The 72,089-nt window shown below is 35.2% G+C and overlaps 5 protein-coding genes and 1 pseudogene across 6 annotated transcripts; 2 read left to right on the forward strand and 4 right to left on the reverse strand.

Annotated features, from left to right (window-relative positions):
• Positions 1-9,119: 9,119 nt before the first annotated feature.
• LOC143597132 (NASP-related protein sim3) lies at positions 9,120-12,050 on the reverse strand. The gene is made up of 6 exons (XM_077075721.1): positions 11,842-12,050; positions 10,631-10,863; positions 10,067-10,249; positions 9,900-9,990; positions 9,548-9,821; positions 9,120-9,459 (listed from the first exon to the last, which is right to left on the reverse strand). The coding sequence occupies exons 1-6, from the start codon at positions 12,048-12,050 to the stop codon at positions 9,136-9,138; spliced, it is 1,314 nt and encodes a 437-aa protein (XP_076931836.1). The 3' UTR covers positions 9,120-9,135.
• A 7,935-nt stretch (positions 12,051-19,985) lies between these two features.
• LOC143597136 (protein LATE ELONGATED HYPOCOTYL-like) lies at positions 19,986-26,958 on the forward strand (annotated as a pseudogene). The gene is made up of 6 exons (XR_013146839.1): positions 19,986-20,202; positions 20,297-20,408; positions 20,585-20,646; positions 24,773-24,985; positions 25,058-26,329; positions 26,413-26,958. The product of XR_013146839.1 is annotated as a protein LATE ELONGATED HYPOCOTYL-like (transcript).
• A 1,683-nt stretch (positions 26,959-28,641) lies between these two features.
• Positions 28,642-32,814, reverse strand: LOC143597138 (protein LATE ELONGATED HYPOCOTYL-like). The gene is made up of 7 exons (XM_077075725.1): positions 32,779-32,814; positions 32,535-32,692; positions 32,319-32,430; positions 31,792-31,853; positions 30,857-31,069; positions 29,683-30,777; positions 28,642-29,058 (listed from the first exon to the last, which is right to left on the reverse strand). The coding sequence occupies exons 2-7, from the start codon at positions 32,577-32,579 to the stop codon at positions 28,789-28,791; spliced, it is 1,797 nt and encodes a 598-aa protein (XP_076931840.1). The 5' UTR covers positions 32,580-32,692; positions 32,779-32,814; the 3' UTR covers positions 28,642-28,788.
• Positions 32,815-37,820: 5,006 nt separating this feature from the next.
• On the forward strand, positions 37,821-44,447 carry LOC143597133 (uncharacterized). The gene is made up of 11 exons (XM_077075722.1): positions 37,821-38,182; positions 40,008-40,186; positions 40,262-40,484; positions 40,583-40,724; positions 40,818-41,015; positions 41,983-42,114; positions 42,183-42,311; positions 42,400-42,794; positions 42,866-43,082; positions 43,177-43,367; positions 44,190-44,447. The coding sequence occupies exons 1-11, from the start codon at positions 37,821-37,823 to the stop codon at positions 44,365-44,367; spliced, it is 2,346 nt and encodes a 781-aa protein (XP_076931837.1). The 3' UTR covers positions 44,368-44,447.
• A 1,846-nt stretch (positions 44,448-46,293) lies between these two features.
• On the reverse strand, positions 46,294-49,457 carry LOC143597140 (uncharacterized). Its single transcript, XM_077075727.1, has one exon. The coding sequence runs from the start codon at positions 49,259-49,261 to the stop codon at positions 46,553-46,555; it is 2,709 nt and encodes a 902-aa protein (XP_076931842.1). The 5' UTR covers positions 49,262-49,457; the 3' UTR covers positions 46,294-46,552.
• Positions 49,458-64,700: 15,243 nt separating this feature from the next.
• LOC143597134 (uncharacterized) lies at positions 64,701-67,070 on the reverse strand. Its single transcript, XM_077075723.1, has one exon. It carries the CDS (start codon positions 67,068-67,070, stop codon positions 64,701-64,703), a length of 2,370 nt encoding a protein of 789 aa, XP_076931838.1.
• Between the last annotated feature and the right edge of the window lie 5,019 nt (positions 67,071-72,089).

Below are 72,089 nucleotides of genomic sequence, written 5' to 3' on the forward strand. Positions count from 1 at the left end.
GTTACCGGTTTGTTTATACTGTGAAAAAATAATGGTCTTCATTAAGTACAAAATATAAAAAACAAATATTCGTATTTGAAACCGCGAAATTTTTTTTTAAAAAAAAAAAAAAAACCGGTTAATAAAAAAAACCGGTTAATAAAAAAACCGGTTTATTAACCGGTTCTAACCGGTTTCTAAACCGGTCCTAACCGAACCGGTTTTTTTCCGAGCCAAAAAAACCGGTTATTAACCGGTCCGGTTATTAACCGAACCGGTTTTTTTCCGAGCCAAAAAAACCGGTCCGGTTAATAACCGAACCGGTTTTTTTAAAAAAACCGGTTTGTGCACCTCTAGTGTTCATAGCACAAAACCCGACCCGACCCGACCCGAGAGAAGACCGACCCGACCCGAGGACCGATCAGACTGAATGTATAAGACCGAAGAATGACCGACGGTGATGAATTAGGGTCGGTCTTAAACATGGTCAGTCTCTCGGTTCTTTTCGCATAGGACCGAAACCGATTATTACACCTGGAAATTGAATTGGTTATGGTATAAAGCAACACAAATATCATTGAATACAGTTCAACTACATTTTTCAATCAATTAACCGATGATTACAATTGTTCAACCGGCAAAGTTTGTTCAATTAGATTATTATTTTATTCCAAAATTTGAAGTATATGTGTTCCCTTTTACTTGATTATTACAGTATGGTTTCTTAATTTTGGTGCTTAATTGATCGATCTAATGTTAATTAATTGTGTGATTTTGTATGCACTCCAGCTGCTTGATGAAATGCCGCAATGAGCATGTGTATGGTTATTGTTGTTTCCTGAATATTTGATATTTGTGATATGTTTGCAATAGTTTTGAATAGGCAAGCAAAAATTGAATTAGTTAATTGTTTAGAATAGCGGTAGCAACAATTTTATAGAAGGTGAAGCAGGCAAGTAGCTGATTTATAATTGAATTAGTTATAAGTTTTAGGTTGAAAATGGCAGTATGCATCGGTGTTGTATATTAGGTCATGAGCCACGATGTTCAGTTTTATTTTTTTAACTTCTCTCGGTCTTCGGGCTTTTAGCATGTTTTCAAGGGCCAAAGACCGACCCGACCCGACCCGAGACTGATTTAGAATGGATTTCAAGGACCAAAACTATTTGTGTATAATTAGGGTCGATCCGGGTTCGGGTTATTTCGATCCGGTTCTTCGGGTTTTTTCGGGCCGACCCTAATTCTGCACACCCCTAGTGGTGAGGCAAGCACCATTTCATTGACTTGGGGATGGAATGGCACCCGGTTTTTTTGGCTGTGTTGTGGTGTTACTAGGAGCATGATTTAACAAATCTGATTTTAAACACGAAATTAACAGAAAAGAATACAAAAACATATAAAAAAAAATCAAAGACCAAAATCAACAAGTAATAACTCAGAAACAAATCAAGCATAAAATAAAAACAGGAGTTATAAGAAAAACAGTAAGTGGCTCAAAAGTGCTTGAAAAATAATCACAGTGATCCCAGCTCATGCTAGTTAATGATATGAGAGAGATTGTGTTCATCATCATTGCCACTTTTCAACCTCACTCTTTCAAAATCATAACATAATAATAATTCGAAAAACCAATCATAAACAATAATAAGGCTGAGGGGTGTGGGGCTTCAGCGGGGGCGCGAGAGCCCATCCGCTCGCGCCCCTGGGCGCGAGCACCACACCACCGAGGCGCGAGAGGGGCGCGAGAGGGGCGCGAGCACGGGAACCAAGGCGGGCGCAAGGCCGGTAGCGGGAGGAAAATGGCGTAAAGGTGGCTTGGGAATGCGTGAAGGAGCCGTTGGGATGAAGAAAAGAGCCGTTGGGCTCTTTAATTTTATTAAAAAAAAAAGTTTTTCCTCTATATAAACCTTACCACACCCAATATCACATACCACACCCAAAATCACATAAAATAATTACCATTTAATTGAGCCGTTGGTCTCATAATTTAATAAAAAAAAAAGTTTTTTCTTCCTATATATAACCAATTTCATATAAATCAATTACCACAACTTCAAAAAAAACCCAAAATCAACCCATCTTCCCAATTTTTTTTTTAAATAATGTCGTCGTACTCGTCTGATTCCGACTCCTCCGAAGAGGATGATTTGCTTCTTTATGTAGGGGGAGTTTTGACCGCAACCGTGGTCAATCTCTTGCAAAATCAAGCCCATCAACCTCGACTCCCGAGGGTTAGAGCACCACCTCGTGATCGTGATCGATCGGGTGCTAACGATACTTTGATTAGGCATTATTTTAGCCCTCAACCGGTATATGCGGAGTCGGATTTTCGAACTCGTTTCCGAATGAGCAGGCAATTGTTCATGCGTATAGCAAGTGATTTAGAGGCACGGTATCCCTTTTTTCAACAAAGGGAGGATGCTAGGGGTCTCCCCGGTTTTACCCCTCTTCAAAAATGCACGGCTGCTATCCGTCAATTAGCGTACGGCATCTCGTCGGACGCTTTGGATGAGTATTTACAGATGTCGAAAAGGGTTGCACGTGAATCCCTTCATTTTTTCTGCCAAGGTAAAAAACATTAATTTTACTTTTTATTAAATATTTATTACATTTTGTAATGTATATTGTACGTAGGAGTCATATCGACTTACGCTCGGAGATATCTGCGTAAACCTACAATGTATGACATCCAACGCATATATGAGGTGCACGCAGAAAAACATGGTTTTCCTGGGATGCTAGGTAGCATCGATTGTACGCATGTTGGATGGGCTATGTGTCCAACGGCCTGGCGAGGTCAGTTCCACCGTGGTGATCATGAAGGGCCGACCCTTATACTTGAGGCGGCGGTGTCACATGATCTTTGGTTTTGGCATGCTTTTTTTGGTGTTGCTGGGTCAAATAACGATCTTAATGTTATCGATCAGTCAAATTTGATCAACGACCTTATCGACGGGGTTGAACCACCTCAATCTTTTGTTGCAAATGGAGAACTCTTCAAGTACGGGTACTATCTGGTCGATGGTATTTACAACGAATGGGCTTTGTTAGTTCAAGCTTTTACAGATCCAATCGCCGACAAACGGAAGTATTTTACGAAGAAGCAAGAGTCTGCTAGAAAAGATATTGAAAGAGCTTTTGGAGCTATAAAAAAACAATATTATGTTCTGGCGAACCCGATACGTTATTGGACTCGGGAGAGGATAACGGACGTCGTCTACACGTGTCTGATCCTATACAACATGACGTTAGAAGACGAGGGCAAAGCTATCTGCCAAAACTACCAAGGTGACATTCCGCCACAACCGTCCACAATCAGTGATCAACAAAAACTTCACAACATAGCAAATATCAAGAGCCGTGAGATACACGGGGAGCTTCGACATGAGTTGGTTGAACATTTGTGGGAGAGGCGACCCGATGATCTTGTATTAGATTAGTGTTATTATTAAGTATTATTGTTTGTTTAATTTTTAGTATGTTTTTTGTAATTTGAATTTTAAAAAAAATGTGTGTTTTTTTAATAATTTATGAGTTTTTTTTAATAATACGTTTTTTGAATATATTTATAAAAAAATAAAAAAAAAAATCCGCTGGAGCCCCTGCTCGCGCCCCTCCACACCAGGGCCAGGGGCTCCAGCGGGGGCTCCAACACCCATCTTATCTAGTTTCTCTCTCTGCCACACGTCACAATATTATTGGCTGGAGCCCCCACTCGCGCCCCCGTTAGAGCCCCCCACACCCCTCAGCCTAATCCATAATATAAATGACAAGAGCTATGGGATTGAGTATGAGTAGGAGGTTATTTGTTCAGTCACTTAGGCTGAGGGGTGTGGAGCGCGAGAGGGGGCGCGTGAGCCCATCCGCTCGCGCCCCGGGGCGCGAGCACCACACCACCGAGGCGCGAGAGGGGCGCGAGCACGCAGACCAAGGCAGGCGCAAGAGGGCTAGCGGGAGAAAATGGGCGTAAAGTTGGCCTGGGAATGCGTGAAGATGGATCTGTGTCACCATTGATGCAGGTTGGAGTTAATAAAACGGTATTGTACATATGTATGGTAGCCATTTTCTTCATTAATGCATAGTGAACACCAAGAATCCAAAGCACCAGAAAGATAATAATTTTAATTAATTAATTTATATATTCCATACCATAAATAAATAAATAAAAAAAGAATGATTAGATGGGTGAATAAAAGAAGAGTAATTAATAATACGTTTATATATTCCATACCATAAAAATTTTGTTTTATGAGTTTTTTTAATAAATACGTTTTTTTAATACATTTATAAAAAAATAAAAAAAAAAAACCGCTCGCGCCCCCTCTCGCGCCCCTCCACACCAGGGCCAGGGGCGCGAGCACCACAACCAACACCCATCTTATCAAGTTTCTCTCTCTGCCACACGTCACAATATTATTGGCTGGAGCCCCCACTCGCGCCCCCTCTCGCGCCCCCCACACCCCTCAGCCTTAGCATTGAATCATGCTTCAGAAATTAATAATTTTCATCATCATTATTCCCATTCAATCAAAATCAAAATTAAGAAAATAAAGTTGTATTGTTTCATATTTTTTATTTAAAATAATAAAATTAACAAAATGAAATGAAACTATGGAGCTGTGATTTAAGTACAATAATAATAATAATAATAATAATAATAATAATAATATGGGTGAGCTAAATACACCATTTAAATTTCATTTTACACCGCTAATTATTAAATAATGATTGTGTTTAATTTTTTCTTTTTCTTTCTAATGATTATGTAATGATTTTGTGTGACACCCATTGTAATGATTACGTTTTATTTTTCTTTGTTTAATTTTTTCTTTTTCTTTTTTTTTCTTTATATTATTACTAATTACTAATTACTATTTCTTTATTAAACTAATTACAATTTTATTTTTATTTTATATTTTATTATACTATTATTACTTATATATAAACAAGATATATAATTAAATAAATAAAAGACAAATAAATAAGATATACAATTAATCTATAACTTTATATACAGGAGGTTTCCATATCCAATCTTTATATAGTTGTTGACGTGATTGATATATTTTGTTCCCACTCAGATGCGGCAGTTTGTCTGTTTAGTGTCCATAACTTTTGTGTGACACCCATTGGAAACTCGCCTTGCATTTTCACCGCTACATAATGATTTGAATGCACCAGTGCCATTGTAATGATTCTTTTTTCTGGGAACTGGTCAGGTCCTCTCCAAAGCGGAAATGTTGTCGAGCTATTATTATTATCTTTACTAATGAAATGAAAAATGACGTTAAACCTGTTTGCAATCAAATACCCCGTCTCTGGCATAATCATCCAGTATTATGTTGGTGCAAAACCTTTACCAAACCAGTTCAAGGATGAGAACACAGCATTGTATTCGTCCACCGTATTGTTTTTGTCGTTGAAAGCGAGTCTGTAAAGTTGTTCATACTGCACCATCTCCTCAATTAGGGACCTTCGGATTGATGCCCAATCATTTTGGTGGTACCCGAGAGCAACAGCTGTAGCCCGAAACCCACAATGTCCATCACCGTCGACGTTTTCTATATCCTCCACATACGGTTGAAATATTTCTGGAATTTCACCAATATAAGTGCGATAGTCTATTGATTTTTGACATGTAACACTATGCTGGCTCAACCCCATGAAATCATATTCTGTTACCCTTGCAGTGTTGGTGAAATACGTCTGTTCAGCAGTATTCTGGTTAAACCCGAATAAATCATCTATTACACTTGAAGTGCTTCCAAAATACGTTTGTTCACCAGTATTCACGTATGCACTATTGTAAGTTGGATGATCATCATAGTTCCCGTAAAAACCAAGTGTTTCGTAGTTCCCCCATCCACTGTTGTAACCGGGAGAATTGTCATGGTCCCTTAATGAATTGTGCCTTGTAAGCTCTTGGGCATAATCACGTTCTACGGGTTGCATATGGGAGTCGGTTCGCTGAAGGGGAGGTTTATCAGTTGTAAATCTGCAAGACTGTTGACGAACGGGATCGTCATGCCTTTTTTGTTGCGTTTTCTTCAAACTCGGTCGTCCACGAGTATTCCTTTGGACACGAGGTTCCCGAATGTCGATTTTACCTAAAACGAATTTTGTATAATGATTATTTTATAATATACGTGTTAAATTTCAAGTAATAAAATATATTCTGCTCAATGTGCCATCTACAAAGCAATTGAGCAGCATCTGGAAAAACTTCTTTGCATGCATTTACCAGAGCCAATTCCCTATCTGTAACTATAACACGTGGGAGCATACACTTGTCTAGAGTCAACTTTAGACAATTTAAGACCCATGTATAGTTAACTGTCTTTTCATTATGCATGAAGGCAAAAGCTATGGAAAACGTGTTGTTGGTTGAAGTTACACCAACAATCTGAACAAAAGGCATGCTATACTTGTTCGTTTTGTAAGTTGCATCGATAATCAATATATGTGGAAATGCACGCCAAATGTCGAATGATGTTGGATGAACGAAGAATATATTTTCCAACTCATTCAAACCGGTTGTAGTAAATTCATAGACGTAATTATTATCATGCAAAAAGGATAGGAGAACCTGCATTGGAGATTTGCCTTCTTGCTCGATCAAGCGAATCTTATTTCTTTCGTTGTAAATAGTCTTGATTGTGGATACATTACTTAAGTTCCGCTCCTTAAGTACTGATAAAATGTCATGTGGCGCAACATTCATCTTTGTCAAATATGCAACCCAACTACGTTCATCATCGGTAAGTCTCCTTGCATATGCATGACCCTCCATATACTGTGAACGTTGATGGTTATGTCCATCGCAAATCACCGTTAAGGTCCACGCATCATACTCATCCGAATATCTTCCTTCTAATTCGAATGGGCAATTAATCTTTTTTGTGCCGGACGCCTTGCTTGATTCCTGAACTCTGTATTTTCCGCCACGATCACATATGAGTACAACCTTGAAAACGAAACCACAAGGTCTTTTATTCGACCTTTTTGTGACGACGACAACACCAAGTGAGTATCCCAACTTTTGTACCCATTCCACCAAATCTTCACGAGACCGGAACACCTACAAATTAATAATAATAATAATAATAATAATAATACTAGTATTAAAATATTAAAATAATAATAATACTAGTAATAAAAGATAAAAGTTAATAATATAACAACAATAAAAATAAAAGTTAATAATATAACAACAATAGATGGTGTCATAAACTATGTTTTTTAATAGATATTGTACCTGATTAGTAGCAAATTGTGGTGTAGTCATAATAATTTCATCATATCCCATTGAATCATTTTCATAAAAAGTCGACATCTATTCAAATAAAAAAAACATAATTATTAGAAACTCAAATATAAAAGAAATAAATGTGTGACATAAATAAAATAAAATAAGTAGACATAAAGATGGAGTGCATGTTGTGTAAAACAAAAAACAAATCAAAAAAGGGACCCTACATATCTTTTGTGAGGGAAACCGATTTATGCAAAATATTGTAAAGTTAAATGCTGTATACAACTACTCCATATAAACACTTCTTATAACCCACCAAACACAATAACCCTAATATTTTCTTCCCAACCCAACCCCCAGAAAATACTATCTCTTCCTCCCATCCCAGCCGCCCCATTTTCCGGCCAAAACCGCCGGATATTTTTTCCGGCCAAAAACACTACTCTATAAAAACCTTTTTCCGGCCAAAACCGCCGGATTTGTGTTGGTTTGATTTGTATTTTGGATGGCCAGATTTGTATTTTTAGATCTGTGGTGGATGGTGGTGGATGGCGGTGGTGGATGGTGGTGGATGGCGACGGACGGTAGGGGATGGTGGTTGCAGTGGTGGATGGCACTGGCAGGGGATGGTGGTGTGTGGTGGTGGATGGTGGCTTTGAATTAAATATTATTACCTTATTAACTTATTAACTTGTATTTGTTTACTGATTTGGAATATCAAGTTTTGATTAAGTTTTTGATTGAAGTATTCTTATTTATAATACGTAGATGTTCAAGTTTTAGTGATATGGAATTAATGTTAACTTTCTAACTGTATTTTTCTTTTCAATACAAATGGTGTTTTCTAAGGTTTGTATCTGATCAAGAGAGAAAGTGATTTGGAAAGTTAAATTGAAGTTTTCAAAGATAAAAAAGCTGATCATATCTTGTTTGACCAAAAAAAGAGGAAAGCTGACAATCTTATTTCTCTTTCTCTCTCCATTAAACTTTTTAAAGTTGACCCATTATGGTGCATATAGCAGGGCCCTAATAATAATACCTTGGCTGTACTTGAACAAGATAGAGGAGATCAAATGAGAATGATTGGTGCAAACAGAACATTGCTAAATATAGGAGCCAGAGTCACTTTAGCTGCCTTGACAGACTCTACTTTTTACATATTAGGGTTTAGGGCATCATTAGCCTACGATATTATATTGGGCCCTTATACCACAAGATAGGTACTCTTATCTTTGTGGGCTTCTTATATATATATCATGGCCTCATTTTTAAAAAGCTATGAAATGTTATGTTGTTTCTTTTTTTTTTTTGATAACTTATGACGAAATTTACGGGTTTGAATTTAGTCTAAACAAGTTTGGTGCAGCTTGGGTTTTGAACTCTTAAACGTGTTTAGCTAAACAACATATATACAGTATAATTCAAAGTTGGTTATGAAGCGTAAACAATATATATCTACATCCTTTGGCAAAAAATCTTCCCCGTATAGAGGGCGGACCTCAAAACTGTGCTGTGTGCCTCTTTTCTGTGCAACTCGCACGCCTTTTGCACACGCACCTCGTCAACTGAATCACCACTATTAGAAACAGCAAACCCGCAATCAAATTGTTGTACCCTAAATTCCCTATGTTTTATTTGTTAGAAAGTACTATTTCATTATTAAAAAAATCCCCATTTTTTTTATTTTTTGTTGCTTTGTGCTTTTTTTTTTTGTGAATTACCTCATGCCTGTGGTTTAAAAAACGTATTAGCACAACCAAATCCTGTCAAGCCATATGGCGTAGTCACGTAAGGTCATGAAACGAACACCGATATCACAATGGTTACCGTCAAAGGTCTTTCACAGGTAGATAAAAGTATCCATAAAAGAGTACCGAGCCTAGCTAACACAATAACACGATAGATCAAGCACTGCTACCGTTATCTGCAGACGGATCAGAAGCCAGCTTTTTAGCTGGCGGTTCAACTGAACTCATACAGACCCGCTTCACTCCCCTCCCCACCACCCCAAGATGTGTGACCGCAGAATCACCATTTGTGTGAGCTGTTGAAACAGTAGGCGACTCAAATCCAGAACTATTAGCTATTGTACCCATGCGTGAAGAAGTCAACCCACCACCATCACCGCCACCACAAGTCTGACTGCCTTTCCCCTTGGCCGCCATAATTCCCAGAATATCAGATAGTAGAGTAGATGGATTTGACACGCTTTGCTGAAGATCTTCAAGCTGTAATTTTCACAGCAATCATAAATAAATAATAAATTTTACACCATATTAACAAAAGACTTAGCATGTGGCCAAGTTTAAATCTTGCCTTCTTTTCAAGTTCACTCGCAAGTCCTGTGAGAATCTCAATTTCTTTTTCTTTATCAGCAACAGAATCAGTAGTGTATGAAGCACTAGAAGACTGTCGGTTAAGAAGACCTGCTAACTCGGCATTGCCAGGTGGCACCGAGCCGGCAGATCTCTCAACTTCATTTGTGAGACGTTGCAAACGAGACTTGCAGACCAATATAGCCTTTTGGCAATATGGGATTGCTTCCTCACCCTTTGAGCCAAGTTCTAGACATAAGCATATCCTAAAATTTCTGTAATTATCATATTAAGAAACTACAAAGATAAAGACCGACTCAAAATTATAAACCATTGATCTCGCAAAAGGATACAGTTCAGCTATATGACGGCTGTCGGGTTCAGCTAATCGTTCCAACATTGACAATGCTTTCAGATAATCACTGAGTGACGTATCAACATCCTCTATAAAGGGATCAACACGTAAGTATGCATGATATATTAATTAACAAACTGAATGCAGTTTGCAATATATGCATACCTCTTTCCAAAGCTACCTCTGCTAAAGCTGAAAGAATGTCAACTTTCTCCATTGTATCACCTGGTTGTTTTTCAGCAATTGCTCTTCCAACATCAAGCATTTTCCAGGCTAAATCCAGGTCAGATTCATCCTCCTCGGCATCACTTGCTTCATCATCATCTTCCTGATCTGCATCACCGCCATCTATTATTCCCAGAAAACCGAGCAGTGATATCAACTACTGATCAACATTGTGCATTACTTGAAAGCAAGAACAAAGTATGATCATTGTGTTTATCCATCAAGTCAAAATCCAGTTTTATCTCTGCTTACTGTTGTATTGATCTAATTTAACTTAGTCACATGTGTGTACATGCTTACTGTTCATAAAAGACACTGCACACACACACACACACGCACACGCACACATTTAAACTTTGCTGCATTATAATTTGTAATTTCTTTCTTCTAAATGTATGCTAGTTCTGCATGTACTGATATTTGGAAATATGCATTATTTGTTCAGGTTACCTATTGTATGAAAAAAAAAACTTCACAGTTAAGTTCATAAACGACGTTACTAACCATCTTCTGAAGCTCCTTGAAAACTTGAAGCCCCTTCTTTAGCTTTACTTGAAACAGAAGCTTCACCACTTTCTGCACCCTTAGCAGAATCATGTTCGGAAGTGACCTCCTTCTTCGACACCAAACCTGAAACTAATGGATCGGACTCTTCTTGAGACTTGTACAGAAGTGCACAACCATATTTATAATACGCTCTCACACATTCAGGTGCAAGCTCGCCATAATGTGCAGCCCTGATCAACGGTAACTCATATTAGAAATGCTCAACATTTCAAATTATAATTTACTTTCAACAAATAACATTTTCATCCTTGCGAAGTGCATTTAACACTACATAGTAAAATCAATACCTCAAACATCGTTTAAAATTACAAAACCCTAACATGATTTCTAGGTTTCACATGCTCATACTATGCGCTAATATTGGCGATATATCGGTGGGATATCGGTTATCAGTCCCCAAGCAAAATATCGGTACCAATAATATAGGCGATATTGACCGATATTTTGGATGCCTTGGTTGATGCGAACTCAGGAAAATTCCGTGGCTTACAATTAAATCATGTTTCAAATATTGACGCATTCGAGTTTTGACTATTAATATTACTATTAATATTATATGTTTACATTTTTATACAAGTATATATATAACGTCTGTATGATATTAAATTTACCGATATCCCATTTTTGACCGAATTAACTGCATAGTGTTCGTACAGTGAATTTTGCATTTTATAAACCAATACCTCAAACATCGTTTAGAGTTACAAAACCCTAACATAAATTCTTTCTAGGTTTTACATGCTCCCGCTGTAAATTTAACCTGTTATACTAATAAAGTAAACATTGTTTAGAGTTTCAAAACCGTAACATGATTTCTAATTTTACATGCTGGCGCAGTAAATTTAACACATTAAACTGAAAATCAATGCAATAAACATTATTTAAAGTTACAAAACCCTAATATGTTGCAGTCTACAGAACTTAAAAGACTTCTGTAATTAATCTTTATATAAATATGTATATTTATAATAATAAATAAAATATATAAACTGAATTCGAATTTAATAATAGAATTTGAAATTACTAAAATCATAAATTCATATTCAATTCGAAATTCAATTACTAAAACCTTAACATAATTTCTAGGTTTATCATATTCCCGCCGTGAATATTAACTGAAACATTGTTTAGGGTTAGGAAACCCTAACCTGATTTCGAGGGCACGGCTGAAGCAATCAGTGGCTTCAACGTAATCTTCTTCTTTATTAGCCTTGGATCCTCTCTCCATGAGCTCTTCAGCGTACTCAAGTGACTTTTGCGTTTCGCCGTCGGAGGTCAGACCACCGGTGGAAGTGGAATCGATTATGGCGTCGACTGACGGTGGTGCTGCATCCACGGTCGGAGCTCCGGTGGCCATTGTTACGGAAATGAATTGGGAGAGGCGGAAAACTCATTATATATGTGTTAACTAGTGTTATGACCAGCAGGGCGGGTCGGTAAAACCTAGACGATTGATCCAAACACGGTCGGTCCCGGACGTTAAGCCCGATGCAGATGCGGTCGGTTTCGGTAAGTGTGTTATGATACCATAACTACAAAAATTAAATAAAAACATATAATTTGAGGTGGATTAAATGAGTGGTGTCAGTCGAAAACACTCGGGCGTACGAGCATTGCTGATTCCGGAAGTTGAGATGGGGAGTCTACGCAAATTCGGCTGATTTCCATCACATTGGTTACGGTACCTGAATTAAAACAAAATGCAGGGAGTCTACGCAAATTTGTTCGGTTTCCGTTATATTTGTCACGATACCGGAACTAAAATAGGGGGGAAAGTTCAACGACCAATACGGTGCCGCTAAGTGGCCCAATCGGCACTTAGCGGCACCAAAGTTTGTAATTATATTATATAATAATTGATGCCAAAAAAAAGTTATTAGACGGAGTGTTATGGTGAGGCCATTGGCGCCGTGAGTCAATTTGATTGAGTTGGCTTTGGCAAGACCCGAGAGAGGTGGAAAAGGGGTCATGCCATGGGTGTGATGATTAAAGGTTGGGTGACGTCGTGGAGAGTGGCCTCCGACCCCACCACAACACTTGGCCTTAATTAGAATTTAAAGTTTTGTACTCTTGGTATAAATATCGAACATATCAAGTCCAGATTATTTTATGACTGCTTTATATATCATTTAAGCTCCATTTTGTGTCCACATAATAGGCCCAGCAAAATGAACAGATTCGTAAGTTAGGTTTGGATCAAAATGAGCTGTTTAAAAACATTGGTCTTTGATATCAAGTTATGACCAAATTAGTTTGGGTTAAATAGCGTTGAAAGATTTGTGTTTGTGTGCTTGATGATTGAACCCGACATAAAGTCGGATCAAATGGGTTATGACCAAATTAGTTTGGGTTAAACAACTGGCAAACAAAATATTAAATAACTAGAAACAATAGTAATAGCAAGACTAATACCATAAAAAGTTCAATAAGTTGTCGTGAATTGTGGTTCGAGTCATAAGTAATCTTGCCACAATAATTTGGTGTACAGGACTGTCAGGACATATAAAATAGAAATGTAAAGGGAAGTAAGGATGTTGGGCCTAAACCAACTTACCAATTAGTCAGACCATAGTGGGCCAAAGCCCAAACTTCAGATCCAGAAAGTCTGTGGATGTTAACATACATTTACAATTCATTCCATTAAAAGCCAATTCTTAAAAAAAAACAAAAAAAAAACAAGATTTTTGATGGAACGTTTTCAAATTTCAGTCTCATCGAATTTCATCATTCCTTTACACTCATACTCATATGTATGTGAAAAAATATTTCATTTCAGTCTCTAATTTTTAAGTGAACACTTTGTGACAAAAGAAAAAAAAGGTTAAAAAGGTCATATTTGATATACAAATATTGCATCCCAAGTTAGTTTTGTTGGTAATTCCGGACTTCAAGTCATAGGTTGGTGAATTTGAAAGATCAATATTGACAAGTAGGTAATAGTTAGTTATGTTTTCTAATTGTTTTGTAATTGTAATAAGTAGCGTCTTGACTAGCAACTTACGTTAGTCTATATAAACCAAGTTATGGTTAGACACTATGGAACATGCGATGCAACCAAGTTAGGGTTCGTCAAGAGATATACGAGTTATGTGTAATATGGGGTTTTGAGTTATATTTCCTCTATAATATATTGAGAGATATTCAATATTAATTTTGTGTGTGTTTACGATCTGGTGAGTTGTATTTTATTTTATTCGTAAGAGAAAATTAAAGTTGTTCAGGGCTAGTTTGTGTTCCAACGGACTGCAGCAAGAGGGTTAGACAGGTTGGTTGAATTCATTATACAAGTTGAACGAGTTAGGTTCTAACCAAGGGTTTGATTTGTTGGATCGCAATGATTCGGGAACAAAAAAAGACCAAGAAGACTAATGTTTGTTCGATTAGGTGACCAGCATCGCAATCAAAGGAGTGGACATGTGAGTTCATACGAGCGAGAGAATGGATGGGGACAGGGCCATGGAGGTAGTCAAGTTGGGAGAACTGAAAGAACACAATCCTAGATCAAGAGAAATACCCAAAAGTAAAGCCTGAGATGATGAGGACCAAGATGGTTGTCAAGGCAAGATAATCAAGATCATGGGTCGAATCAAAGAAGACAAGTTAGGAGACAAAGATTTGCCTATTTCGAGTAGGAAATTATTATTGGTAATTTGGGACTCCAAGTCACAAATCGGTGAACTTGAGGAATCAATATTGACAAGTAGAATGTGACAATTGAGACAAAACCAGGTACACCCTAATATACAGTTCCCGAATTAACGATTAAACGCGTATTACGTAACGATCAAACAAATAACCGAACGGCTCTGATATGACCCAGATATCCCGGGGGGCCATCTATAAGTAATATACGATTAATATAAGCTAACATATTAGTATTATAGCCTTAGTTCGATAGCAAACAAGTTAAACGAAAACATTCTCGTTTAACTACCCGCTATAGATTTAAACGCGAAAGATAGTTACAAACCAAGCATGGTATCATCCGTTAAGTCGAAAAAGACTTACCAAACACTTATTTGAAATGGGTTATAGTCGGGTATGCTTTCTAATAACAATATGTTTCCTAATTGTTTTGTAATTATAATAGGTAATGTTTTTGATAACAAGTTAGGTTAATCTATATAAATCGAGTTATGTTTAGACATTATGGAACACGAGATGCAATCGAGTTAGGGTTTATCAACAAATAAAGTTATCTATAATATGATTTGTTTAACTATATATCCTCTATAATATAATATTGAGAGTTATTCAATATTAATTTTTTGTGTGTTTACGATTTGATGAGTTGTATCAATTCGTTATTGAAATTTCATAATATCAAATAAACCCTTCTTCAGTTCTAATTGTGCCATAATATGCTATAAAATGAATACTTTAGTAACAATTAGAAATCTTGGTAATCATGCACTTATAACAAAGAAAGTAGTAAACAAATGAGAGTTTACATTGCACGAGTCGATGTTTTGAGAATAAAAGGTAAGTTTTTGTTTATTTCATATAATAAAATTGCTATACATTCATAATTTATTCTTGTCTTTCTAGCATATCCCCTACAAAAAAGGAAAGGAATATAACAAGTAAAAATAATGGAGATGTGGTAAGGTGTCATATAGTATCCTAAGGCGTCGTACATGTGGTAAGGTGTCATATAGTATCCTAAGGCGTCGTACATGTGGTAAGGTGTCATACGCAGTGGCGGAGCCACCCTATGGTCACCGGGTTCAATCGAACCCAGTCTTTTTTCGGTTTTATATATAACCTATAGTATCGAGCCATTGAGCGAACACATTCTTTTTCGACGAGCGAACCCAGTGTCATTCTAAAAAAAGTATTCGAACCCATTAATTATGAAAATTTTAGTTAAAATTTTTTAGTAATGAATATTTTTTTTATAAAATATAAAAAACTTTAAAAATTGCTAACAAACATTATAAATAGGCCAATAATAACCCATATATAGATTATAAAAAAAGTTCCAAACTATTCATAGAATTTTCCGGTAAACACAACCCAGTTAGCATTTTTAAACATAATACGCAAGTGAAAATTAAATAAAAAACAAAAAACCCATCGCCTTAGCGACCGATAAATTATGTTTCTATCAAGCAAACAACCATTGCCTCGTCGCCTTTGTCAGTTCGCCTCAAGGCTTCAATCATCGCCTTACCTGCCGCACTTTAACCAAATGACAACAGCGATCGACTCTTTCTTTGATGAGCCTTCAGTCGATCCAGACCTCACAACGAATCTTTCATTGATTTTGCGTAATTAATGTAACATTCGTTACTTTTCAAACCCGAAAACCCGACCCATTTAGAATTTTCGGTTTCGTTTATATGCATATTATTTTATATCTCAAGTTCGTTTCATGTACTTTACGTGTTATTCGTTTGTTCGTTTCTTGTTCATTTTGTTCAAATAACAAAACTGCGGAATTTAAAGTTTCTATTTAAACGATTCGCAAACTAATCGGGTTAATGCGGAAATATCCAAATTATATAAATTATTTCAACTTTTGTCATTTACTAATGTTCAAGGACTAGTTTGTAAACTACACTTTAATCCCTATTTTAAACTAACATGAAACAAGGAGGGCCTAATTTGTAAATTAGTCAAAATATATTATAACCCAGCCGTCCCTAACCTGTTCCCTCGTTTTTCCGGTGATTAAATTCCGGCGTGACAGCAGCAACTCCGGCGAGCCCCAAACCTTCCATAAATCTCGTTGTTTGACCAATTTGTTATTATAACGGCTTTAGACTTCAATATAATACGTTAATCGTTAAACGTAATACCTTATAACAGCCATTAACTCAACGAATTAGACCCGTAATTACCGTAACTCGCCGGAAAAACGGCCAAAGATAATCAATACCATTAACGAGCCTGCACTCCAATTATCAGTATAAATACAATCCTCACGTTCATCTAAACTTGCTCATAACAATATTATACACTAATAAACTCTTAATATACACGAATTGATTCTTCCAAGTTCGTTTCGGCCAAGACTTGGTTCTCCGTCAGTTCTTAACGTCTAGAGGTAATTGTTGTATGTATTGTGATTGATTTTAGCCGATTATCAAAACCCCTAACTTGAATTGAACGAACACATAATGGATTAAGAGAACTGAATCTAGGGTTTTTATAGTGAAGATGATGAACATAACTTCTTTAGTTTTATTTTTTCTTTTCTGTTACATATTCAATTTGTTAGAATGGTCCAGTGGTTAAGTTAATATCTTGTTAAACCATAGACCCGGGAACGAACCCTGGTCAATGCATGTTTTTGATATTATTGTTTTTATCACTTTACTTATTATTTAAAAATCAAATTAATTATTTAAAAATCACAATAAATCAATTAAAATCATTTTTAAATCAAATAAAATTTTTATAAAATATAAATTATTATTTTCAACTAAAACCCAACATTCATGTTCGTTAAATCATTAGAACTAATTTATTTATTTTTTTCGTTACTTTATCAAATATAAAATTTGTTAAATCGTTAAAAGTGAGTTTATAATTTCCGTTGCATTAAATTTAATTCTTTAACTTTAAAAATTCATTAAACTTTTGATTCATTAGATTTCTTTCATTAAACCGTAATCCGTTAGCTTTTAATTTGTAAACTCTAAATGCGTTAAACTTTAATTCGGTAAAATTACTTCGTTAACTTTATAACACGCTAAATTGTTGATTTTCAAAGATAAAATTTCTGATAAAAATTCGTGCCTCGATTTTTTCATTTTAATATTAGATTTTTTTAATTTATAATATTAAAATACAATAGCTCGTTATAAATTCTGGTAGAGATTAAATATAATATTATAATACAATGCCTTAAAATAATATAAAATCCCGTTAACCAAATATTTATAATTCTTTCCATTCCGATAGTTAGATTTGTTTTTGTTTTAATTATAGTTCGAGAAGTTCAATCGTTTCGGATTCTTTAACGCACTTTCGGTTTCGGTTGCTTTGGTTTCGTTATTGTGCTCTCGGCTTTTCTTGCAAGTTTATATTCGATTTCGAGGTGAGTTCTTCATAACCCCATTTTTAATGCTTTAAAATGTTTTGGGGTGTAGCACGTCACAAGTTTTTCTTTTGTTAGTTATGCGCTTGTTTACAAACCGATTCACTTATATCGTACATGTTAATATTATTTGTGCATATTGTTTATGATTATACGTGAACTTGCTTGCAACGTGTTTATTGTTTTATTGGTGGAAGTTACTCAAACGCATACACATAGTGGGAGGGTCCGACGGGAAGTACACGCGCCGTCTAACGTTACGACTTCGGTTGTCTACGTAAGGTGGTTCTCATTTCCCCGACTTCAACGACTTCAGCTAAGTGAACGGGAGGACGACACTATATGATTTCATTTACTTTACGCTTGAATACTTATTGCATGACGATTGTTGAATCGCGAGTTTTATATGTATATGTATACGCAAAAACTTATGAAAACTCACCAACTTAATTGTTGACAAAATATATTAATGGTGTGCTAAGGACGAAGATTATTAGTATACCTTAGGATATTCGAAATAAAGAACTTATTTACTTTTTGATGAAGTGTTACAGGTTGAATCAATGGTGTGCTAAGGATGAAGTGTTTTCTTTTATTTATGAACAATGTGTGTACCTTTGATGATATGAAATGCATTAAATATAATTATTGTCGCTTTAATAGCGTTACGAGCTTATGAATGATCTGTACGTTACACCCGGGCGTATTCCGCTTAAAGCCGGGGTGTTACAATTAGATTGAAACATCTTTTAAAAAACATCTTATGCAAGACCTGTTTTTTAAAAGATGTTTCAATCTTTCTTTATTTTTATAACCGGTTATAGTCAAAGAAAAGTGAAAATAACTTAAAAATGAAAAATTAATAATAAAAACACTTTAAAAATGAAAAATTAATAATAAAAACACTTGAAAATTATATGAAAAAAATAAAGATACATGGATAAGTTTGAAGTCACAAGGTTTCTATTGGTCCACTTGGTGACACTTGGTTGACGAATTTAGTTTTTATTTTCTTTCTTTTTATAATACGATATGTGTATTTTCTTTTGCTTTTTTTTTCATGTATTGTAACGACGTAATTGATACAGATCCAACTCGTGTCGACACACTGCCGTACCACTAGGGTTTTACCAATGAAGCTAGGGTTTTACCAAGCCCGAATTTCAATGTTCGTGTTTTACACTTTTACCAATGACCAAGTTTCAAAGCTTAGGTTTTACCAACACCTAGGCTTTATTGACAACGTCCGGGTTTTACCAACGCCTGAGTTTTACTAACCGAATAAATATCTTTAAATACCTCAATATTTTTATATATAAGTTTGTCAAATTAATTTTTTTAGATTTAATTCTAGTATCATAACTAACAGTCTAACATAACTGATACCAACTGAGTTCACTTCAACTAACAACCGAAAAAAATTCGCAAGACAACACATGAAAAAGGATTTTATTTTTAAAAAAACTTAAAATCCGAAATAACAACAACAATAACAATAACAATAACAATAATAATAATAATAAAACAACACTTGGAAATTATTAAAAGAAGAAAAAAGAGAGAGAGAAAATGAATAACACCACCAGGCATCTCCTGGTTGAAGATGTAGTGGGTGAACTTGTGGTGGAGATTTGCTGAAACGGTGGGTATTCATTCACCAGCCCTCTACTCCAACACAAATATAAAAGTGCAAGGCTGTGGGCCACACTACAATAGTAGCCGAACACGTGTCAACCCCTCGCACCCCCTTGCTTCCATTCCAGCCTCAAATTAAACCCCTTTTATTTATTTCCAAATAAAGAAAAACTCCAGCCAAAAATGTTTGTGGCTCACATTCATCCTCACTCTCAGACTCTCCTTGCCTCACTTGCCCTTTATTTCACCTTCATTTCGATCCATTACTACAAACCAGTTCCAGTTATTATTATTATTATTATTATTATTATTATTATTTAGTTACTCACTTGTTGTCATGAGATGAGTATGTAACTCTTAACTTTTGGTTTTAATATTTCTCTTTGCATATCTTCTGATTAAACTTAAACAACCTGTTTATGTTATTGTTTCGAAAGGTTTCGGCATCAACAAGCTTATTTTGGTGAGATTCTACTATCACTAGAAGAGTGAGTATGTCATATGTGTGTGTTGAATTTATTATCATGAATCTAGAAATTATAATACCGAGGACTCTGCAATTATATATATATATATATATGCTAATGCATTTATTAATATGTTTAATTACATGGGCTTTTGGTGGTGTTGATCATATTGTTGTTACATTTTTCGATCGGCTTTTGAACTAGTGTTACCTTATTAAGTTGTGTTGAATTCTTCAACGGCTAAGCGATTTGGATTTGGATGCAACGAGGGGGGTTTTGCATCCCTACTTGTTCCACAGGATTTGAAGCGGCCGCTCTAGATGGAATCCTCCTCTGCCTATGCCGAAAATCTCAACATCAAGGTTGTCTGGATACTTGTTTATTTTTTTCATGAAACCAAAATTATCCGTTTTACGCTTGTTATATGTAAATTGAATGTAAATATATTATTTTCAGACTAGAAAACCGTATACAATAACGAAACAACGGGAGAAATGGACAGAGGAGGAGCATAACAGTTTTTTAGAAGCCCTGAAACTATACGGGCGCGCTTGGCAGAAGATAGAAGGTACCGAGGGTTTTCGACACTTTTTCTTTTTCATGGAATCTTGGAATCATTGCCTTTTATTTTATTTTTTTTATGAAAATATGTTGCTTTGTGTTCGCGTATCTGCGTATTACATTTGTTTATCACCCTAGGAGAATGATTAAATGGAGACACCCTTTTTTTTGTTGCTAATGCAGAACACATAGGAACTAAGACTGCAGTGCAAATCAGAAGTCATGCACAAAAGTTCTTTACAAAGGTCATTTTAGTTTCTTTCACATATGTGTTTTATCATAACTTTACATCATAAGTGAACCTATTGGTGTTTTTTTTTGTGCTGCACAAAATCTTTCTAGCATTTAGAACCATATTTTTTTATTTGCATAAAAAATATAATAACTATTACTAGGGGTGAGCAAACGGGTCCTACCTGCAATACCCGACCCGGACCCGGTTAGTGATCTCAGGACCAGGGAACCGACCCTATTGTAAATAACCGGATCTGATAGGTTCGGGTTTGGCGTGTCTTACCCAGTTTATGCTCGCCCTTGTGGTAGCAAATGGGTCTTACCGTCATACCTGACCCAGACCCGATTAATTGTATTCTCCGAACCCGGGAGCCGACCCTATTGTAATATAACCGGGTCTGATTGGTTCGGGTCTTACCTAATTTATGCTCACCCCTAGCTACCAATATTGAGAGTTATTTATTACATTGAGTTATGGAATTTCATGAAGTGCCAACTTTGGTGAAACTTGACACATCTTAGGTGTAGAGCATCGTTGGGTGCTTACTCTAAGCAAACTTAGCTTGGGCACTAGTTAACAAAACTTTAGGCGTTGGTTATGTGTGGACGTTTTCCCTTAGCTTTTGGAAGGTTCAGCATTGGACTTATGTAATTTGACTCTTCCAAAGCTGACCTCATAGGTGTTGTCCCTCGATGGTTATCTACAGTAATCATCGACACTTTTGACTCTCTTTAGGCCTAATTTTCTAGGTACCTTATGCAAACTTGGGGAACAATACTAATCCTAATTGATTACTATATAGACTCAACTCTATGTAATTATTAATGTGCAATGAATATTGAAATCAATAAATCTCTTTATAGTTGTCAAAGGTGCATAGGGTAAGCCTTGGTCTTGATCAAGGTGCTTAAAAGCAAGAGCATGAGATAAGCAAGGCGTATAGCGTAAACATACATGTTCTTTTTAGGCTTGTTTAGACCGGTTCAAAGCCATTTTTGGATGTTTTTGACCAATTTACTTGAAATTTGAAGAATTTTGCTGGAATCTTAATATTTGGTTGAAATCTCGACGGTATCTGACCAGAATCTTTTTCCTGGAGATTGTCGGAGCGCCTTGATGTCAACAGCGTGATCGTTGGAGTGCCTGGATAGCAGCAAGGTGTTGTCTCTGCGTCTCACCTAGCCTAAGGACCTACGTGCACGCCCAAAGGCTTTTGACAACCTCATAGACATAGCTTGATCACAATTATCAAGTGAACTATGCTATATTCTCTCTTTTTTTTTAAAGATTTTCTTGCACCTTTGATTTGTCTTGCAATATTTTGTGAGTGTTTGCTTGGGTCACACGTTTTTCAAAAAATTGATGATCTCTTCATCGCATGACTGCCGAACTTGCCTAGTTGACGAGATTTCTCTCAGAGTTCAATGTTCCTAACATTACTCCTGTCAAGGATAAACAAGTTTGATGGCCGTGATCTTGGATTCTAGAAGACGCATGTCGAAGATTTCTAGTACTTGAAGGAACTACATGAAGCATTGACTGAACTAAAACTTCAAAAGACGAAGCATTGGAATTGGGATCTTTTGGTTTTGTTGGCACTTGGTGTGGTTAGATTGTCTTTGATGAAGACTGTTTCTTACAACATCATAAATGAAAAGACTGCTTATGTTTCAGCCAATGAAAAGACGAAGCATTGGAAGTGGCTTTGTCTTTAGGACCCCATCTTTACTTAGACCATGTGTAGTGGTGGGCCTGGTGGCACCCCCACCTTCTTCTCATTGGCTGAAACATGGTTGGAAAAAAGTCAACCCCCTGCCAGCGCTTTCACCAAAACGCCCCGAGCAAAAAAAAACCTCTATAGCGCCCCCATAACGCCCCAGGGGGTTGTGTTCCGGGCGCTATGGGACACTTTCTCCCCACCACGCCACCCACTACGAACGGTCTTACACCTTTCTTTGCCTTAGTTTTAGTTTTGACTTTAGGTATAGATTTTCCTACATCTTATTCTACTTTCTCCTTTTCTCTTTTTATCAGTATGTTAGTAATTTTGCTTTGCTTCACTTTGCTACACTATATGCTATCTGTTATTTGTACTGTTATACCAAGTACCTTTGTTTCTTTGTTAGTGTTTTATTATTAGAGTTTCTTGCACAAAACTCTAGCCATCATTCTAGAGCTCAAATCCTGTTCCAGATATCTTTATTCCTGATTCCCTGTCCCTCTTCTTGTCTCTGTTCCGTATTCCCCTACATGTTCCAGATACGTTTCATTTCGAGAATCGTTTTTCCTGTTCCAAAACCATGCCTATTATTCTTGTTTATGTTCTAAGAGTGCTCTGCTCTTGTCTTTAGGCACTATTCAGCTGCATTGTTAACCCAGTGTAGGGGTGTAAGCTCAGCTCGTTTTGACTTACGAGAGCTCGAGCTTGGCTTGTTTCAAGCTCTTCTTATAAAGCTTGAGTTTGGCTCGTGCATTGTTTTTTTAAGCTCGAGCTCAGCTTGTTTATCATTTATTTACTATTTTATATACATTTCTAATTATTTTTGTATATTTTGAGAAAAACCTTAAAATGCTTAAGCTCGGCTCGAGCATGTGTGTGCTACCTTAAATGAGCCAAAGCTTGGATCGAGCTTTGTTCTGCAGTTAAATTAATACATAGAAGTCCAAAAGAGTTAAAACTTAAATATGCACTAGGCTCGACAAGCCTAAACGATCTTCCCATACCAGGCTCGAGCTCGGGCTCGATAACTAGATGAGCTTTATTTCAGGCTTAGGCTCGATAAGGCTCGGCTCGTTTCAAGATTTTCATCAATCCGATCTCGAGTAGCTCGTGAGTAACCCAGCTTGTTTGCACACCTAACCAAGTAGAGGTGCACAAACCAGTTAAAAACACTAAATTGGTCCAGGTAGGAACCGAGCCGATTGCTAGCCAACGCAGTCAAAAGACTCAAAACCGTTTCTTGGAGAAACTGGTTTGGTTTGGAACCAGTTTTAACGATGGACCTTGAGTGGGAGAGTTTTTCTTCGTGGTACAATGTTATTCTACATGATTTCTCATAGTCGAGTTTGAAAAGGGTGCCCCATTTCTTGCACCGAGTACGCCTTGAACTGTCGGTCATCTCGCATAAATCAAAATGTTGAAAAAGATTGGGGTTTTGTTTGGTGGGTACAAGTTTTCAAACTTTGAGATCGGTTGATGAAGCACAAAGATTAACAGATGCTTGGGATTCCTTGGTTGCATTTTTTGAGAGTATTGACTTATGAAAACGTATCTAACCAATTCGGTTTTGCATTTTTGAGAACGTTTTTTGCATTTTTATGTGTTGTGACTAACCAAAACAACTAACACCCATTTATACTAACATATGGGGGTAAAATGGCCAGTAAAAAGTCCAAAAACCGATCTCAAACGACTATATAACAGTCAAAAATCGATTCCTAACGTATAGTATAGCCAGTAACGCTCAAACTGACTTCAAAACGGTTCCTGTCACATCTGTTTGTGAACCGCCGTTTCATGTCCAAAAACCCCATTCTGGTCCTGAACCTACGGTTTCAATCGGTTCCAAACCCGTTACGGTTAACCGGTTTTTTCCCCACATCTATAACCAAGTGCTATCCACTACTATTTCACTTTAAAGGACCTAAGCTAAGAAAGAGGCTTAAGTTATGCTCCCGGGGGGGGGGGGGGGTTGTTCTGAATGCTACCTTTTGTAACACACATAATTATAATTCTTATTGATGAACTTTAAGAATTAGAAGGTTGTTCTGCCAATGAAACAGATAATTAAATAACAAGCTTAAACAGAGAACGCACTCCGGTTTAACATGGCAATCTAGAACACATTTCTAGCAGCATTGTATTAGCAAGCTTGCTGCTGTAAATTCGGAATATTTATCTTCAATTGGATATGAGTATTTTATCTTCACTTGTTAGTTTTGCATTACACATTTCAGCTTTTAGAAGTGTAAATCCTTTTCACTTAAGTGCTATAAACTTATTAAACATGCAATCAGTATATCTAAACTAACTTATAATGTAAACATTTTCATCATCATATCTGTACAATGTAAAATTAGCACTAACAAAGTTTTACTCCAAAGCCTTAACTTCAATTTTGTTTTCATTGTTATAGCTGGAAAAGGAGGCTGTTGCTAAAGGAATTCCAATAAGTCAAGCTCTTGACATGGAAATTCCTCCACCGCGCCCTAAAAGGAAACCTAATTATCCTTATCCAAGAAAAACTGACCCCAAAACTCAAACACAGGTGGCAGAAAAAGACGAGAAACAAGCAACTCTAGTTTCTTCATTACAAGTAATGGACCTGGAAAGAAATCCCCTCCCTAAGGTATACAATATTCACTCACTATTTACCTGTACTCTTGTTTATTTTTACTTCATTCGGTTTCTTTCATACCAGAAACAAAATGAGAAACTAGAAAATCCAAAAACAAGTGAGGTAGCTCAAAATGGTACTAATGAACACCCTCAAGAAGTCCCATATGCATCCGTATCCTCAGAAAATGAAAATTCCATACCAAGATCAACTCCAGATGTTTTCAGACACGATGAAACAAATGCATCTTACATCACCATTGAAGCCAGAAAGCATCAAGAAATGGACCAAGATGGAATCAAGCACACAAACATTACATCTAATATCTCATTATTCGAGCGCTCACGCCTTCCACATGAGAATAATATCATACAAGGGCAATACTCTAATAAGCCGGTAAATTTAGCCAACGATACAAATGGAGTGCAAACCTACCCAAGACATGTTCCTGTACAAGTTGTAGATGGAAGCCAAGAAAACACCGCAAAAAGTAGTGTTCCTCAAGATATGCCATTTCATGAACCAAAAGTTTATGAACCCCAGAACCCTAACGTATCAGTTAACATAGCAACAGCATCTGCAACTAGTGTTCATCATAACAATGCTACCTTTCATCCACTTTTCAATCCATTTAGTGATAATAATCAAGAAAGCTACAGATCGTTTCTCCATTTTTCATCTACGGTCTCCAGCCTCATTGTTTCATCTCTGCTGCAAAACCCCGCAGCACATGCAGCAGCAAGTTTTGCAGCTAAATTTTGGCATCCAATCAATACAGAAGTTTCATCCGCAGATTCCTTTTCAAAAGAACAATCAAACCCTGAAACTACTCCTACTCCAAGCATGGCAGCTATTGCTGCCGCCACAGTGGCAGCTGCAACAGCATGGTGGTCGGCTCACGGTCTGCTTCCTGTTTGTACTCCTTTTCACCAAGGGGGGTATTCTTGTACATTTGACACACCGGTAGAAGGGAATCTAGTCAATAAGGCTCCTTCACAAGGTGTTTTGCAGGAAGAGAAAATGGATGAAGAAAAGACTGAATCTGCTGCTGACCTGTCTTCATCTGAAGACTCTGAGAAAAAGTTGAACACTGAAGTAACTACAGTTGATGCTAATGAAACCGCACCCATCGGGGAGCCTCACGATTCAAGCAAGTTGGCTAATGTTAAGAAACAAGTTGACCGGTCATCTTCTGGCTCCAACACCATTTCCAGCAGTGAAATTGAGACCGATGCGTTAGAGAAACATGTGAAAGAAATGAAAGAAAATAAAGGGTCGGATGTTAAGGAGTCTAACTCACGTAGAAGTAGAAACACCATCACTCCAAATGATTCATGGAAGGAGGTTTCTGAAGAGGTGACTAGTTCTTAACCTATGCTATATTTTCTTGAAGTTAGAAACAATTATATAACTTGTATTTGTTTATTTGTCACTCGCAGGGACGTATTGCTTTTCAAGCCCTTTTTTCCAGAGAAGTGCTGCTACAAAGCTTTACCGATTCTCACACAATAGCTGGAAAAAACAGTGAGTTGGACCTAAACAGAATGAGTCACGAACCATGGGAGAATATATCAGTGGTTTGAGGAGAGGAAGGTGTGCTGCGAATGGGATTAGAAAGTGTGAAGTTGAATGTTAATCATACAGGGTTTAAATCATACAAGAGGTGTTCGGTTGAGGCTAAAGAAAACAGCAAAATTATGAGTGCAGCATCTACAGGTGGCAGTCAGAATGACGAGAAAGGTCCAAAGAGAATGTGTTTTGAAACAGAAGCATCAACATAATCGATAGCGTGTTGTTGTATATTATTACGTTAGCATGGCTCTAAAACTGGACGACACTTGTCGTGTAGTTTGTGGTTGCTATATGTTTTACAGTTTCTTCTTAATATTCACCATAGATTATTATGCTTATTGTAACGGATTTAATTTTATTATTCCTCCAAACTACTCTGGAGAATGAAACTTGAACTTTTGGGAAATGTATATTTTGAGCATCAACTTTCAATAAAGTACATGACTTGTTTTGCAATATAAACATTTTTCTTGTGATCTTTAGTCCAATATATGTATTGATGTAGGTCTGTGGCTTCATGCACAACAGAAAACACTACTATATTTCTGATCTTGATAGCTTCATGAAAGTTGCATGAATCAAGTTCATGTAATGACGATACGGCTGAGGTTATAGCTTACACTAGTGTAAGTTACATTTGAGATACTCGCATTCTTCAATTTAAATAATTTTTTGTTATCTGATCTTCAGTTTTTTCGTCTGCACTTTCTGCTTATAGTCTCGTATACAAGTAACTTAAATGATTTGCTTGTCAGCTCGTGCCAGTACGGTCAGAAATTGACCAAAGTTACAAAAGTTTTGAGCTTGAACTCAGAAATATGTAATGCATCTTTGTACGTGAAAGTGGTTCGAGAAAAACTCAGAAAAAATGTTATCTTGATGAAAAGGCCCCAGGTAAGGTTATTCAGAAATTGGATGCTCTCATGAGGAAATCTTTATGGGGAGGCGCAGAGGACAAAAAGTGTATTCATTGGGTGAATTGGGAGACGGTCACTAGACCGAAAGGGCAGGGCGGGCTAGGCTTATCTTCTTTTAAAGCACTTCAATTTAAGTTTGCTCGCAAAGTGGCATTGGAGGTTCAGACCGAGAGATCCAGGTTTTGGAATAAGGTGATCCGGGCCTATCATCACCAATCGGTGGAGGACTCGTTTATTTGGTTCACACGAGGACGACAGGAGTGTGGAAAACATTTCTAAGCTGGTTAGTGATTTGGGAAGGAGGAGGTTCACATTAACTGTCTTATAAAGGGGCTTCTTGGTAATGGGCAGGGCATTTGGTTGTGGCTCGATAATTGGGTGGGAAGTGGCCCGTTATGTCAGACGTTTCTGGCTCTTTTTAGACTTGAGACAGTCGAGAACATTTCAGTGGCAGAGAGTTGGATTGTTGCGCTGGTTTAAATGTTTAATACGACAGATTAGACTGCTTAACAGTCTTGACGGTGGGCCTGGACCGAAGACCCCTCTGGCGGGTTTTTGGTTCGATTGTTAAGGAAAGTTTTGTCGAAATCGGTTGCTCCGTTAGAGCCTTATATTTCCTGTGGGATAAGTGGCTCCCGTATGAAGTCAATGTTTTCGGTTGGCGGGCTGCTTAAGATCGTCCCCCCTTTCGTGTTGCTCTCGAAAGAAGAAACCTGCAGATTGGCTCAGTGTTTTGCCCTTTCTGTGAGGAGCATCCGAAACAGTAGACCATATCTTTACGGCTTGTTGTTTCTCGACCGAGGTCACGAGGTGTGGAGTAAGGTGGCTTCGTGGTGTCATCTACCTACGATATAGGCTTTTACGTTTAAAGATCTCCTACCCATTCACAAGCACACGACCGCTCTAGTTTAGCCGGAAGGGTGGTTCAATCGGTTATGCTCTTGACGAGTTGGGCCATTTGGAATGCTCTTGAACACAAAATTCAATGGTCATAAAATGATTTTTTGGTTTTCTTAAAAAAATAGGTTTTTCTTACTAAGAGAATGCAAACCTTCCAAAAGTAAAAGAATCCCCTTTTCACTTATTACAAAGGAATCCACACTTTAAATGATGGCCATAAATATATATATAAAAAGAAAGCTGATAATGCAAAATAGTTCATGAAATTAATTAAAAGATGATGCTCAATATATGCATGTTCCAAAAGTTCTACAGAGTAGTTAAGCTTTCTGTATGAACCACAAACTACACGACAAAAGTTTCGTGAGGTTTAGGATTAGCCTAACAACATAATATACAACAGCACACAACACCTTACAGTATCGATCAAGTCGACGCCTCTGTTGCCACCCGCATTCTCTTTGGACCTTTTTCATCATTCTGATTACCTGCACTTGCAATCTTGATGCTTTCTTTAGCCTCAATTGAACACCTCTTGTATGGTTTGAATCCTGTATGACGATGACTCATTCTGGTTCGGTCCAACTCACTAATGCTGACCATATTCGGTTGACCCTTCTCGGCTACCATATGGATATCAGAAAAGCTTTGTGGCAGTACTTCTCTGGTGAAGAGTGCTTGAAAAGCGAGTCGCCCCTGTAAGTCAAAACATAAACATATACATGTTAATATGATAAAAATTATAGGTGGCAATCATGACCAGTTCAACAAAGAATTGGTTGATTTGGGTCACTTCAAATTAGTCAGCGGGTCAGTTTGGGTCTACTCAAATTTATTCAGCAGGCCAGTATTATGAAAGTTAACTTAAAAAGAATCCAAATGGGTTAGAAACTGAAAGTTTTGGTCACTTGTTTGTATTAATCAGCCAGTTTTCAGTTAATTGGTTTTGGCTAATCGGTTTTTGACGTGGTTCTGGTTCGGTTAACCAACGCTCCTGATTTGTTTGATGTTACTGATGTCGGTTATTGCATGGTTAACCGAAACTGAAAGCAAGCCATCAGTTAATCAAAGCACTGATAATCGAACCATCATTTATGTTGGTTATCAGTTATGAGCAGGTAGGTTTGCCGAAAACTATTTTGACCTCTGACTCGATTTTAGTCAAAAACCCGTTTTAACTTGAACCAAATTGACATTTTTTTAAACAACCCATTTTGACCCGCACTAATTTTAAGCACGTGTTATGACCAAACTCGCCCGACCCACCCAGTTTGCCAGGCTTAATAAAAACATAGACATTAGTATGAATGAAAAACTTGCCTCTTCAGAGACCTCCTTCCACGACTCGTTAGGTGCTATGGCGTTTCTACCCCTACGGGAAATAGGCTCCTTAACGTCTGCCACTTTAGTTTCTTCTGTTTCTTTCTCGTCCTTCTCTAAAATATTTGTGTCAATTTCACTGCTGGAAGTGGTGTTAGAACCACATGATGACCGATCAACTTGTTTTCCAAGACCAGTCAACTTTCTTGAATCCACCACGAGCACCGTTTCATTAGTATCAACTGGAATTACTTCGTTTAAATTTTTTTCAGAGTCCTCTGATGAAGACAGATCCGCAGCAGATTCAGTTTTATCTGCATCCATCTTCTCTTCACGCAAGACACCTTCTGAAGGAGCCTTATTGACCAAATTCCCATCTCCCGGTGTCCCAAATGCACAAGAATAACCCCCTTGATAAAACGGAGTACAAACAGGAAGCAGACCATGAGCCGACCACCACGCGGTTGCAGCTGCTACTGTTGCAGTAGCAATGGCTATCATGCTAGGGTTCAACTGATCTCTAGAATAAGAATCTGCAGAAGAAGCTTCTGGGTGCCAGAATTTAGCAGCATAGCTTGCTGCTGCATGGGCTGAAGGATTTTGTAGCAGAGATGAAACAATGAGGCTAGGAATCGTAGATGAAACATGAAGAAACGATTTATAACTGTCTTGATTATCACTAAATGGGGCGAAATAAGGATGGAAGGTAACATTATTATGATGGCCACTCGTTTCGGATGCTGCTGATAAGTTAACTGACAGGTTAGCGTGTTGTCCCGAGTTATTAGCATTTGATTCATGAAGTGGCGTTTCTGTGGGGACACTAGTTTTTGCCATGATTCCTTGATTCACATCTACAACTTGCACAGGAACATGCCTCGGGCACGTTCGCACACCCTGTATATCATGTGAAGGGTGTGAACTCTCAAATAATGAGCTATTAGAAGTAATGTTTGTGTGCTTAACGTCATCTTGATCTGGTTCTTGATGCTTTCTGGTTTCATTGGTGATGTAAGACTCATTCGGTATGGAATTTTCATTTTCTAAAGATGGAGCTTCTTCAGCAGTACCATGTTCAACTTCCTCACTTGTTTTCTGGTATGGAAAGAAACCAAATGAAGTAAAACACAAGTACATGTATATAGTAAGTGAATATGTGGATAAAGTTATATACCTCAGTGAGAGGTTTTGTCTCCAGATCCAACAATTGTAGAGAAGAAACTAAAGTTGTTTGTTTCGTGTCTTTATGTGCCACCTGTGTATTAGTTTTTGGGTCGGATTTTCTAGGATATGGATAATTTGGTTTCCTTTTAGGGCGTGGAGGAGGAATTTCCACATCAAGAGCTTGGCTTACTGGAATTCCTTTAGCAATAGCCTCCTTTTCTAACTATAACAATAATAAGGAATATATATTAAACAAAACCCATATTAGTTGACACATATATGACACAAACAATATTCAATACACACATATACATACATGTACACGCAGATACACACACATATAAGGTTAGGGACTAGGGGTGTAAACGAGCCAACCTACTCAAGAGCGGATCGCTTCGTGTTTAAATGTGCTTAAGCCTAAAAATAAACTTGTTAGATAAATGAGCCTGCGCTTCATTGCAGAGCCCGAGCAGTCGAGCTGGCTCGCAAGCCTAAACGAGCCTATAATTTAGACAATTTTATATAGTAAAAATTTTTATATAAATTATGATAAATATAACTAAATAATATATAGTAAAAAATATAATGAGGGGGGAAACGGGACACGTGTCACTCTCTCCTTCCTTCCGACCCTTCTTTTTTTTTTTTTTGAATGATTCCTTCATAACCTAATTTTTTTTATTTACATTACCCCAATTTTGTTGCAACAGTATTGTATTCTTTTACTGCTGCTGGATAAACATAGACCATAACTTTCAACATCTTGAGCAAATAATATATGGCAACAGGTAAGAAAAAGAACTTTTAAACACAACTGTTTCAAAAGCAGAACATGATATGTACAGGACAAGCAGTATATAAATAAAAAAAGCTTTGCATTCTGTCATGTTGTATTTTAGACAAATCTCATGATAAAGCAATGACTATGCGAAAGAAAGCAATGACCTTTGTAAAGAACTTTTGTGCATGACTTCTGATTTGCACCGCTGTCTTGGTTCCTATGTGTTCTGCAATCAAAGGTTGAAATACACACATAAGATATATAGAATGTCAACCAAATCGTCATCATCATCATCCTTAGATAGGGATGAGATTGGTACAGTACCCGTACCGAAAATCAATAAAAACGAGTATCGATACCCGTACAGAATTTATTGGTATGGTACAGGTACCGGTACAAACGAGTACAGTTCCTGCTTTTGTACCGCTTTGTGTTTTTCTTTTTAAATCTCCAACGATGTTGGTACAGGTATGAGTAACAAATAAACTGAATTGTTGATTCGGGTACCGGTACCGTAAACCCGTACTAAAAATCAATAAAAACGAGTACCAAAACCCATACCGAATAGGCTCAATCGGTACGGGTACAGGTACGAGTGCGAGTACGGGTATTTGGGACAAAAATCTCATCCCTATCCATATATGGTAAGATTCCATGTAAAACAAAATAATCAATCAAAAACCCAAGGTACCTTCTATCCGTTGCCAAGCTCGCCCATACAACTTCAAAGCTTCTAAAAAACGATTATGCTCGTCTTCTGTCCATCGTTCACGTTGTTTGGTTATCGTATACGGTTTTCTTGTCTGTAAAAAAATTCAATTCAGTTTCCATAACATCACATCACTTTATACAACAATCAATCAAATCAAACTAAACAATAAAAAGTAAAAACTAATAATAAGGCAACCTTAATATTAAGCGTCTTCCCGGAGGCGGAGGAGTTGGAATCCATCTATCTAACAACCTTGTTTCATCCCTCTTATCTTCCAATTCCAATTCCAATTCCAATTCCAACCACCAAATCAAATAAACCTAATAAGCTAACACTAGTGCAAAAAACAATAACTGTAACAAACCCATAAGTATTAATTAATTAACTAACTAACTAATTGGGTTTACTTAAATTGAACCTGAATCAGTAGAATCCTAACATAAACCAGCTTCACATATGAGATCCAAAGCCTTTAAAAGATATTATTACAAACCCGAGATATTGAAACAGAAACAGTAAAACTGAAGAAAACATACTTGCCATGTCATGAGCAAGATTCATGAGAGAGCACAAATCCGGTGGATCAATGAAGGAAGGAAGGAAGGAAGGAAGAAATTTGGGTGAATCTGAGCCACAAACAATATTGGCTTTGGATTTTTTGTTATTTGGAAATATAAATTAGAGGTTGGCATGGAGTGACAGGTGGCGTGATCCTAGTGGTGGGACTTGCACTTTATGTTTTGGTGTTTGGTTTGGTCGTACAAATGGATCAAATCTCAGCCACAAGTTTCTCAGATGCTACTAGACCCTCGTGTTATTTAATATTTATCCCCGGTATTAGCCGATAATAATCCCTATTCATTTTATCACCACCAATGTTTTTAAAACCGGACTGGTTCGGCCGGTCGGACCGGGATTCGGTCACCCGACCGGTCCGGCTCGATATACTTAGATCGCTTCTCAAAAAACCGGCCGGTCCGAACCGGTTCACCGGTCTGACCGCAAACCCAGACCGGTTCAACTGGTTTATTATAGAATTTATATATATTATTTCATTTAACATTTTTTTTCATAATTGTTGATTTCGGCCGGTCCGACCGGTTCAACCGGTGAACCGGTAACCCGACCGGTTCAGTGCCCGATCCGATTATGAAAACATTGATCACCACTGGCGGTCCCAAATTTAAAAAAGTTGGCCCCCAATGGTCCCCTGTTAAAAATGACTTAACATCGTTATACTTTTTTCTGAATTTCAAACTAATGCTTTAGGGTTTTTGATCGGAAGGAGGATACGAGTCGATAGGTGTAAAATTTAACTTGAAACGGTGATCCAGACGATTTGGTTTTTGTTAATTGTAAGTTCAAACACCCGAATTGAAGTATTGTTTCGTCGTTTTGGAGCATCATTTCGAACGAAGTTTTACATCAATCGACTCGTATCCTTCTTCCGATCAAAAACCCTAAAATATTAGTTTGAAATTCGGAAAAAGTATAACGTTGTTAAGTCATTTTTAACGGGGAATCATTGGGGGCCAACTTTTTTAAATTTGGGACCCAGTGGTGATAAAATAAATAAGGATTATTGTCGACCTATAGCAGTCAATATGGATTATTAAAATCCAATAAACTTAATATTTATTCTTTTTTTTTGTTTAATCTAAAAGAAAAATATCGCCCTGTCCAGTGTCCAATCAAATGATAATTTAAAGGGATTACGGTTTTGATCCTTTTATTTTCAAAACTTGCATTTGAAGGCTGCCAAGTTGAAATAGTTGTTAAATTGATTCTAAATGTTTGTAAGAGAGTTAAGATGATTCACTTTATAACAAACTAGTATTTACATATCCACTCCACTCGAAAGCATGAAGTTATCACTACCACCGCCTTCATTCGCTAATCGCTATCTAGTCTCCTGCAGCCAGTAACTAACGTTAACCATTAAGAAACTGAACAAAAAGTAGACGTAAAAACATTGAACCACACACGCTCATTGCATCGTGTTAAGACACAAAAATTAAACCGAACATAACATATAGGAAAAAGTAACTAATTCAGCTTAAAATCTACGCGTTGCGATGGGGCTGTTAAATGGGAAAATAGACATAAAACGCTCAACCACACACATGCGTTGCAGCGCGCTAACTCGTTAAATTCAAACGTAAACGTTAAACAAAAAAATTGTAAAAAATGAAAAGTATAGGGCACCAATGTTGAAAGTGGAAAAATGTTGACGACTAAAACAAAACATATCTTGTGACACGTTTGTAAACTATGAAAAAGTGTAGAGACCAAAAGTAAAATAAATGAAAGTTATTATATAGAAAAGAATTTACATAATACAAACTTGAATGCACAATGTACAAAAGACTAATGCATAGTATTCCCACTTTTGTTGTTATATAAATATACTTAAAAAAGGAAAATTCTCAAAATAGCCCTTTTTAGAGAGAGAAAGCTCAAAATAGTCATTTTTTTCTTTAGAATTTTTTAAAATTCGGACTCTCTAGATGCATTGGGAAAAGATAATAACATAGAGGGAGCAGGCCAAATATTTAAAGAAAGTTAGGTAGCAAACCAGATTTCGAAAGATATTGAAGGTAAAGTCTAAATAATTTTGAAATATTTGAGCAAAAGTTCAAATTTTTTCTAAACTTTTTTTCTCAAAATACCGTCTTGAGTGACTTTTTTTATGTTTCCTACATTTTCCGTCCACATTTTCAAATTATAGGAAAAAGAGATTTTCAAATCTCGTCTTGAGAGACGAGATTCTACCACCACCACCCCCACTGTTCGCCTTCTACCCCTACCACTACCGTCACCATCCACCACCGCCACCACCACCACCACCCCAAAATAAATTTATTAAAACTTTTTTAATAAGAAATAATAAACTTATCAAAATTTTAGACAGAAAAGAAAGTTTGTCGAAAATTTTGGTTCGGTTCGGTTATTTCTACCTAAATTCATTATTTTCGGCAAACTTTATTTTCTGCCAATGGCAAAAACCGAACCGAAACCAAAACGAAAACTGAAAGGCCGAAATTGAAAACCAAAACCGAAGGGTCTTGAAATTCCAAAAACCAAAGTTTTGGTTTTCGGTTTGGTTTTAGTCCAAAACCGCACCGAACCGCACCACGCACACCCCTAATATTAATCAAATCATTATTGCATACTTGCATCTTTTTCTTTTTTGCAGAGCTTCGGCTTCCCAACTTGTGTCAGCAAGTCTATATGTTATGTCATATATATGCATGGCCTTTCTCTCTTTTGCACGTCAATAATTTCTTCAACTCTCTAATCTCTAGTTATTCACTTATGTTATTTGCTTACGAAATCAATCAAGACTGCCTTCCATTTGAAAGATCTTGAATTACCATTTCTTACAATTTTGTACGTATAAATCATATATCTTCTATCTGAATTTGGGCTGAAGCCCAAGCAGCATCACATAGGCCCAAGCGTATATGCTTTATCCTGTCTTCTTTTTTGGATGGCTAAAAATTTAAAAATATAAATGTCGAGTTCTTTTTGCACAAAATTATTCCGATAACCTGGTCCCCCCCCCCCCCCAAAAAAAAGCAAATATTTCAAATATTGAACTTTAAATTCCATTTACAATTTTCACTACTAATTATTTTATCTTATTTTTCCTTTTTCTTTTAAATTTTATTTATAATAAACTTTGTTGAATGGGCTAGAGTCTACCTAAAAAGTAAAAATTGGTCGTTTTGATTCGAGCCAGTACGAATCATGGAATGAACAGGTTTATTTTCATCAAACCGAATTAATTAACACTCCTATAAACAAAATTATGCTAGTAAATAGGGATGAGCAAATTCGATATCGGCAATATCAAACCAATGCCGGTACCGATATGATACCGTCGGTACCAAACCGGTACCAAAGTTTGAGTTTTGAGATCAGTACGGTACGGTACCGGTATTTCCTGAAGTTTTACCTTCAATACCGGTATGGTCCCGGTACTGAACCGAATATTTCGGTACCGATACCAAAATTTTGTGATTTTCGAGATCGGTATTTTCGATACCGGTCGGCACCGGTACGATACCGAGCTCAACCCTTACACATGCCTTGGGTATGAAAATAAAAGGTTTCATTTTGCTACTTGTATCAAAAACTGTAGAAGGTGAACACTGTTGTACCAAATGTTGCAATGAATAGAATATAAAATAAATTAACATGAAAAAAAAAATGAAGATATCAAGAGCATTAAGGGTAATTAAAGTTCAACATTCACCCAATAAGGTAAAATCCAATTATCCAGTACTAAAGCCAAATGCTTCTTTAGTGCAACACTACAACTTCACATTGGAGTCCAAAATTACAATTGGCAATTGATCGAGTCGAAATCCAAGTTTTGGGAATAACCTTGGCAACAATTATTTTGCTTAAGAGAATATTACTGTTTGCATCCCTGTGATTTTAAGGCGAAGGCATAATGAGTCCCTGAAATTTTTTTTGAACTGGTTGAGTCCATGTGATTTCAAAAATGAACCAATTGAGTCCATGCCGTTACTTAACTTTTAGGGTAAACTTTCATTTTACTGAAATCACAGGGACTCAAATTGTTCGTTTCTGAAACCACAAGGGCTCAAATTGTTCGTTTCTGAAACCATGGTGACTCAAATTGTTCGTTTCTGAAACCATAGAGACTCAACCAGTTCAAAATAATTTTCGGAGACTCATTGTGTCTTTGCACTAAAACCACAGGGACGCAAACAGTAGTTTTCTCTTTGCTTAAATGAGGATTACACTATAAACAAACATAAACAGGGTCGTCCCTAAAGGAAGTAAACTCAAGCTAGAGCAATTTAGACTAAACTTAGATTAAAAAAAAAAGAATTATTAAATGATGGAAATGACTCTTAAGTTATTTGAAAAGACACACGTATTTATGGTTAGTTATTTTGCTTTGTAACATTAAAGTTCAAAAAGACCCCGAATTTTTGTTTCATTTTAGGCCTTCTATAGGATCGAACCACATAAGTAATAAACATTACTCACATAACAAGCTCAGATGAATACAAAACATGAACTTTGTGATTTCCAAATGCATATAAAGCAAATGCAGTGGAATACAGAAAGTTCCATTATCTAACCAACTAAAAGCATTCTTAGAGGCGTCCTCTATCCTTATCTTTATAACTATACCAAAAAACATTAAATTTCTCTCTCATGTTTAATTAAATAATATTTTTTTATACTTTATCATTACAGTTTCTATCATTTACTCGTAATCAATTTCAATAAATATTAAAAATTAAATATGCGTCAAACAAGGATTCCAAATTTATAAAAATCATTAACTTTTCTCTCCGTCTCCTATAATTTACAAAAACCCGTCACAAAAATGTTTAAAACTTTGATAAGGTTTAATGGCAGAGTAATAATACTAGAGGGACTCATATTACCTTCTCAAAACCCCTTAAACCCTAGAAACCCTCCTCCGGCGTCGTCACGATGCACCACCATCTCCTGTCATCTCTGCGTCACCACCACCGGCGACTACCCCCTCTTACCATCTCCTTCGCCGCCGTTCACCACAAACCCCATAACCCGCCACCGCCAAAACCCCCAAAACCACCCCAAAAGTCGGCCACTTTCACACTCCATGACCACACGTGGGACGATCCTTACAGCTGGATGTCCAGTCTCAACGACAAAGTGGCCATGCGTCACATGGATGTCTACGTTGAGCAAGAGGAGAAGTATGCGGAAGCTGTTTTAAACGACACCGTTCGCCTTCAGTCGAAGCTTCAATCGGAGATGGCGTCTCGAATGTCGTCTCAGCTTTCAACTCCACCCTTCCGGTGGGGCCCCTGGTACCTCCAATTTTCATTTTTTTAAGTGGGTTCGGGTTTAGTGTAAACGGGTTCGGGTCATTTTCGGGCTGTAGAGGTGCACAAACCTGTTTAAAACTCAAAACCGGTTTGGGTTAAAACCAGTTCGGTTTGGTTAACAAAAGTCAAAACCGGTTTATGATCAGTTTCGGTTCGGGTTGAAACCGGTTTCTTACCATGGTACGATCGGTTTCGATTCGGGCTTTGATCGGTTAAAGTTCGGGTTTTGGCCAGTTCGGTTCGGTTAACCGGTTTGGAACCGGTTTTGGTGAAGAAATTACAAACCGGTTCCGAACCTATGGTTTCAATCGGTTCCAAACCGGGTTCTACATAATCGGTTTCAAACCGGTTCGGTTTCGGTTCAGTTTTTGGGTCGGTTCGGTTAACAGGTTTATTTGCCCACCTCTATAGGGCTGAACCAATTTTATGCTGATGTTTAATAAAAACTTAAAAAGAGAAATTGACGTAAGATTTTATAATGAAAATGTAACACTTTTATTTACATTTGTAAAACAAAATTGTGACTTTAAAGCATGGTTGCAAAAGTCACTAGGCGCTCCCAGGGCGGTAGACTAGGGGAGTTGCGAGTACTCGGTTTATGTGGAGAGTACTCGGACATGGTAAATTATAAAGAAACTTAATTTTGGGAAGTTATATATATATATATATGTCAAGTATCATAAATCTATTAATATTTATAACAAAATACATGAATATCAATATAAATAAAAAAGATACATCTTTAAATACTAAAGTATCTAAAATTTGAAAATCATTAATTAAAAAAATGACAGCCAGTCTTTTATAGGAATATGAATTATGTTTAATTTTTTAAAGTCAAAATATATATGAGTTGACCGACTAGATCCAATTATGGCGTAGGTTGACCATTTTTTATCGATTCCGAGTAACCAGACGGAGTTAAAGAAAGTCGCCTCAGCGTCATACCTTGTAACGATTACTCGGCGAGTACTCGGCGCCTAGTCGGGAGTTTTACAACCATGAGTTTAAAGTATTATAATTTGTGAAAAGAAACAAAAAATATATAAAAAAAATCGGGTTAAACGGGTTGTATATGTGGCAATTGGCAATCTATTTATGTTGTCTTTGGGTTTATAATACTTTATATGTCCTAACATGATTTTCAGGTTGTGTCAGGTTGGACCCACCAACCCGCAAACACGACATGTTTAGCATCCTAGTGGCTAGTGTACACAAGATATTAGCTTGGTTCAGTGTGTATTTGTTTCTTGACTGTTTTAATCACAGTTAGGGTTGTTCAAAATCAGTCCAAAGCGCCTAAACTGTGCTAGATCAGCCGGTTTGTTTAGGAGTGAACTGGTTCGGTTTACGGTTCGGTGTATGGTTTGGAACAGACCACCAAAACCAAAATGGAGGAATTCTAAAATGAATTTAATTCTTTTAATCTATATAATTTTAATAAGAATTAAATAATTATTTCACGTATGGTAATTAATCAATTTTAATACGTATATATTGTTAATTTAACCGACTATTCTATTAATATTTTTATTCACTTTATTTTTGTAAACCAAAAGGTATAGATTTAAAAAAAAAAAACTTGCATTTTACTGAACTTTTGAAGATCAAATGGTACAATTCCCTGCTAAAAAAACCCGGCCCAAACCCGCATACTGTCAAAACCAGGCTGGACTGTGATCACGCCTAATCGCAGTATCACAATGTTCGGACAAAGTTGGACTCTTTTCTTTATGTGCTGGTTAGATTTTGATTTTGAAATGGAATCATATTCATGTTTCTTTTGTAATTTGGAGGTGGAATTCAGGTTGTATTATAGGAGAGTTGAGGAAGGAAAACAATACCCTGTACTCTGTAGGAGATTAGCTGGCCTTCATGACGAGTTCCTTTCGCATAAAAGTCCAACAGCTGGATTCGATTTCATTTCTGGTAAAAGGATTGAACAAAAGATTATTGATTATAACCAAGAAGCAGAAAGATTTGGAGGTAACCGCGGTTTCATATTGTTTCGGTCTATAAGTTATTAGTCTCGGTTTAACGTCGTAAAACGTTACTTAATAGGTTATGCATATGAGGAGCTATCAGAAGTTTCACCTGATCATAGATATATAGCATACACCATGTATGACAAGGATAATGATTTCTTCAAATTATGCGTTCGTGACTTGAATTTGGGCTTGCTTTGTAGTAAGCCGCAAGCCGATTGGGTTTGTAATGTGGCGTGGGCGAAAGGGGGCCAAGCGTTGCTATACGTTGTCACTGATCAAAACAAGAAGCCTTACCGGTTAGCTTATAATATTTATGTTAAAATGATTATTTATTTATTTATTATGGATAATGTATATATAAGCATGACCCTTTTTTCTTTATTTTATGATTTAGATTATATTGTAGCATGCTCGGATCAAAGGATGAAGATGTGATGCTCTTGGACGAACCAGGAGAAAACATGCATGTTAACATTAGACATACTAAAGATTTTAACTTTGTGACCGTAAATATATCTTCAACCACATATTTGAAGGTATTCTGAACTCTCTATTCAAGTCTTCATTGACTTTTATTTTTGCACTCGCCATTCTTGCAACAAGCCATTGAAGTGCAACTGTTTTTTTAGGTCTATCTGATCAATGCCGCGGACCCTTTATCTGGCTTGACGCTCGTGTGGGAGTGTGAGGCGTGTGCACATTGCATTATTGAACATCATCAAGGTTATCTTTATCTTTTCACCAATGCTAATAAAGGCGGGCAGTCGGTTGATTATCATTATCTACTTCGCAGCCCTCTGCACACTTCTGGTCCTAGAAAGTGGGAGGTTAGTGTCAGATGGATGAGTAAAGGTGGCAAACTAGACGGGTCGGGTAAGGGTCAAAATGGGTGACTTTTTGTATGGGTAGAAATGTGGGTGTTGACCCAAAACACTGTTTGTCTTGAAATTTACTTTTTTTTAAATACTAATAATAATAATAATAATAATAATTAGTGTGTAAAGGTATGATTACAAAAGATGACTTTTTTGATTAAAATGATTTTAGGATATTTTATCAGCACTAAAACTAAGAGTCTGCAACTTTCGGCCTGTTAATTCATTTATTTTGAAGCTACCTTTTCATTTGACCCAAGATAGAAACATAATCTGACTTGATCCATTATATATATGAAACTGTTTACATAAATGGTAGGTTTCAAGTTTTTTTTTTCCTAAAGTTTTAATCACCTGTTAACTATGAATAACATACATCTTTGACCCATTTTGTTTTATTTTTCTCTAATAAATTTTCTCCATTATTTTTTTAATAAAATTTAAATTCTAAATCACATCTATGTTTTTCTCAACATTCTGATATAAATTTTATTAAAAACGAAGTAATACTCAAAATAAGTATTTTTTTGGTTTCATAAACTTGTTACACGCATGCGTTGATAGGTCATGCTGTAGATATACATCACCATGTTTGATTCTTTTTCTCAACATTCTGATGTTAATTCTTTTAAAAAACTGAGTTGTATTCAAAATAAGTATTTTTCGATGTCGTAAAAAACTTTCACGTTTGCTTCACTAGGCCAGATTGTACAAAGTTCCCACCGCATCGTTTTCTCTGTGGCATTGCGCAATCATAACTTAATAGTTCGTAATAAATAGCAAGCCAAACCTGCTACCTCTTAAGCAACACAAAAATGTGCCGTTTTTTTGTGAATATCTTTCACACTGTTCATGTATTTGAACTTGAGGTGGCTTGGTGTGTAATTGTATTTTCTTTCTTTTTATGTTTTGGTTGTAGAATGTATTTATTGATGACAAAGACTGCGTCATCGAGGATGTTGACTTTAGTAACTCGCATTTGGTACTTATCATTCGAGAGGGTGAAAGATTTAGACTTTGTTCAGTTGCACTGCCTATGACAAGCAGTAAGGTATTTATGCTCCAAAAACACTCTTTTATAGATTTGAACGTTTAACGATAATTGATTTTTCATAACAGGATGCAGTTCATTTCAAAGACTTATATCCCAATTTTCTACCTCTTCCAGAATCTGTTTCCCAGATCTCATCTGGAACAAATTATGACTTTTATTCATCAATCATGCGGTTTACAATTTCATCACCCGTGGTATGTCATTGTTAGTTTGTTACTCCTAGCTGAAAGCATGAATTAAAAGTTAAAACACAACTATGATGCTTTCCTAGTCTTTTTGCAGATGCCTGATGCAGTGGTTGATTATAATCTATCAAGCAGTAAGTGGGAAATTATTCAACAACACAACTTGCTTCACGAAAGGACCCGTGTTTTGTATGGTACAGTTTCTTCTGGTGTGAATATACAAGTCAACAATACCGAAGTCAATGCAGAAAATAACAACCCTTGGAATGATCTCTCTGAGTTTTATGCTTGTGAACAACACGAGGTTATTTCTACCGATGGAGTTACCGTTCCTTTAACTGTCGTTTATTCCCATAAACGAGGAAAAAACGGTCAAAATCCCGGGTTACTTCACGGACACGGTGCTTATGGTGAATTACTTGACAAAAGATGGCGTAGCGAGTTAAAAAGCCTTCTCGACCGCGGTTGGGTTATTGCATATGCTGATGTTCGGTTCGTGCTACATAGTTTTCTCATATCAATATAAATATAAATGATAACTGTTTTTATGTTTTGCTTTTTAGGGGTGGAGGTGGTAGAGGAAAGAAATGGCACGAAGACGGTCAACGCACTAAAAAACATAATTCTGTCAACGATTATATTTCATGTGCAAAGTTTCTTGTTGAAAATCAGATCGTGCACGAAAACAAACTTGCGGGTTGGGGATATAGTGCGGGAGGACTTTTAGTTGCTTCGGCTATTAATATCCGTCCAGATTTATTTCGTGCAGTTATTTTGAAGGTACATAATTGTATGCGCATTTTAACGTTTCATTAGATGCATATTTACAACAAACAATCACTTTTCATGGTTAAACTGTTTCGTGTTTTATTAGGTTCCGTTTTTGGACCCGGTTAACACTCTTTTCAGCCCCATTTTACCACTTACTCCTGTTGACTATGAAGAGTTTGGGTACCCTGGAGACAAAGAAGACTTTGAAGCCATTAGAGAATATTCTCCTTATGAGAATATTCAAAAGGGTGTTCTTTATCCAGCTGTTTTGATCACCTCATCTTTCAATACAAGGTTGAATTTTAACAAAAGAAAGTATTTTTTTTATGATATTTAACTTTTTCAAAAGGGATTACTCTATAAAATAGTAATCAAGTTTTGAAATTGTTCCAATCAAGTCACTCATAAAATATTTTGTTCTAATTAGGTCACTAAAGTTTTCTTTGTGCTCCAATCCTAGATATTTTACTTGGATAGCAGGTTATGTAGGTTTTTATTTTTTATTATTTTTATAGTTTTGACATTGCAAAATAATTTTGAAAAAAATAGTAAAAATTGTGAAAAATAATGTTTAAATTGCGAAAAATTGAAAAAAAATCCGGAAACTTGCCAATAAAAAAAAAAGAGTTGTGAGAAATCACCTTTTTTAAGTTACAGACTTTTTTATAAGAAGCCATCATTTTTTTTAGAAAAATTTCAAAAAGATAGTCAGTTAGGTGATATTAAAATATTTAATACTGGAATTATTAATTGCTTCCATACAAAAAAAAGGAACATCTTAATTATATTTTAATTTTTCGCAATTTTTTAGATTTTTTGTTGCAATTTTTCAGTTTTTTTTTCCATTTTGTTGCATTTTAAAAAAATTCTCAATTTTGCCTAATTCTTTCAATTTTTTTTTTAAATTTACAATGTCAAACTGTAAAAAAAATAAAAAAAAAACCTACATAACCTGCTATCTAGGTAAAATATCTAAGATTGAAACACAAAGGAAACTTTAATGACCTGATTGGAACAAAACATTTTATGAGTGACCTGACTTGAGCAATTTCAAAACTTGGTTACTATTCTATAGAGTAATCCCTTTTAAAAACTAAGTTTTTTTCTTGTCTTCAGATTTGGAGTATGGGAAGCTGCAAAATGGGCTGCACGTGTACGCGACCGCACTATTTATAATCCAGATCATCCTCTAGTTCTCAATTTAACGACCGATATAGTTGAAGAAAACAGATATTTACAGTGTAAAGAGTCTGCATTGGAGGCTGCTTTTCTCTTGAAGATGATAGATTCCTAGATACTGTTAATATTGGAGGTTAATTTTGTATGTACATTCTAGTGTTATGGTTTTGCATTACAAAAAGTTGTGAAAGCTTTAGGCTGAGGGGTGTGGAGCGTGAGAAAGGGCGCAAGAGGACAGCCGCTCGCGCCCCGGGGCGCGAGCACCACACCACCGAGGCGCGAGAGGGGCGCGAGCGCGGAAAAAGAGGCAGGCGCCAGGGGTGTAGCGCTCGTGAATGGCATGGGAATGCGTAAATAGAGCCGTTGGGCTCTTTGTTTATTAAAAAAAAAAAAATTCGGCAGCCTGTAAAAAATTCCGGCAGACTGGAAAAAATTCCGGCAGCCTGTAAAAAATTCCGGCAGCCTGTAAAAAATTCCGGCAGCCGAATTTTTTTGTTTATTAAAAAAAAAAAAGAAATTGGATTCATTGGGTAATGGGTTTTGACCGGATTCGTTTTTGAAGACCCAGTTGTCGCGTTGGTAGCGTTCGATTGAGTGTTTCTCGGTGAAGGGAGAGTGTGAAGATGATCTGAAATTGATGGAATTTGGGGTTTTTGAAATGGGTAACTGGATATGGAGATGGGTGGAGTTTAGATGTGAGAGCCATTGGGTTGAATTGATTTGAGAAGAAAGAAGACACATTGATGATTTACGAGTTTTTATAATAATTCGTTTTTTTAATACATTTATAAAAAAATAAAAAAAAAACCGCTCGCGCCCCTCCACACCATGTCCCGGGGCGCGAGCACCACTACCAACACCCATCTTATCAAGTTTCTCTCTCTGCCACACGTCACAATATTATTGGCTGGCGCCCCCACTCGTGCCCCCCACACCCCTCAGCCTTATGATGAGTTGGTCTACTCAACTTTGTCACCATGTAAAAGCTGCTTTTTTAAGCCAGTGTACTATAACCATAAAAATAAAAGGCTGTGAAACATGTCTCCATTAGTTTTTTGTTTTCACTTTGTACCATTCTTTTCACCCACATATTGAGATAAGTACATAATTATCAATTATTTTAATTGACTAATCATTAAAGAAACATACCTTTAAACATCCACTTATTATAAAAGTGATGACGATGTTGTAATTTGATCATTATTTGCTCCAATATGATTATATATCAATCATGTCATGCAAGTCAATAGCATATGAGAAGTGATACTGCAATGATCAAAGGCATGTGTAAATGGCAAACAAGGCTTGGCCTACCATCCCTTATTAAAGCTAATGGTACAAGTTCTACATCAAATGGTTCTGAAATGACATCTTAAACACCACAATTGTCAACCTGTAATTCAAATTATTACTATTTATATTTTAGAACTTTGGTGCCGCAACCCTATTGGGCCACTTTGCGGCACCTTAACGGTGGAAAAGATTTTTTGTTTTGTTTTTTTATTTTTTTTGATTTTTTTGTTATTGTTTTGTTTTAGTTTTAGTATCGTAACGAAAACCAAACAAATGTCGATTTTTTAGTTTCGGTACCGTTCTTAACGTGACAGAAACCGCCCGAATTTGCATAGACTGATCGTCTTAACGCCCGGGATCAACGACGGTCGGGTTTTATCAGCGGTTAAGTTTTACTGACCGACGCAGCCTCATTGGTACACCTTAATTTTTATAACTTTTTGCTTTATTTTTGGTTTTCGTACTGGCAAAAAAGCGCACGCAACCAAAAACAACCGAATTTGCATTGATTTACCGCCTCAATGCTTAGGTTTTACAACCTCCCGAGTTTTACCGACATGCCCCGGCACAACGCGCCGGGTAAAAACTAGTTCATAAATAATTTACAGCATTCGGGTCGATATATTGTTATCCGGATTCAAATTCATAATCAAAACCGGAATCTTTCTTAAAAAAAGTATGCAGCTTTGTAAAGCAAATCAAATTCCAAAAATGAGTTTTCAAGAAACATGAATGATGCATAAGCAGCAGAAGGTGTTTTGTTATAAAGATTACTGGGATATAAAAGCTATTCTAGACATGAAACCTCTAGAATTAAGTAATCAAAACCATGAAGCAAATAAAATAAAAACATAAGAATGAACAAATACATCAACATGTGCTCAAGAATGACATCAAGATTCAGGCCCAGAAGAAAAAGACAGTATCTTTTTAACCATTTCTTGCTGCACCTGAATGATCTCACATTTTAAACCATAAAACACAAACCAACTTATAGATTATTATTATTATTCTTCGTCTTCCACAACAGTCGAAAGCCCGCCTTCAATATCGAAATCTGGATTCAAGAACTTTGCAACAAAGGCCCATAGTGTATAAACATCACTAAAGTTGGTCAAAAATCCCAAAGAAGCAGTCACCACTTCAACCCTAATAAACCCACTTTTCCCATTATGCCCTCCGTTCTCCATCGGCATGCAAAGTGTCGTATCTTCACGTTTCGGGGCCCCGCGGTGCGGTTTCGCGCTATCCAAGATCCGTATATGACTAAGTATCCCGACACCAAGAGAAATCCCGTTTGCTTCTGCCAATTTCTGAACGGTTTCCGGGTTGATTAAACCTTTTTTTCGGTCTCTAACATTAAACGCCACTGACGCACCCCGTTCATATTTAATCTTCGGCCCATATATGTGAACCAGTGGCACACTTTCTTGCCCGTCTGACCCGGGTATACGCAACTGAAGCAGTGATGTCACGAGCCAGTTGACCAAAAACCGTAACCGGAGAGTCGTCTTATTCAGACCCAACATGTTTACATGATCAAGATGCTTACATGTGATCTCGGGTTCCCTTCTGCTCGATTCTTGAACTTCATCATAATCCCCATCACTAACATAATCATCATCTTCAACATTTGCAGCTAAAAGATCTTCACTTTTATTATGTTCTTGCAAAGTAAACGACACCCGTCTTCCTTTACTTCCGGGATCTTGCTCGATTTCATCGACCCCGAAAAGACGACGACTACCCGGAAATCGATTCCCTTCTCTCCGTCCCAATAACCGAAACTCCCCCTCGGTTTCCCGTCTTATCGCACTTTCTTTAACCTGAGAAGTGATTTTCGAGCCCGACCCATTTTCCCATTGGCCCGTTTCGGTTTCTTCTTCGATCTCGTGAAAGTTGTGATGATTTGGAGTATTGTTAGTTGCTTCCATAAAGTGATCTTCTTGCGGGTCTTCTTTAATCCGGTCCAATTCTTGAGAAACCGACATAACAGCTGCATCAAACGACAACATTCGGGCCTCGTGGTCATATACCGGACTATTAGCAATCTTTGAAGTCGGTTTAGGAGAAGATATTTGTTTGATTTTGTTCCGACCCGTGAACCAAAATGGTGGCAGGGGAGATGTTGAAGCCTTATCAGGTTTATTATTCACCTGACCGCTATAATCGGACCCTATTGGGCTCTGCCCAAGATCAATCCATAACGAGTTATCAGACGACTCGTCTTCACTAAAAACCGGGCTTTTCATCACCTCACCTACCGAAAACGTCTCACTTTCCTCATGCTCCATTTCAGTATCAAACACTTCTCTCACTTGAGCCGAAGTATACGCACCGGAAAACGCAGGTAATTGCGGGCCGGGCCGACTTTCCGACACAACATCAGCATTCCCCCCAATTTCATCGTCTTCAATCCCAGCCAGGCTCGGGATCCCATCAACTGAATCACTTAAATATAAAGGAAAAACCGGGCTGATCTTAACTACACCCGATCCAGCATGGCCTGATTGACTTTGAAGACTTCTTATTACCGACTTCTTAATGAGAAGACACCCGAATCCAGTCGGGTCAAACCCAAAAACCCGGTAAAACGACGTGATGATGAAATCAGGTCGAAAAAGTGATAACCCGAGTGAATCCATGTCTTTCGGGCCCAACGCCCCTGCGTCAAGCAACACGTGCCAGTTGTTTTGTTGAGCTAAAGCCATCCACTGATAAGAATATTTAGCACCCGTAACTCGCGATTGAACCGGAAACACGAAAAGCCCAGTTGCCGAATCTTTTTTCTTTTTCTTTTTGTTTGAAATTTGTTTTCTTAAATCAGTTGAACAGAGTTTAAGTGTAGGCCATTTGAACCATGCACTTTGAACTTTCGCACCCTTTTCTTTAGCACTCTGAGCCATCCAATTAACCGACTGGCTCTCGTGGTCAAACATGGTCAACAGTTTCTTGTTAGTATGAAAAGGGTATGATTCTGCTAGCAGCTTGAAAGCAGAGCCTCTACTGACGGTGAACACAAGCCCGTATTCGTTCTCGGGGATGTTCAAATAATCCATAATCCGAGTCTTGATATCATGTTCCACAGTTCCTTTCTCAGCACCACCATAAAGAGCATGATTACTCAAATTAGCAGTTATTTCAGACAAAGTAAATGTAGACAATTCCCAATAATGAACCGTTTGCAGAAATGAAAACAACCCGAATCCACAATAATCAAGACAAACCTTTGGACCAGAATCCGACAAATGGGAATAATCATCTGACCTCAAATGATCAATCTTTTCCGAAGACTGGTACTTCGGGTACATTGTGAGGAACTTGGAGAACGACTGGTGGAGATCCGGGATCGAATCTTCAGTCTCAAACATTCGGTCGGCTGCAAGCGCGGTTGCTCTGAGGAATTCCTTTTGAGTTTCGAGCCTCGCGAGAGATCGAGATCTTCCCAAGGCCTCATCTTGATTGTTGGCTAAAGATTCTGACTCAATATCTTGAGATTTGATAAGTGACCCATCTTCAGAAGCTTCTTCCAAAGCTTCTCTAAGCTTATGTTCTTGCAATCTTCTTAACACTGATGGGTTTTTCTTGAGATGATTATTATTATTATTATTATCATCTGGTGCATAAGGATTTTCAGACCCATTTTTCTTTCTTCCTTTTTTGTCCAAGATTAAAGCAGCACAGTGGGAAATTGGTTTCCATAGTGAAAGATGCATCAAAGCAGCTTATGGGTTTATGCTCATATGCAAAATGAATTGACCCAAGAAACTGATAACCAACAAATTAAAGTGTTGGTTTGGGTTATTAGCACACAAAGCCAAACCCTAATTCCCCTCAAAAAGCAAAAAAGGAATCAACTTTATAACATTCCAAAACCAAACAGTTTGTGTTAAATAATCCAAACCCTAGATGGGTCAAATCCAAATCAAGCCCAGATGAATAACACAACACAAAGATGAAATCTTGAAATTTGAGAAAAACAAGAAAAGTCAATGCAGCTGACAGCACCCAAAAAACCCTTTGAATCAAGATTCAAGAAACCCACTAAGAGAATTGAAACCCCAGATCCAGAAAGAATGAAAAAAAACCCTAATTTCAAAATCAAGAAATAATCTTGAAAAAGCCCCAATTTTTATGAATCTTGAGTGGTGAAGATGAGACTGAGACTCAATAAAAACATACCTTTATGATTGATGATGGTGTGTGTGTGTGTGTGTGTGTGTTTTATTGACTGTTTCTGTTCCTGGGGATGTAGCTAATGCTATTAACTATTAACTCCAGAATGCACATGAAAACCAGCAAGTGGTGTGAGTCATGGCTTATTTTGACTAACACCCTACTTACTCTGTTATTGTCCCATTTAATTTTTTACTTTTTAATATTTTATCTGTATTATTGCTTAAATTAAATGCCAAAACTTTATGAATAAAAGTCAATTGGAATGTTGAAAAAAAGATGATGATAACTTTTTAAATTAAAGTCCACTCTCTCTTGAGATTATGTCACTAATTTTTTTGAATTTGGATAATGGTTAAAAACTTTATTTTATTTATTTTTTATAAAGTTTACATCCTAGATTGTGTTTAAAAGAAAAAGCAATTATTAGGTGCAATAATATTATATAAGGGCGCGTTCGTTTCATCGAATTGAATGAAATTGGAATTGGAATTGCGTAGGATTTGAAATTGAATGAATTGGATTTGAAATCTGAACATTACAATATGAATTGGAATTTGAAGGAATTGAAAACCAATTCCATTCTTGGTGTGTTCGTTTGACAAAAGAATTGGAATCGAGTTTTTTTTAACTAGGATAATGACGGAAACATTTTAGTTTTTCTTAATTTTTTGTTTTTTATTTATATTTTGTGTTATGATTTTTTTTGAATTTTTTTAGAGGTTTTCTATTAACATCAAAAACCCCTCAAAAAAATATTCAAAAATAATAATAATAAATTCATAACTCAAAATATAAATCGAAAACAAAAAAAGTTAAAAAAAACAAAATATTTTATTCTTTGTTCTCGTTAAAAAAATCTCGAGAAAATATTCCAACGAATTTACTTGAAATCCTCAACATTTTGGAAGGATTTAGAATCCCTTTATTTAGAGGAATTTGAAAGAATTGGATTCCAATTCCTTGACAACCGAACGCATCAAAAGAAAATTAAGATTCCAATTCCAGCGAAACAAACACGTCATGTCATGGGATTTTAATTTCAATTCATTTGAATTCCCAGTTATATGTGAAATGAAGTTGGTTAGCAAGCTAACGAAGCATATGATGACTAAATCTTGAACTTTCAATATATTTGAAGCATGTATTAGGATATACAATTAATTTTTTTCAAGAGTTTTGAACAAAGGAAAAAAACATACGGAAGATAATACTTGTCTAGTTTTGAACAAAGGAAAAAAACATACGGAAGATAATACTTGTCTAATAGCATGTTGAAATTGGTAAAACTTAAAAGTATTAAAATTATAAAGTTATTATAACCGTAAGTTAGTATTTAATATTTCAAGTCGACTTTTGAAGTAAGTTTAAGATGGCATCTCGGATAATGGGCACACCAAATTTTGGCTATTGAGTAATCAGTACTTGTGAACTCTATGGATACAAGTGATTGATATTATTCATACATGTCTCGCTATTGTTTCTAACCTCAAAATTAAAAAAAAAAAACTAAAAGTCTCGTTCGGCATGCTAAAACAATTTATTCAAAGTATTTTAATAAAAAAGAAATGCATTTTCTGATTGTAGTTATAGTTTTAATTGACCTGTAAATCATTACTAGTGCGTTAATTATAATTAGCCACTAAATAAAAGGTTAATTATTATTATTATTATTATTATTATTATTATGTAATGTTTTTGGCATATTACAAATTTAGTGTAATCTTGCATATCTCATAATAGATCATAGTCCACACTTTCAATCTTGTGTTCCTTTATGAACAAACTTGTTTTAATAATTTGTTATTTATTTTATCAGTCATTTAACCGATATTATAAATCATAAGAATGATGGTTGATAACTATATTTAATGGTGTAATCATTAATATAATTATATCAATTTCTAGATCATATAAATATTTGTTTAATTCACAAAGATAATACATGGCATGCATAATGGAATTTTTTATGTAATTATTATTGGTGGGGCCTTTATCATCTCTCATATGCTGTGCTACAGTTATATTGGTTCAAAGTCAAATATTAGCTGGCTAATAAAAGCTATTTTCTGTCCTTCACTCCCCAGCGAACTCAACTTCATCCCATGCAAATTTACGGTTTATTTCATTCATACAAATCTATAGGTAAAGTGTTATGTTTTTGAGATCCACAAATATATATAAGGTGAGTTTAAATCCATGTAATTGTTAGATTATGTAGTGTTTAGGTGTCATAAAATTTGATGTTCAAAAAGAATTTATACATAATTTTGACTAAATTGTTATTTTTTTATGTGCATGTATAAAATGGGAAGGGCCACTTTTATCAAGTCTTTTTAAATAATAATAAAAAAAAAGTTTATAGTTTTTTCATACATTAATGTGTGTACACGAGTATAAAATAAAATGTTAGATATCGATAGAACGAACCATGTTTTAAAAATGATCCAACTCACATCCATCATCACACCATCTTATTTCAAAAATTGTCCAACCAACACCCAATACTTGCAGAATACTTATGAACGGAAGTATTTGAATAAACAAACGTAGTATTGGATGTGGGTTGGATGATCTTTTAAATATCAATGGCGTGATGATGTCAAACGACTGGATGGCGTGCTTAAGGAAGTCGAACAAAGTGATATGTGTTGAAAGAAGTTGAACGAACAACAATTTGTATGTATAAAAGAATATTTTAATATGGTTTGCAATTTGAAAGTCTGAATTACCCTCACATGGGGCCATTTTTCATTAAAAACCGACGGACATTAACGTTGGGGGCTAAACGTGCAACCCACTCGAAATGTTGGACTAAGTTTGTAATTTTTTAATTCCAAGAGCCAAACACACAATATGATCAACGTTATGTTGGAAAGAATGGGTGTTCTCATTTCCTTAGTAATTCAACTAGGTTGAAAGAACGGGAGATTTTACTATTTGTTTTTTATTTACATTTATATTGAGAATGTTACATCTTGACAAGTGAATTGCTGCATCTTTTTCATGGTATATGTATTTAAACTTAAGAATTCTCACAAATTTAAATGTTGACAAAGTATTATTATTTTAAACATACTACTGATTGAATCGATGATGTGCAAAGAAGAAGAAAACTAGATTGGCCTTAGGATTTATCTTAGTAATAATTGAATTTTGATGAAAGAGTTTGAACCTTGCATTCCACTGTCTCTCCTGATTTTTTGGTTGGACAACATTAACTTAATTAATATCCCTGTTTCTTGACATGCCCATTTCATGAGTCACGGTTTGTTTAAGAACGGCGGCTTTCTTGTATTTATGCTATTATACTCTCTAATTTTGGAGAGTCCTGATGCCCACTCTGGCCAGACTATGTTGTCTTAACCGGGCCCACCATGGCTTCAGAATTTTGATTGGGCGTTTCCACGGAAAACTATACCGTCGACTGCCACTTGACAGTCATTATGTCATCACAAGAGCAGAACTCTCTGGCGTAACACACGGTGGGACGAAAACTCGGGTGGGCTCAGGATTCGAACTGACAACTTTTGCACAAGGCCTAGCTCAAATTATTTATTGCCAATATCCACCAAAATGTGACACAAGTGGGATTCAAGCTTGAGTCTCCACTAGAGAACCCAAGCCTCCTACCACTGGGCCACAAGTGGGGATCGCGCATTTTGTTAATATTTATATTTTTTCATATTCTTTTATTTTTATATATAAAGAACAAAAAAGACCATTTGATTTGAAACAAAAATGTCTGGAAAGACTCACAATCGTACAAGAATTCAAATTAGATCATTTTGTTTTGTTTATTGTTGTCACAGGTATTGTCGTAATATTGATTTTTATATACAAGAAGTTGAGTTCATATTTTTAAGCCCATTTTTTACTTATCCTGATGATTTGTTACGAATTCTCGTTAACGGACCTGCCATGAGGTTATTGTCATAAGCTTTTACTCTACCTGATTATTTAAGAGTCAAATAACGATGAACATGTCTACTAGGGATGAGATTTTTTTCCCGAATACCCGTACACGTACCTGTTTAATACCCGTATCGAGACTCGTACCTGTGTCCGTACATGTCTATTGGGTACGGGTACCCAAATTTACTGAATTTAGGTACGGGTACTTTCGGGTACAGGTACGGGTACTGCTACTTGTTTAGAATATGTGGGGGATTTTATTAGGTTTCCAACACACATGGCATAACTTTCAAGCGGGATTTCAAATCCTAATATATATATAAGTTGAATCAGTTTCTTCTCGATCTATATGTGTATATTCATATATTATGTACTAGGATAATAACCCGTGTTACACACGGATGAAAAAAAAAGCAAATGTCATACTTATTAAAAAAAAATGAAAATTTTACTTGAACTATAGCATATTACATAATTATTTTAATACTCTATCACGGGTAACTTTGTGTCCGATATCTTTAAAAATCAAAAACCTATTATAAAATATCATTAAAGTATTATAAAACAGATAATGTATGCGTACGCCATCCAAGTATGCCAATGCTTGTGTTGTATATTGGTTTAAATGTTAATTAGCATTATGATTAAAATTAATTGATTAATTATGTGGAAATTATAAGCATGGAAAGTGGATGATATGGAACATTAGGTGAACACTCTAGAAGAAGGACAAGTGGACAAATTTGTTTTGCTTTAATATACTAGACCATCCCCTAAAATACTTAGCAAAAATCTTTACCACATCACCCCACTACTCAATCTCTTTCAACTTTCTCTTTCTACATTTAATACCCACTACCCATAATTTCTTTCTCTCTCTTTAAATATAGCCAAGGATTTTACATATTCTCTCTCTCTCTTTCATGTCATAGTCCACATCACCTCCGCCTCTCCAAACGCACTATAAATGCAATGCATTGTGGAAGGTCTTAGTTAGATTAGATTCATAGATTTTTATTTCATGTATGTGTGATCATTAAATAACATGTATTAACTTTCTTTCTTATTTTTCTATAAAAATAGAGGAAGCAATAAACAAATAAAAAAGAAAGGAAAAATGGAAAGATCACTAGCGAAGATTAAATGAATGTTAACTTTCTTTACATAAGTTAATATTGTTTTAAATATTTTAATAAAAAAAATTTGAGAGACTTTGTATGTTTTGGAATTCGTTACTTGATTATAAATGGATTTTATATTATGGTTTATATATTACTGCTTATTCCATTTTTAGTTTTAGTATTATGTTTTGGTTGTGTTATTACGGTTTTGGTTGTGGTATTATAGATAATTGTCTGTCAGTACTGTACGGTATCGATACCAAGTTTAGCGGAGATTTTTCTAAAAAAAGATACAAAGTGGTACAAAAGCGATACTATATCCGAAAGTACTTGTACCCGTACCCGCACCATAAAATTGGGTACGCATACCCGGATTTACTGATTTCAAGTACATGTATTTTCAGATACATATACGAATACAAGTATGGTACCAATCTCATCCATAATATTTAAAAATTTTGTTTTATAAGATGGCCAATGGACCCCTACCCCTGTAGGCTCTGCAATTTACTCTATTATCTGTCACAGGGAAAAAAGCTAAATAAAGGTGTTTTTGAAGGATGACGTATCTACACGTTATATTTCACAAAACGATAACCCTAAATAAATACCATATTCTAATTTTAAATGTTTATTATTACCCAGTTTTTTTTTTAGTAGAAAAGTAAACATATTTTGGAACTCTTTTAAAGGAAAATTAGGTTAATCTACTGTATATAAATATAATATAAATAAAGATTTTAAAAATTATAAATTCATTGGAGCCTTGGAGGATTACGGTGGAACATTTTTTTTGAACCATGACTTTTTTGTATTTAGGATATTGCATTCTTTAAATTTGGAGAGTCTCGTTGCAATGTTGTTTTAATATTAAACTTAACTTATATATTTAAAATCATAAAAGTAGTAAATAAAATAAATAACTGAACATAAAATTCATTAATTCAAATAAAAATAAAAGCATAAATTTCATTAATTAAAAATACATAAAATTAACTAAGAAAAATAAGATAAAACTTAAAAATAACATGAAGTTAAATAGAATGTTTGGTTGGGAACGGCTAGAACCGCCTCTTGGGCGAGGCATGTCTTTATGAACCGCCCGAAGTTTTTTTTGCCTGAATCCTTCCCTTTTTTTTTTTTGGATATAATAGATGATTGTATAAAATGTAGTGGGTAACAATACATAGAAAGGTATTTTATATGTAGTGTAAAAAATGTATAAGAGGGTATTAATTTATAGGATTTAAAAAGTATATTTGTTTTTTCTTTAATAATTTTACAACGGTTAATTTGACCGTTGAACAATTAAAAAGTGTATGAAATTTTGATAATCGAGGTATCGGCCTGGTGTAGCCGAGCTACCGGTGGAACACCCGACCGCTACTCGACACCGACCCTGGATACCCTTATAACTGTTAGTTATAATTATAAATCTTTTTTTAACGAGAAATGTTACATTTACTCTATTCTACACAAATAATACTAAACTACGTCTTGTCCATGTTTGAATATGAGTCCTCATATCTAATATCTACCAAATGGCTAGCCCGATATTGACGTTTTAGTAACCTTCCGAATTCAAAAATTTTAACCTTGGTTTTATAGCCGGTTGACCCTCTTGTTCAACAACGGATTATATATTTTTAATATCTATTAATAACATGCATAAAATTAATTTGTAACGAACCAAAAATCATGAGTGAGTCTATGAATAAACAAAGGAAACAGTAGAGATTCTAGCCGAAAAAACAACAAAATTGTAAAACAGAAAGAAGACATAAGGAAAAAAAATGAAAAAAGACTAGCAAAAATTTAGACTAGCAAATAATATATAATATATTCCATGGTCAACTACTAATAGTTGTCCAAGAAGGCATTTTATCATGTGTATAAGAAATTAAGAATGGTGTTATCTAATTTATAGGAATATTTATCATAGGAACAAAAATAAAAACCTGATTTTTTTTCCACTTAAATTTTCCTTTTCCAGTCCAAACATTTATTTATAAAGAAAATTATGGGATTGAAGGGTTGAGTTCTTAAACTTTACTTTTAATATATATTCAAAAGCAATTTACTAACACATGCAAAAATGAGAATGGCAAACTCAATAATAAGGATAAGTTTCGGATGGTACCGGTAACCAATTTTAAAAATTCCAATCCTGAAAATTTGAAATATTTGGTATCGGTATCGAAATGTTCGATTCGGTTCGGTACCCGGCATTGCGTGCAAAATTCGGAAAATACCAGTACCGTACCGATTGCGAAAACTCAAAACTTGGTATCGATTCAGTACCGACGGTACCGAAAATGCTCATCCCTATTCTAGAACAAATTGAATAAAATTTAAGAACTAGGTCGTTACATTTGAATATGGAAATATTCTATATGTTATATATACTAGGTTAGATCCCGTGTTACACACGGACGAAAAATATATAAAACTTTATATATATATATATATGTGTGTGTGTGTATGTATGTGTGTTATATACATTTTAATGAATTGTAAACGTCATATAATCTATTATTATTATTATAAGGTATCACATTGTTATTTTAATTAAAAGAACCCAACATACAAAGACAAATAGAGAAAAATAACAATTTAAAACATAATTCTAAGTTAGGTCACATATTTCTAACTTATACCATGAAACAAAAAAAACATATTAGTTAAAACTTAATCATCTACTGAAATCATATGTTGTAAACTATGAAGCGTAAACATATAGATGTTGCAACTTAAGTTATGTGTTACAAAAACTATTTTTTATTGAAATAATAAAACATTTAAGTACACAGCACAAAAAATGCTAAAAATATGAATATAACAATGAAATATAATTATAATTTTTGTTAAATTGTGTATTTAATAAAACAACAATATAATCCAAACCTGGTGACTTAAATCACCATTTTAATCTAAACATCTATACATCCAGTCCAAACATTCATAATAATTTCCCAAAATCCAAAAAACAAAAAAAAAAAGCAAAGTCTTAAAATTTTAAAAAATAACAACGAAAATAATTAATTGTCTTTATTAATCAATAAATGATGATTATAACAATTTATTTGAAACTTTCTTCAACTTAAGAGTTAATATTTAAAATTAATATAGTAAGATATATTAAAAGCCAAAAATCAATACACTCACATAATTTACTATTCATCATTTGTGCAACTACTCAAACATAATATACAACCTTTTAATGCAACAAAACATACATGCATAGAAAACCAACTATAAAAAAGAAAGCAGGGGGAGAGTAGTAGTTTCTCGGAGCATTTAAGCTTTCATGTTTTACATTTGAATTTGATTCCAAAAGTACATATATGCGCTTTCTTATTTATTTTTTATTTATTCATTTAGCTATTTTGTTTTGTTTGCTGTAGAAATTATAATACGAAACTTCAAAAGTAAATAGTCGATTTGTTTTGTATATAATACAAAACCTAGAGAATTCATTGCTGGTAGCATATTTTTTTCGTGTAAGATATGAAATTGCGAAAGTTCATGGATCAAAACTGGCTCGTCGACTTATGTCGGAATTTGATGGGTCCAACAGATTGTGTGACATATCATAACGGATCAAAATTCCTTTCTCTAATCGAAGTTAAGCGGCCCAAAAGCAAACCCGTTTTACTTTTCGATTTCTTATTTATTTATTTTTTGTAAATTTGGTAATACTTTGTCCACTTGAGAAAGTGAAAAGGATTCAACCACAGAATGAAGCAACTTATATTTCAAATCATCATGTCAAAAAATAGAAGTTTTCCCTGCAGAGCGTGGGTCTTAATACTAGTTAGCTTGAAACGCGAACGCTACATGAGTAATCAATGAAAAAAAATAATAATTAATAACTAAGCAAAATACAAAATCAATAAACTTATTATATATTGTTAAGAGACGGTCGTTGTACAATAATGTTTAAAACAATTAAAAAGAAAACAATACAGTAATAAGTTACTATATTTGTTGTTGTTTTCAAAGTGTACTACACGAGTTTTAGAAAAGATAGCATATAAACAATTAAAATTAATGAAAAATGTTAGAACTAAAGATAATACAATAGACAACAAAACTATACATTATTAGTAATAAGTTGTACATTTTACATTATAACTATAAAAGTAAAAAATGACCGTAATAAATCACAAATTAGTAAAAAAAAAAAGCCTTTGTATACTATATTTGATAGTGTATTAGTTAGTTTACCTTGTTTATCACGAACCCAAAAATGTTGGGATTTAAAAATTAAATAATTGTGATATTGATTGGTATCAAAAATAAGGTTTATACATTTAAGAATTTCATACATAATTATCTTTAATACAATTTAAGTATTTTCGTCCTTGAAATTAGTATTTAATAGTTATCAATTAACAAATCTATATATAGTATTAAAGAAAATACAATCTAGCCAATTTCTATTGGTTGATTTTACTACTTTTTAAAAATAACTAGGATTCTTATAATTTAATAATCCAAAATTAATTTTATAATTTACTTTGGAAAACTCTTTTTTTTCTCTAAACTTTAATCATTTTCTATGTACACTTTATTTTCTCTTCTAAATAGTTAAAACTTAGTTTTGAAAAACATTAATGTAAAGAAAATTCATAACATTTTATAAGCTCCATCATGTTATAAATGCAATACACTCATTTAAACATTAATTCGTTTTGAATCATACGCTTTGTTCTAATCCACTAGGTTCATCAAAACAATCTCAATATATAGGTACGTGATGTTGTTCCATTCATTTTGTAGTGTACTCGTTAAGGAAACATTTAAAGATTTAGGATTTGTTTATAATTTTGTAAATTATAAGTGTAAATTAAATTCATCTTTATTTAATGTAATACGCTACTTATCTATTTTTATAAGTTACCACTTATATAATTTAAATGGTTTAACCAATGTAAGTAGAAAAAAAAATACTTAAGGTCTTAAGTACAGATATAATGGTTCATTGATTCTTTCAATATGATCATCATGTTTTGAGTAAAAGTGTCAATTTCAACCCGTTTACTAATAAACGGTTGATTTTGGTAACATGCTGATGGGCCAAAATAAAATATCTATTACTGTTTTTAAATTTGTCAAAATTGGCTCATTCAATTTTAGGTTGGGTTGGGTCATGTAGGTTACTTCGGTTACGAGTCTGCTTTGGTTTCATGCACACTTGCCAAAATCAAAAGCGCCCCATTCATAAGTAAATCAATTAAAAGACTAAAATATTATCCTTTTTTTTTTGCAGCATGATTTTACATGGTCTTAGGTTAATCACTTGCGATAACGTCAACATGGAGTTTCAGGGAATTCGACTATTATTTTAATAGAAATATCAAGGTATTAGGCTACAGTTTTGTTGTAGGTGACGACGGTCTTTACCCGTCCATAATGCATTTTAACGCTTAATGCCGAAATTCAATTTTGATTGTTTTTGTTAGACTGTAATAAATAAAAGTATAACATAAGGTGTAATAATGCCACCAACCTAAATCCAATTAAATTATTATGTTTATTTAAGTGAATGTGATGAATACTAACTATTATAATTTTAAAGTATATTGTTTAGATATTTCTATTTAAGTTATGAATTATTAGAAATATATTATTTTATACAAATTTTAACATTGCGTTAATTTACTTTCCTCGGTACAATCGACAACATTTGAGTCCATTATAAATACTTAGCCAATTCGCCTATATCCAATTACATTGTAATTTCATTAAGTACATGTATCTTTACCTATTAACCAATTTCTAAAAGCTCCGCTAAGTGTTCTGGTCGGTGGAGCGACTGAAAACTTTCAAAGGTTTTCCCTGAAAATTCACTTTGATTCTCTATAAACCAATAATGTGGGATCATTAACATGGTTAAAGCTAAACTGTTTGTCCAGAAAAAATCTACGATCGAGTAAATAGTTGATGTAACACAAAGTGTACATCTTATTGCATTGAATTATCCTCATATTTATGCCGAACTCCATTAAAATTCATTGTTTTTTGTACTTATTTGAGTTATTTGTGAATTTGCAGGTCCGGGCGCCCACTTGACAAAGAAAACATGAAAAGATGGCGTTTCGAAGGCAAAAACAGCAAACTGCCAGACCTGCACGCCCATGCCAGCCCGTGCATGGGACCGTGCCAACCAGGAAATGTGCCAGTGCAAGCCAGTACATGATCTAATGCTGAAAAAAGTCAAAATAACCAGCCCGTTCACGCCCGTGCATGCCCGTGCCAGCCCGTGCTAGCCCGTGCCAGAACAGAGAGATCTGACTTTTTGGTCAGATTAAAGCCAATGATTGACTTTCCACAAATAGGCACGGCCGTACGGGCCTGTGCACTTGCCCGTGCCAGACGTCCAGAATGCATAAATACACCTCTATTATCCTCATTTCAAGTGTGAAGTCTTGGGGATTTTCTCTCAACCAAGTGTAGCATTTTTAGGGGATTCTTGGAGGCTTCCACCAGCATAAGATTCATCATTCCATCCTTCAATCCTTTCTTGATTTTGGTTTGCATTTCTATGTTTAATAGCATGTTTTGTAGGCTTATTTCTAGTTCGATTGTAGTTGTATTAAGCTTTATGGGCTAATAACATTTACTATCTAGACATTGTTGAAGCTTTTACTATTGTGATTTTTATCTATGTATGGTTATGGTAATTTGGTTTTCTTTCAAGGAAATGTTGAAGTTATGAGTTGATATTGATGGTGTTCATGCTTGTTAGAATTGCATACCTTGTTAGTCTTACAAATGTTTAGGCATTCATGTTGGAAAACTATGTTCTAGATGTTTGTTTCTAAACTTTGAATGTTCATGTTTCTTTGTTTACATTGCTAAGTTAGGAATGACTAGTAAAGATTAGTTTGGTTATAATATTATTGATGAGCATGAAACCCTAAACTTGATATTGGAAAATTGATGAGTGTTGTTATGATTCTTGACTTGGTGATGACTTGCTAGTTAAAGTTTCATAAGTTGATGTTTAATTCATGAGTTTAGCTAATTTAGTGTAATTTTAGGTGGTTAGAATGTTGTTCATGCTAGCTTTCCTTTGATTATGAGACTTTGTTGTTTTGACAAACAAGTTAGTCTATGTTTAATTCTTAATTGAAAACCCATCATGATGATTAATTGTTAGTATTAGGTTGCTTGATTGTAATATAGTATTTATGCTTAGATTCATGATGTTTACCATATCATTGCTATTTTATCACATTGGTAGAGTGGATGCATGTCTAGGTAGTTTTGTTGGATTGATTGTTTCTTGTATTTTTACTTGCTTTGTTTTCATTGTATGCTAGTTTAGTTAATTAAAAACTCAAATTAAGACTTCTTTGTTTGGTTAGTCATTTACAAAGATTTAGTACTATAAACTTACCGTATCCATGGATTGACACTCGGTTCTTGCCAACACTTTATTACAAACGATAGGTACACTTGCCTTTCGTGTGTGGTTTAGTTGTAGGTGAAAACCTATTTTTAAAATCCAATTTGTGTGGAACTTTTATCCAAATTTATATATATATTCACACACGTCAATAGCTCTACGAACTAATGGATTGGACCGAGTTGGAAAATGACAATTTACGCCCAATCATTGTGGCTAACGCTTGCATCCTCTATATTACCGTGTCCCCTTCGCGTAATTCTTCTGAATTTCTAATATTTATGTACTTAGCTCATGATCATGGTTTAAATGGATCGATTTTATTGGAACTTATATAACGTGCACGTATTATTCAACATGATGCTTCGTAAGGACGACCAACATGATAAGTTTCAGTTATCTTTTTAACAATGTAATTTCTTATGTTAAGTCCTTAAGTTTTATATTATGGGGCTGTTTGGGATTCCTTATTTTTACCTCCTTATGACTTATGAAAAAATCATAAGTTACAACCTTATGACTTATGAAACTTTTCCTCTCACATATTAAGCAAATCCAAACATCTTTTTAACTTTTTAATAAGTTATAACTTATAAGTCAATATTACAATATTTATAAGTCAATCTTTTGATATTAAGCAAACCCAAACATCTTTTTAACTTTTAGTTCTATGTGTTTGCAGTATTTATTACAATATTTATTTGTGAAATATATATGTTTTTATAGGTTTTTTTATTTTTCAATGATTTTACATTACATTTATTTTTGTATTTAAGTTACGTACGTAATAAATATCATGCTTTCGTCCCCAAAAATATATAACAAATTATCTTGTCGTTTAAAATTATATATGTTTGTTAGACGATTTATATATTTCCACCCGTGTTGTACACGTGTCAATAGTCTAGTAAAAACTAATAAATGATTTGAAAGATGTAGTTCATTTTAAATTGTGATGATTAATGCAATAGTGACAAGTGGTAAAACATTGCATGTTTAGTAAATGTAGTTTTGTTTATTAAAGAGTATACACGCGTGGTAAAACATTACATGTTTTCATTAAACATTATGGGTTCGTTATTTCCAAATACATTTTTCGTATTTTAGTTTCGTTACATTATGTACTTATTTTGATTTAGATAAAAGTTTATAATCTGATTAGAGAATAAAAAATAGAGTAGCACAATTATATAAACATTACCGTCTAGTGAGTTTATTGAATATGTAATTTATATTGTATTATATAACAGAGAACATAACAAAGCTAGGTTTTTTTTTAACTAATTAGCAAAATCAGTGCATTGCAGCAGCGAAGTGATGTACATTTAATTGGCATTGATTAACTTCATTATGGTACCGGCGGTAAATTCTAAAAAATAAACTAGTAAATGTATGGATAGAAACGTTATGAGAAACACAAAACTTAAAACAACTACATAAACATAACGTAAGTCAGAGCCAAATTATGAATCATATAAACAAAAATTGATAGTCATGTGAGGCAAACACAACAATGCTACACAAACCGAACATGTTTTGTTTGGCATTCAACACATAACCGAACATGTTTTGTTTGACATTCAACACATATAAACAAACTGATATATGAACCTAAAACAAATACTATTAACGCACTACAACAATACAACATAGCCATTACATATAAACCTAATACAATTACTCAGGGTCGTCCTCGAAAAAAAGTCCAACGTCCGAGACTTGTAAAAAATTGGTCCAAAAAGACTAACTTAATAACTTATATATAATTTAGATAATTGTGATAACAATAAACCAAACAAAAGTATTTAGTTATTACCGAGGTCACTCAGCTTGTAGGAGTCGGCCACTTGGAATGTCGGAGTCGGATAATCAGCCGGCGACCTTCTGGCTTATGTGAGCATCTCTGGTCTGGTGATTCTGCGTGCATACCACGTACATAACTACGTAAGTAGTAAAGGACCGGGCTTTTCCTTTTATTTTTTAAATGTTAAAGGGTATCGAGTCTAAATCATTCAATGGACTTAGTATAATCAAAAACTCAAAATGAGTTTAATTTTTCAAATGGGCCCAAAAAATAAATTGTTGAAGTTGAAGCATAATTATACAAAATTAAAAATCAATATATGTTTCTTAAAGAATGAAATGACTACACAACATTGGTCATTACATATAAACCAAATACAAATACTTTTAACACTATAGGTTTTCTTCATGGAAGGTTTAATTTTTTATTAAGAAACACAATAAGATTGTGGATAAAGAACACACAAAACAGAAGTAAAATTACATCCAAAGCAAAGTCAGTTGCATACCTTTAAAGCAAAAGAAAATAGTATGTATACAAATACATATTACAAAGTGAACCATATCATATTAACTTTAAACACCATCAACAAAGCTTCTAAACTAACTCTCAACCCTAACCAAGCAAGCCCAATTTCACTTCACAAATACAAACTCATGCACCTAGATCATGTTCCAAACCGATCCGACTCGCGCCCAAAACACGTTGTTTCCTATGCACAAATCTTAGCACCCGCGCTCTTCATTTTCGTCTTCAACGACAGTCACGAGCCCACATTCTCTAATAAAAGACGGATTAAGGAACCGCGCGATAAACACCCATAGTTTATACACATCATCAAAGTTAGTCAAGAATCCTAAAGAAGCAGTCACAACCTCAGCTCTCACCAGCCCCCCATCCATTGGTCTGCATAGTGTTGTGTCAACAAGATCCATCATCCCATTGTTCTGCATGATCTTCACATGACTAAGAATCCCAACACCGAGAGAAATCCCATTCGTTTCCGCTAACTTTTGCACAATCTCAGGACTGAACAAACCGCGGTTTCTGTTCCTAACATTAAACGCCACGCACGCGCCCCTTTCATATTTTATCTTGGGCCCGTAAATGTGAACAAGCGGGATCAAACCGTTTGAGCCCGGTAACCTAAACTGGAGCAGCGACGTCACAAGCCAGTTGACCAAAAACCGCAACCGGAGTGTCGTTTTGTTGAGGCCCAACATGTTTATGTGGTCAATATGCCTGCAGGATATCTCAGGCTCCCTTCTATCTGATTCTAACTCTTCATAATCATCTTCCATGTGCTGTGAAAATGTAAAATCTTCATTTTCGTCAAAACCGAACGATACGCGTTTATTCTCTTCCCTTCCCCCGAGTAATCTGAAATTGCCTTCGGTTTCTCTTTGTAAAACTGCACTTTCGTTCTCGTTTTGTGTGTTTATTTCACATTCCTCGATCTCCTGACTCGCAACATTCTCATTTTCTCGGGTTTCTTTATCGACAATCTTGTCTGCGTTTTTAAAAGACGAGACTTTGGACAAATGGTATTGTGAGTCAACCGGGCTCGGGCCTAAATTAATCCATAACGAGTTATCAGACGACTCGTCTTCGCTAAAAACTGGGCTTTTCATAACCTCCCCAACCGAAAAGCTACTCGTTTCTTCAAAAATCGAGCTGCCACCGTCTTTTTCCGACCCGTTACCATGATCTGTTTTGGTATCAAACACATCCCTCACTTGAGAAGCAGTGAACACACCCGAAAAGGCCGGTAACTGCGCTCCGGGTTGACTTTGACTTTCAGTCAACCCGTCTCGTTTTCTAACTTCAACATCTTCTATACCAGATACCTGGATTCCATCGATCGAATCACCCGAGTAAAGAGGAAAAACCGGGCTGATTTTAACAATGCCCGAACCCGCATGACCAGATTGGCTATGAAGGGCTCCAATCACTGACTTCTTAATAAGAAGACACCCGAATCCAGTCAGGTCAAACCCAAAAACCCGGTAAAAAGACGTGATGATGAAATCCGGCCGAAAAAGTGACAACCCGAGCGAGTCCATGTCTTTCGGGCCCAACGCCCCTGCATCAAGCAACACATGCCAGTTGTTTTGTTGAGCCATAGCCATCCACTGATACGAATATTTCGCACCCGTAACTCTCGACTGAACCGGAAACACAAAAAGCCCGGTTGCAGAATCCTTTTTCCTCTTTTTCTTGTTCGAAATCATCTTCTTAAGATGGGTCGAACACGGGTTCAACGTAGGCCATTTGAACCATGCACTATGAACCTTAGCCCCCTTTCGTTTCGCACTTTGCGCCAGCCAGTTAACTGACTGGCTCTCGTGGTCGAACATGGTCAACAGTTTCTTGTTAGAATAAAAAGGGTATGATTCTGCCAGCAGTTTGAAAGCAGAACCTCTGCTGACAGTGAACACAAGCCCGTATTCACTCTCGGGTATGTTTAAATAATCCATAATCCTAGTCTTAATATCATGTTCAACTGTGCCTATATCTCCACCACCATAAAGTGCATGATTACTCAAATTAGCAGTTATTTCAGACAACCCTATTGTTGAACTTTCCCAATAATTAACAGTCTGCAGAAATGAAAACAACCCAAATCCACAATAATCAAGACAAACCTTTGCAGCAGTTTCTTGATCATCCAAGTGAGAATACTCATCAACTCTCAACTGGTCAATCTTTTCAGAAGACTTGTACTTTGGGTACATTTTTATAAACTTTGAGAAACACTCATTGAACTCAGGTATGGAATCTTGAACCTCAAAGATCCTATCAGCAGCAAGAGATGTGGCTTTCAAGAACTCTTTTTGAGCTTGTAATCTTGCAAGTGATCTTGATCTTCCCAAGGTTTTATCTTGAACATCAATGGAGTCTTCAGAGTCCATATCTTGGGGTTTGATGAGACACCCATCTTCAGAAGCTTGCTCAAGGGCTTCTTTGAGTATGTTTTCTTGTAGCCTTCTGAGAACAGATGGGTTATGATGGCACCCATCTTTAGTCTTGTTTCTGTTCTTTTTATCAAGAAAAGAACAGTGGGAGATGATGGGCTTCCAGAGTGAAATATGCATCAAATCTTGAAACTTGATGACGATGATGATGATAAAAATTGAATCTTTGAATGATGGGTGATTGGTAACACAAAAAAGAAAGATGGGTTTTGTGTATTTTTGTTTGTTTGTTTGTTATTTAGTGTTTAATGCTTATTATCCCATTGAAAAAGCAGAAAAAATGTTAAAAGACTGAAAGCCTAGAATGCAAAAAAGCAAAAGTTGGCAATTGCTTTGAAGGGTTTTAAGAAGGAATCAAAGGCTTTGAATGGATTCAAACTTAAAATGAGGAGGGAAATTAGACAATAGACAAAAGAGTTGGCTTTTAAACAATTTAAAAAACACATACAACACCAAGAACACACAGTCAAGAAGAGTGAAGATGACTCCAGTTGGTCAATTTAATCCTCAACGGGTGTCTTGAAGACTAATTTAATGCATAGCCTTTCACCATAAATATTTGCATTTAATATTGGAGGTTAGTGGGACAACTAATATAGTTCAAATATTAATGATTATTATTATTCAACTTTCACTTGTACCAGAAACAGGGACTTTTGTTTTTTTTAATGGTCTAACGAATTCTTTAAATGGGCTACTGGTTAAATTAACTGTATCAGGATACATTCGTCTTTTGAGCCGGGAAAAACCCTCATCTAAGGCCAACGCCCGTGAACACGACAGTGCAGTAAAAATCCATTCGATTCAAAGATCCAACTAGTGAAAGCCACCTAATCTCCTAGTCTTCCATTATCACCTTAGTTCCTCTTAAACTAAATGTTGTGAGCATGAATCAAACATGGGTCACATGAAATACCAAGTCTCTTCCTTACCACTCCACCACTAGCCCATCGACAAAAATACGGACTGATTGTTTAGTTTTGTTTCATTTTTAAATCTTGATTTCATTTTTCATTAAACTTAATATAATAATAACGTGTGATGTGTGTATTTTAAAAAAAAGGTATTAAAAAATATGCTCATATTTCTACTACATGTTAGGAGAAAAAAAGATAAATATTTAGCAATTTTTAATATTTTTAGAGCTGTTTTTAAAAAGTTGACTTGTCCTCAACTAGAAAGTAAAAAACCAATTTGTATGGAAAATGACATCTAAACTAATTATATAAATGAAAAGAAAATTCATTTATGATGAAGTTTGCTTTTTTATTTTCATATTTTTTTCTTTAAGAATTAAAGGTTAGTAAGAATTGCATATGTATAATTACTTAAAAGTATTCTAGCATGTATTTCATATTATACATACGTCTATTATTATCATTTTATAATGTCTTCAAAGGTAATTTATTTTTGATATGTTTATTGACTTTGATATATTTGTTTAACCAAAATAAATAAATAAATACGTTGAATTTTATGAAATTTGTCATTTCTTCATCTAGGTCTTCGTGGTTTAATTATTTAAAACTCTTTTCATAAACAAAATCAAGGATAATCCGGTCAATTGTCATTATTTAGGATTTATTTACATTAATAGAATCTACTAGCACTCAACCAAGATCATCAACTCAAACTCAAACTCAAACTCAAACTCAAACTCACTTCAAGTATAGTCGGTAGCATATCAAAGTTTTTTTAGTTTGACCTTAAATTGGTTTCGACTAAACAGACCGTCTTTATTAGGTTGATTTATTGAACCAAACCAAACCATAAAAGTACCAGGAAATGAAAGCAACCACACTTTGACTTGTTTCACTATTTTCTAGACAAGAACATATATAGTAATACAAAGTCATAAATAATGTGACAACCCGCATAATCACCACACATTTGTTTTTCTAGGTTTATATTTAATATGCTAATGAGCTTATGGTGGTGAAATGGTAAGAAAGAGATTTAGTGTTTTATGTGACCAATGTTCGATTCCTGCTCATATCATTTAGTTTCAGAGGCATCAGGGTGATGATGGAAAACTAGGCGAGTATGTGGTTTTCACTAGTTGGACCCTTGAACTGAACGTGTTTTATCTCACTGCACTGTCGTGCCTTCGGGAGAGTGTTCACGGACGTTGGCCTTGGGTGAGGGTTTTTCTGGATCGAAAGACGAGTGTATTTCGATGTGATGAATTTAGCTAGTAGCATTTTTTAATGCTAGCCTTCACTTTTTCTTAATATGTATAGATTAATAGAGTTGAGTTATTTTACAAATGACAACAAAAATGAGAATGATGATAATCCATAATTGATTGTCATATGTTAAGTGGGGGACCAAAGGAGGAAGGACATAAAAGGGAAAATACATATTTTCTCTAGTCACATGCAAGACATATGCCATAGCCCCAATCATTTTAAAACATTTATAACTTTTTTCATATGACATTGTTTTAAAAAAAGTTTACCATAATAACAAACATTTTTTTTATTTTCAATATGAGTATGATTTTGTTTTATATACAAAAATAAAAATATGTCATTGTGTCTTTCTTTTTGTCATTGTGTCATATGTTTATTATTGTGACTCTCTATTTATCATTGTCTTTATCCTCATCATTGTGTTTTTTTTTCAAAAGTGATGAAATCTAAAAATGTAATAGTGAAATAACGCTGTTGTGTAATTATAATATGTGAATATAATGATAAAATAACAACGTTATCTAATATATAAAACACAATAATGAATAGATATTACACAACAACATAAAACATAAAACACAAAACACAATAGGGAATACATATTACACAATGATCTTAAATATAAAACACAATAAACGTAATACATAATGATGAGTAGAAAGACATAATAATGAGCAAGAGACAAAATGAAGAGCATAAATACACAATGACGAACAAAGACACAATGACAATTATACGCTATTCCATATATGTCATTTCCATTATTTTTATTTTCTCAAATTAATCACAACCATTCAAAAATAGGATCAACGAATTAGATTACTTCTCACACTTCTAATTTTTTGTTTACTTAGTGTTTTAACCTAATCCTAGATTTGCAACCTTCAATTTTGATTTTTTTATTACACAAATACAAATTATTCTTATAAATCTATGTATTTTATAAAATATACAATTATCCATTCATTAATATTTATTATGTAATACCTTATACTTTATAAATCATAATATTCGTTATCTAATTCATGTACGTATATTTAACATTTTTTATATTTTCAATCCGTGTGTTACACGAAACACTAACCTAGCTCTTTAATAAACTTGGACGTACATATGTCCAGTCCTGGAGCTTTATCTCCATCACAAGCCCACACCACAGCTTTAATCTCAATAGATTTTTACATTACCCTTGAAATTTGTTACTTAAATTTGGTTTTGTGTTAATACACACCCAAATCGACTCATGTACATTTTTTCCTCGAAAAGCCTAATAAACCATGGAGAGGCGACATCCACAAGAGTTTTATAGGAAAGGGTAATTGTATATATGTACAAAAACAGGTTTTTGACACCCATATCAACACCATGATCATAACACGCCTCACTTTTTATAATCAAAATGTCATTTCATACCTGACACACAACAAAACTGTATAATTTCATTTCTCACATATCCACTTCGTTTAAAATGAGAGAACAAGTGTAAATGACATAATACCATGGTTACATCTCACGATGTGGTAGAACTAATATATTGAAAAAAGTTGGTTATATCTCACAATGTGGTAGAACATGCATATATTGAAAAAGTAACACAACGACAAAGTCTTTAATTACAAAATTGTTGTCACGCTAATCTCAACCTTAAATTAACTTGATCCAAAACGGTATCCGTTTTGTATTTGATCACTCTATACATGCACATATGTATGCATGTATGAGTGTGAGAGAAAGAAATAGAGGGGCTCGAATTTGTTGGTAGTGCGTATGCTATGTCGTTTATCAAGATTAAGCGTCTTGCTATTTACAACTTGATATTGTTTTAATGGTCATGTAATTTCTAAAAAGGAACATGTATTGGTTTGATACTTTAATCTAACGGAGTCATGTTATAATAATATTTTGGCAAACCAAGATATATAAATGTGAGGATTTCTATACATCTTTTTTCGGGTGGGTTGGATTTTCTCTATTTTTGGAAGACGAGTTATTGAAAAGAGGGGAAAACATATGCTTAACAAAAACCTATAAACATTGTTCGATAAACATAAATCGGTGGACTGGTCGTATAAAATATCATTACTAATAAAGTTTATAAAAATCTTTTGGTAATAACGCTACACATTATGACTCGTAGAAAAAATTTATACATATTTTAGTTGTTTTTAGTTTTGACTTGTTAAATAGAAGTGTATTTTTTTTATAAGTTAGGAAGATAATAGTTTTATGTTAACCAACATCCAACATCCATGTTTACCTGATTCGGCATGTCTCATGTCATTTTGAGGGGTAACTGATTGACCAATCGGTTACCCCTCAAAATCTAGTAATAAGACATCAAGTGTTATGTTTGTTTTGTTGTGTTTTATGTAATTTGTAACTAATTGTAGCAATGTGCGAAAATAAATATCTTAAAAAGTAGCGGGTTTAACCAAATATTTTAGTGTCAGACAATGATTATATCAATAGTGTCCAGATTCATATCAATTCATATATACGTGATTCATATTCAAGATTATATGTTCATGCTTTCTTTATAAAAATAACGTAAATCCGGTTCATATTCGGTTTTCATATAAAATTTGAACTTTATATCAATTTCAACCATTAATCCGTGAAATTTAACACCCCTACTAACGTAGAGAATTTTATTTGGAAAAGGAAAAACTCATATTCTATAAACAACACTAGAATATTAAGTTACACTTTTGAGGGATTATTTAACTAATGCTAGTCAACGCTTTAGGGCTCATCTTCCCTTAAATTATGGTTTTAATTAGTACCAACATGCGCCCGGACTACATAATCTTACTACTAGGGCTGCACATATTTTGGTCCGGACAGAAAAACCCAAGAAAACCGACCCTTAAAAACCCGAACCCGGACCGACCATACAGTTCCCTGTTTCATTTCGTTCCTAAAAACTCAAAAACTTCGGTTGTGGGTC

This window comes from Bidens hawaiensis, unplaced genomic scaffold (genome assembly GCF_021521415.1).
Source record: "Bidens hawaiensis isolate Kalapana, Puna unplaced genomic scaffold, B.hawaiensis_p1.1 tig00047620_1, whole genome shotgun sequence".
NCBI lineage: Eukaryota > Viridiplantae > Streptophyta > Magnoliopsida > Asterales > Asteraceae > Bidens > Bidens hawaiensis.

Excerpts from the sequence above, each read along its gene's own strand:
- LOC143597132 (XM_077075721.1), bottom strand. The coding sequence starts at position 12,050 with ATGGCCACCGGAGCTCCGACCGTGGATGCAGCACCACCGTCAGTCGAC. Across the intron at positions 10,250-10,630 it reads TCAAGGAGCTTCAGAAGATG|ATGGCGGTGATGCAGATCAG; the intron begins GTTAGTAACGTC and ends TGGGAATAATAG. Across the intron at positions 9,460-9,547 it reads CGAGTGAACTTGAAAAGAAG|CTTGAAGATCTTCAGCAAAG; the intron begins GCAAGATTTAAA and ends TGAAAATTACAG.
- LOC143597140 (XM_077075727.1), bottom strand. The coding sequence starts at position 49,261 with ATGCATCTTTCACTATGGAAACCAATTTCCCACTGTGCTGCTTTAATC.
- LOC143597138 (XM_077075725.1), bottom strand. The coding sequence starts at position 32,579 with ATGGATTCCAACTCCTCCGCCTCCGGGAAGACGCTTAATATTAAG. Across the intron at positions 32,431-32,534 it reads GGAAGACGCTTAATATTAAG|ACAAGAAAACCGTATACGAT; the intron begins GTTGCCTTATTA and ends ATTTTTTTACAG. Across the intron at positions 30,778-30,856 it reads AGACAAAACCTCTCACTGAG|AAAACAAGTGAGGAAGTTGA; the intron begins GTATATAACTTT and ends TTTCCATACCAG.
- LOC143597134 (XM_077075723.1), bottom strand. The coding sequence starts at position 67,070 with ATGCATATTTCACTCTGGAAGCCCATCATCTCCCACTGTTCTTTTCTT.
- LOC143597133 (XM_077075722.1), top strand. The coding sequence starts at position 37,821 with ATGCACCACCATCTCCTGTCATCTCTGCGTCACCACCACCGGCGACTA. Across the intron at positions 42,795-42,865 it reads ATTGCATATGCTGATGTTCG|GGGTGGAGGTGGTAGAGGAA; the intron begins GTTCGTGCTACA and ends TTTGCTTTTTAG. Across the intron at positions 43,368-44,189 it reads ACCTCATCTTTCAATACAAG|ATTTGGAGTATGGGAAGCTG; the intron begins GTTGAATTTTAA and ends TCTTGTCTTCAG.